The sequence below is a fragment of the Pelobates fuscus genome, chromosome 9, assembly GCF_036172605.1.
Source record: "Pelobates fuscus isolate aPelFus1 chromosome 9, aPelFus1.pri, whole genome shotgun sequence".
Lineage (NCBI taxonomy): Eukaryota > Metazoa > Chordata > Amphibia > Anura > Pelobatidae > Pelobates > Pelobates fuscus.
Window position 1 is genome coordinate 82,224,998 of NC_086325.1, and position 72,089 is coordinate 82,297,086.

Consider the following 72,089-nt stretch of genomic DNA (forward strand, 5'->3'; position numbering starts at 1 on the left):
CGACATAGTATTCTTTATTGAACAATGCCGCTTTTCTTATTGCAATTGATAATGTACACTACTAAATACTTGACATGCACAGACAATGTATTTAATGATACATCCTGTGGATCAGTAGTTTGTTCATGGTAGTGTTTTTGTCCAATATTAAAGCAATAATTATGTATAATTATGTTTGTCATAATTATTATGAATATGAAACCCCTTGTTTCAAAACCTTCAAATGAACGTAATCTACATTTGTAAATATGGATTATAATAGAAAAGGGGTTAATACTTTAGTTTTGAATTTGTTCACATGAGAGTTATCTCTTTTGTGCAGTGTCTTACCAAACTCAACTTCACAGAATTGTGAATAATTACCATGAACACATGCTGAATCTATTTTTGGGTGGACATGGAAGCTGAAGTTCTAGAAAGATTTACCAGAATGCTGAATGCATTTAAAATATGCTTAGAACTGGAAAGCTTTATACAATAGATGAGACGTTATCAAAATGCTACTCTATAGAATACTAAAAGGACATTCCAAGCACATATCTGATTTTTTTTTTTATTACTTATAGAATGATAGAAAGACATTCCAGGCACAGAACTGCAAACCATACATCTGATTGTTTATTACGTTTTATTTTTCTATGCTTCCATTTTACTGAACCAGGGCTTTTCATGCACAATAGAGTGATAAGCAGCATCCCTTTCATGGAATAATCAAAAGCCTCTCTTGCTAAGCTGCTTGGCAGCTTCCGTTTACTTATGCAAGTGGTTCTGATCAGTTCTCTTATACGTTTTGGATGTCTTTACTGGCCATATTGCATAGAAGTATGCAATGATATTTATTAGAACAGAGGCATAATGAGCACTAATTATTCCTGTGTGATGTCAGGATTGGCTAGTTCCTGGATAGAGCAGTTGTTACCTGAAATAGATCAGGTCTAGTGGGTTTTCTGCAAAACATTAAAAAATAAGTATCCCTTTAATTTATTTTCAATTTTTTTTTTAAATACACAATTTATTTATCATATGGTATTTTTAAGCCACGAGTTATAGTGAGGGATATTTTCACTGCGAAATGTCCCTTTAATTATAAATGAAATATTATATCTATAATCTAATGCTTATGAAAGATATATACGGCACAACAACATTAATTAAATAGCCTGCCTAAAGGTTTTTTTTTTAAAGAGTAGCAAGGGAATGCTAATCATGTAGCTGTTCTGTAAGGGAGGTGCACTACCTGTGTTTCATCTCAATTGTCTATCAATTGCTTAATACACATTAAAGTCCATCTAAGCAATGCTATTGAGAGATTTGGTAAAAAAACAGACAATGATATTCACTTATGTGTGAATTGCCAGGAATCCAAAGGGAATTCAAATATTTAGACATTTTATTTTAACTCAGCTACTTTATTCTTATCTAAAATTCACTTTTAATTCCCAATAATTCCCAATTTCGTAAATAACCCTGATAGATAATTGTATCTCTCTACAAAGTGGTCATTATAGTTTAGTTTCAGGTGAATATACCCATACAAGAAAACATAGCCAATATGTTTCACACGTTTCCAAAATAATGCTTCAGGATGCTCCACAAGTATATCGTAAGATGTGGGCTCCCTGAATTCTGTTTTTTAGCCTGGCAAAGCTGATACAGAAAATTAGTGCTCTCTCTTGGTCCCTGTGAAAGACCTGAGACAGAGGTGGATTTTGACAAGTCCATAAGACAAATTCTCTTTATAAGCCCTTAGCATGAGATCACATTGATGTAATCAGAATTCTACAAACCACTGAAATCTTTGATGGCTGTTGAACCGATTTAGTTCTTGATTTAATAAGCTTTAATAAGCTTTCCAAATGATTCAATACTGTTAGAAAAACTTTCTAAAATATTTATCTACAGAAGTCACTATTATAGTCTATGGGAATTTTTGTAGATAAACCGTTTGGAAAGTTCAAAAGTGGTCTTCTTCTTTATGATATATGTAATGCTATTCTATTCATTACTGCAACTGTTAATTCATATTTCATATGCAATGTATGCCTTTTATACTATTGTTTACTGTGCCCATGTAACTTGATAAAAACATTAATAAAGATTAATGACACAAAATGACACTATTTCAAAGATCTAATATCGTGCAGAATATACTACATGTTGTAAACCAATTATAGTGTTAATGGGAACATTATTAGTTGTAGTTTGATGTATTATAAGGTGAATGCAATTTGACCCCAAACAGCTGTGATTAATGCAATACTTCCTAATATGTACTGTATATATGAAACAAAACAATTGCATGGGTACAAAATATAGTTTTAGCCATCTATACAGCTCTTGTTCTTACCAACCAAAGTCTAAATAGTTGTTATATTTTAGCTTTTGCAGCCTTCATTTTCCAAAACTACCAACACCTATTTTCTCACCTTATGAGTGGTGATGTTATAGTTAATATGATGCAGTGAATTAGCAAAGACACTACTGTTGGGTATCATAAAAAATATAATTCATAGGGGGCGTGTCTGACTTCCGGTGAGAGCGGTCGCATGGCTTAGGAGCTCCGCCAACATCCCGACCTAAAAGCAACTTTATTCACAGCATTTGCCGATAAAACCTGATAAAACTCACCTGTCCTGCCGTAGTGAATGCACAGGCACACCATGCCCTCAACTAAACAACTAAAACTTTCTGACACGGCCAGAACGAAAAGATCTGAAAGACGCAAAGAAACCCAAGATGGCGACGATGCGCTTAACCTGTCGGATGGCCAGTCTGACTACGAAACACACACTACCAAGTACTCAGAGGGCCCGGTTACGGAGCGCGGCCTCCACAAAATGCTACAGGAACTCCGGGCGACAATAACAGCCGACTTTCATCGCATAACCGGTGAATTGCACAAAGAAATCTCCAACTTGGGCGAAAGAACGAATAACCTGGAAAACAAAACGGATGAATTATGTGCAGCCCACAATGACATAGCGGACAAACTCCAGGTACTTTCGGAAGAAAACGCAATGCTGAAAACCAAAATGGCGGACATAGAGGACAGGTCCAGAAGACAAAATGTACGTTTTAGAGGCATACCGGATGATGTTTCCAGCGATGCTATGCCTGCTTACATTCTTTCCCTGTGCAAGTCTCTAGTCCCGAGCCTGCCCGATTCAGCATGGGCCTACGACCGAATGCATAGACTACCGCGCCCGGCTCGCTTGTCAGCCGATGTCCCAAAGGATGTCATCGTCAGGTTCCACTACTATGCGCATAAAGAAACGCTACTACTGGCGGCGAGGAAACTCTCAACTTTGCCAGAACCTCACCAACACGTTGCTCTGTACGCAGATCTATCGGCGGCCACGATGGCGAAGAGGAAGGAGTTCATCACGATCACTAAGACTTTACGAAACAACAACGTAATCTACAAATGGGGTTATCCCACAAAACTGGTTATATGGCGACAAGGTCGGAACTATGTGGCGAATGATCCGAAGGAAGGTATGAAGCTGATTACATCCTGGGGTCTATGGACTGGATCGCCCAAAGGACCAGAACCCGCTGAGACTGTGCCACCTAAGAGGTTCCAGGCAGAGTGGCAAATGGCCAAATCTCCAGCCAAAGCCCCTTGAACGTTTTAACATATCTACCTACTTGCAGGTTATGTTATTCTGAGGTTTGCCTTAGCGTTGTTATTTTGCCGATATGTGCACTATATATATGTCTTTGCCCTAACTGATCACTATGTTTGAAATAGGCCCACTTACAGGTACGCCTCATGGGCCTTGCCCACGCCACGTGGTGCCCACTCAGCGTTATTTAACTCACGCTTCCAATCTTTCCTTTATTACCGCTAAGCTGGCCTGCATTTTAGTTACTTAGTGCGCAACCTCACCATTCCCGGGTGCACGTTGTCATACATTTCCAACTCGTATAATTTCTGAAAAATGTATCTCAATGCTATTTTGAGGATTTAACGAACCTCTGACAACTCGCCCACTAAACCCATTCCACATGTGTTTACGCAAGGCGATACCCCAACATACCCCATGCACTCCCAGTTATGTCCATACCCAAATGTCGTTTAAGCCCCAATCAAGTGCTCTCTGAGAGCGGATGTTGTGTATTGTGTATTGTGTATTATGTAAGTTATGGTTCTTCAGAACTCACATAGGTGATTATTGTTAGTATTATACCAATTTAAGGATACAATCCATAGGTCGGGAGGAGCCTCAAAGCCCCTCGTCGTGTCACTCCTGGGTACTACAGTTTTACCCTGAGAATGACTACGTTTGTTAACCTTACCAAGGGTTATGTATGTAAATACTTTCGTTACTGGTATATTTTCTCTTCTGTGTTTCCCCTCCCCCATCCCCCCTTTGTTTCCCACCTAGATGGTTCCCAGAAAAACCCATTGCAGGAAAGACGTACTACCTGCCGTCCCCCCGTGACCACTCGATCAGTCTACATGGTTTCAAAGTTTCAGAAAGACCCAAAACTCTCATGGCTCCAGGTACTCAGAGCTCGCACTACACCTTCCACCAGGATAGTTCGCCCCATAGCCTTATTGATCCTAACTCATTATGGCCCATAAATCAATGACAATCCTCTCCATAAATGCCAAAGGCCTCAATAGCCCTTATAAGAGAAAACAATTATTACAGGAAATGCATAACTCAAAGGCGGCTATTGTATGTGTACAGGAGACTCACTTTTCGAGCAAAAACCCTCCCCAACTTCGTTCCTCGAAGTACCATACAGCTTATTTTGCTCACTCGCGAACAAAATCTAAAGGAGTTGCAATATTATTCCACATGGACTGGGTATTCACATTACACAAACAATATACTGACAAAGAAGGCAGATTACTTATATTGGTAGGAGAATTAAATGGAATAATGGTGACAGTAACATCCCTCTACGCCCCCAATGAGGCCCAAATTTCGTTTCTAGGCAAGGCATTCAAAAAAATTTCATCCATCAAACAAGGTCACTTAATCGTGTGCGGCGACTGTAACTGCACCCTAGATCCCTCCCTGGACATCAAACGCACGCACAACAAGTCTCCCATTAAATCCTCCGCACACAACAGCAAATTACTCTCTCAACTTATTCATACACACGACCTCTACGATACATGGAGAAATTTATATCCCAAAGCTCAGGATTACACATACTTTTCACCCGTCCATTTGACGTATACGCGCATTGATATGTGTTTTATTGACAAATCTACTCTTCCCCATTTGTTAGATCACACCATCGGTCTTAGAACGTGGTCAGACCATGCTCCAATACTGATCACACTTGAGGTACCATACCCCCCAAGAGGGAGAGGGAAATGGCGCTTAAATGAGGCCACCCTTGATGACCCCAAGTATTGTCGACAGATTTCCACAACCCTCGATACTTACTTTTCCCTCAACTCTACTGAAGACACTTCAGTTGAAACTCAGTGGCTTGCACACAAGGCGGTTATCAGAGGGGAATTTATAAAAATAGGATCTATGGCCAAAACACGCATCATCTCCAGAGACGCCACACTCCGTCAAAACCTCCTGACACTGGAAACCTCCAATAAAAAATCTCCTTCTAAATCTATCTCCAAACAAATTGCTAAACTGCAAGAGGAAATTCATAACCTCCAGGCCCAGGTATACGCCAAACGCCTACTTAAAACCCGCCAATCATACTACGTTCAGGGCAATAAAGCAGGGAAACTCCTAGCCAATCAATTAAAGGTCAGATACTTGCAGACAAAAATTCCATATATCCTATCCAAAGACAACACCAGAATTTACAACCCTAACGGTATTGTGGAGGAATTGTCCCATTACTATGAAGATCTATATAACCTAGCCGCTAACGGGACTACGCACATACCGAACTCTACTGAGATATCACACTTTCTATCCCAAATCACGTTGCCACAAACAACAGAACATCAAAATGAACTACTAGACGCACCTTTCACTGAGGAAGAAGTAGCACAGGCGATACGTTCCCTGCCCAAATATAAAGCCCCAGGACCTGATGGCCTCTCCAATTATTACTATATCAAATTGTCGTCATCCCTAACTCCGCATATCACTAAACTATTTAATAAAATTAGATTGATAGGAAAATTTCCTGGCGAAATGTTAGAAGCTTACATCATCACCCTGCCTAAACCTAACAAATCACCAACAATCTGCAGCAATCTACGTCCTATCTCCCTACTTAACGCTGATGTTAAATTGTACGCTAAACTGATTGCCAATAGACTTAAACCCCTCTTACATAGCCTAATTTCGGAGGAACAAGCAGGATTTGTTCCCGGGCGACAAGTAGGCGACAATACTAGGTATTGTATGGATCTGATTGATTGGGCTAATAAGCATAAAGTACAGGGCGTCTTAATGGCGCTGGACGCAGAAAAGGCGTTCGATCGCCTGAACTGGGACTATATGACCGCAACACTGTCGACATTCGGCTTTTCACAAGCCTTTCAGACCAGTGTTCTGGCCCTTTACTCAGCACCATCTGCCAAAGTATTTAATTCTGGCTTCACATCTAGAAATTTTCGAATATCTAACGGAACAAGGCAGGGGTGTCCCCTGTCTCCGCTGATATTCATCCTATGCCTAGAGCCATTGATTAAAATAATAAAACAGGATAGGAAGTTACCCGGCCTTGATACTCCTACAGGAGAGAAAAAACTGGCTCTCTTTGCGGACGATATTGTGCTTTTCCTTGCCAAACCGACTGAATCTATTCCACGACTCTTAAGTACTTTATCTACCTACGGCTCCATATCGTACTACAAAAACAATGTTGGTAAAACACAAATCCTCCCTATAGGCGTTAGCAAACAAGTGACACAGGATCTGACAGATAAATACCCCTTTGACTGGAAAACGAAGGCCCTTTCCTATCTAGGGATAAAACTAACTCACTCTAGATCACAGACAATAAAAGAAAACCATATAGCGGTTCTCACCAAAATCACTAAACAAATGGCAGGGTGGGAAAAACTGTATACTTCCTGGATAGGCAGGATCAACTCAGTAAAGATGATGATTCTCCCACACATACTCTATTTGTTCAGAACACTGCCCATAGCTTTGCCTGCTTCTCTTATCAAACGGTTCCAAGCAGCAATTAATGCCCACATTTGGAAACGAAAGCCTCCGAGAGTAGCCTTTCGGTCGCTTTGGCGTCCACTCCGACAAGGCGGGCTCAGTGTGCCAAACATTGCACATTACTACAGAGCAACACTGCTGGCGCAAGGCCTAAACCTCTTAATGGGTACGACGACCCCGGTATGGGTGAACCTTGAATCCGCCTGCGGCAACTTAGCCTCCCTCCCAAATGCCTTGTGGGCCTCCATTTCCCCGTCCACTCCCTCCATGCTCCCAACAACCCGATTCCTATTGAATTCTTGGCAAAAGTGGAGCACATCACTGTGGCCCAAGGAGGAGTCACTGTATCTGGCACCTCTATCAGCCCTCTCCAGTATCTCACCTGATCTCCCAACTCACAGGTGGATGTCACTAGGTATATCCCATGTTTACAAATTATTTGATAGGAATGGGCTACACCCGTTTCCAACACTGCAGGCGAAATATAGCTTACCACCAAGAGATATATTTTTATATATCCGACTGAAAAACATACTTCACTCCAATTTGATCACACATATCAACCCATTGGCATTTGGCAGTCTAGGGAGGAAATGCTTCAATGCAACAATGTCTCGTCAATCTTGTAAGTTTCTCTCCCTATGTTACTCAATGCAACACGACATCAACAAGCTTGCAAAATTGCCTTACATGCTTAAATGGGAGGAAACTTTAGGTATAGCCCCCACTATAGATGAATGGGAATATGTTATTTCGTGTACTCAAAAGTCATCGCACTGTGCCACGCTTTGGGAAGCATACGCAAAAATGCTGATGAGGTAGTACCTGGTCCCGAGCAGACTTCACAAAATATATCCTGACTCCTCCCCATTGTGCTGGAGATGTAATAAGGCGGAAGGGTCCCTAGAACATATATTCTGGTACTGTGAAGACATACGTGTTTTCTGGCGTGACATACAAAATGCCATTCACTCACTTTGCAAAATTAAGATCCCATTATCACCCAAAAGCTACTTGGTTCACATTATTGATGACCTGCAAATTTTGCCTGCAAGGGATGCGGTAATTAATATACTCTTAGCTGCCAAAATCAGCATAGCAACCCACTGGAAAAGTCCCACCTGCCCCACGGTAACAGAGGTTCTTCGTAGAACTGACACCACATACTACCACGAAAAAGAATGGGCAAAACAGGGAGGACTGGCCAAATTCCTAGTCAAATGGCAAGACTGGGAGACATTCAGAGAAATGGCCTTCTAAGAATTGTAACCGTACTGATATCTTACTGTTGGGGTAGCATGCTGGTCACCACATCCACTCCCCTATCCTCCCCCCTTTTGTGTCCCACTGTACTCTTGTCTTCACTCTACTCCCCTGGGGTACCTGCCTTAAGAGGCTAAAAGTGTTTTTGATTGTTATTGTGTACAACATTGTCGAACAGCCGCTTACACTCACGCATCTTGTAACACAATAAGTTGTTGCCTCCTTGGAAATGTCCACTGAAGAGTTTCCGTGAAAGACACAGCAGATGTACCAAGAAGCCACCTAACCGCGCTGTAGTGTATTGTTGTATCTGTCGCTGTCTAAACTTTTACCTCAAGCATGGTAATACTATGTTTAAACCTCCTAACCCTGTACATTTTATCTTTTGTTATTGTATTGTACTGTATTATTTTCCCCCTGTCTGTAAGTCTGTTATTATTTGTAAAATCCAATAAAACATATACATTGAAAAAAAAAATATAATTCATAAATATTTGGTATCTCAAGGTTGTTTCTACAGTAGCAGGTGAATGGAACAATAGATTCACAATTCTTTTTTTTTTCAAAAATTGTTCTTTAATACATTTTTACATAATAAATAACACAATCTTCCACTCAGACATTAGGAATAGGAAATCCATATATAAATTCAGTAATCGATTCCCTTTCTAATTTATAGATTCACAATTCTTGACCCATTTGTATAAACCTTAGAGATGAGCCTCATTCTCTATTTCTTTCTATTTAGTGTGGAACAACCACTTTTCACACCAGTTGACTAGATGTTGGTAGAACACAGTTGTTGGGTAAACAAGTTATGCTAAGAATATAACTCTGATATTTTACAAACAGGAAACGCTATCTGCATCTACCTTCTTCTTCATTACCATTCTTTATGGGACCTGAATGGGAAGAAGTTGTTTCAAATATTTATTTTGCCTCTATAGTTCCACTTCTAGATATATTGCTATTTATTTATCTTCCGTTGTTTATGTGATATGGATCATGTAAATCAAGTCATTATCTGAAAACATGACAAATATGTTGCTAATTGCTACTTTATAGCATTATTAACAATAAATTAGAAATATCAACATATTATCACAAGAAATAAAGATAGAAAAGCATTTCTAAATAAAGCCTGTCTTCTCTGTGTTCACTTTTTAAATATTTGTTTTTGAATTTACAACAGAAATATATGCAGTCTTGGGTATTTAATATAACAAATATAGTACAAAAATACCCACTATATATAACAAGGTGACCGCAATCATTCCTGGAGAGCCTTATCCAAATCCAGGTCCAGGAAAAGAGTGAGCTATTGATGTGCCTGACTTTGTTTTTTATCTTATGAGTGTAACTTTAATAAAGCTGTTAACTGTGCTTATACTGCCACACTATATGTCTGTCTCTCTCCTTTCCTTCCATGCACTGAAAGGGAGGGAAGAGAAAGAAGGCAATATGTGATAAAGATTTGTCAGGTGCCTATTATCAATTTTACCTTTGTGAGTACAATAATTATTCCATCCTTTTTCTGGTGTCATACAGTGTTACACTATTTCCATTCTTTTTATTCCTTTAGATTGTATATATGTTTTAGTCTTGTGCATTTATTGCAGGCAAATAGAGGAGGGGAGAAGATATTCTGACTGTGTTAATGCAAACAGTCTCGTGGTAATGGCAGAGTTATTCTTTCTGTTACCTCTCATCAACTTGTACATGTTTCTTACCTGTTTTGTCCCACTATAGTGCTAGCATTTATCCTCCTTCATCTGCTCCTTTTGTAAAATTAGAAAATCTTGAAAGTGGTATAACAGGAATTATTGCAGCCATGACAATTCTTATGATGTGATCTCCGGTAAAGGAGCATCAGGTGGAGAACTTGAAGGTGAGTCATAGGTTTACCTGTAGATGATGCATAAAACAAATTGGGATGGAAGACTTCGAGATTTGTTTCAGACCAAGATGCAATTGGTCTCAATTTGGACTGATTGAGTGTTCTGCAGAATTCCTAAATTCTAAACAGAATTATGCCCAAATTAGAGACTTAGGGACAAATTGGAAATGCTAAAAATTCAGGAGAGGCGGTCAATTTTCAGAATTCTACCTATAGCTTCAATCCCCCTTTTTTTCTCTGTATATGTGGAATCCAGACGTTGAGTACACTGCATATGTGATATGGAGGATTTTTAGTATTACTCCAATGGCCATTAAAGTGTAAGCTTACCTTCCACAAGGCAAAACATTTTAGGTGAGTCCATCAGTAACAATTCACTTTGCTGCTTTGAGCTAAAAGAAAAAAATTCTAATGATACATGAGGGGTATTTTTCTAAACCCTTACACACTTATTAACCTTTAATAGGGTACACATGTGCTGGGCGTTAGCACTGTAACATAGCTGTGTAATACAAAATCAAATACAAACATTCAAAATTAAGCCCTTCTCTCAAACTCCCACTACTCCCTGATGGCAGTGACATCTCTCACTCTCAGCAGGATAATGCAGCCTGCCACAGAGCAAAAATTGTTCAGGAATGGTTTGAGGTACATGACAAAGAGTTCAAGGCATTGCATTAAACCTCCAAATTCCCCAGATCTCAATCTGACTGAACAACAAATCCGACCCAACTCAAATCCGATCCACAGGCCCAACCTCGCAACTTGCAGGACATAAAGGTACTGCTGCTGATCTATTAGTGCCAGATACCACAGGACACATTCAGAGATCTTGTGGAGTGCATGTCTTGGCACATCAGAGCTATTATGGCAGCACTAGGGGGACCTGCATGATATTAGGCAGATGGTTTTAATGTTGTGGCTGATCAGTGTATATACTAGAACAATAAGGTGAGTGAATCTGCTTTGGAGATGTAAATACAAATCTATTAAGTTGTTCTTTTTACTTTGATCTGATATCAATACTGTGTCTAAATCTTTAATCGACTTTCCTTCCACATCAATTTCCTTAGGGTGATTGACATGTCCATGTCCCAACTTTTGAACACCTGTAGATTCCTAATTGTAGTCTGACATTCTTTTGCATCATCATTGACAATCTCCAAATAATGCATTAAATTGAAAGAATATGCACATTATTGCAAATATTAAAATCATAAATAATAACCAAGATAAAACAATATGTTATTTTTTTTACTATCAATTTTAAAATAGTATAAATGAAATAGATCCCTTTTAATGAGAGATTAGCAATAGGTAGGAATTAATTTAAGGTATTGATAGTTTTATTATTGAATGTGTCATTCAGATGTGTAAAATGTGTTCTTTATTTGAAAGATACCAAAGGCTAGACACTGAAGGATAAAAAACAATCAAAGACAAGTTTTGCTGAAATGGAGGAATACAGTAAAATAATGGAGCCTAAGCAAAAAGAAACATATGAAGATGATGCATTAAATATGACACTATTTGGAAAGATTATGTAATACATGCAAAAAAGGAAGGAGTCAGAATACATGTACGCAAATTTGAGTAATGCATAAGTATGTGCTGCCATCCCAAATAAGGTAAAAGAAGATTTGTTAATAAAAACAAATGAAAATTGATATGTAAAAATCACTCGCTCCACCATTGCAGTAGATGTGCTCAAAGTTCTCAAATGTTGCTCCAGTTGTCAAAATTCAAACAAAATAGCAATACCACTCAAAAGAAATTAATGAAACAAAAAAGATTTCTGTCGAACGAGTATCCTTGTAGTGCAGATTTATTACATTATAACATGTCCACCATAATAAGCAGCAGTGAGTGCAGCCACTTGAGGTGTTACTAGGCAGTAATGTAAAGACTACCTTTTCTCTTACATTAAAAAGCCTACAGGGACATGCTATAGACACCAGAACCACTATATTGAGATGTGGGTATTTTGGGGATTATAGTCTCTCTTTAAGGAAAAATAAAATCCACATTACGCAGTTATGGTAAAAACAGTGTAAGACATTTGCTACCAGTAAAGTTTTGAGTTAAATACTTTTTAATTGAGACCTACTTTTGAGTGGTTTATGATTTAATTTAAATACAGGAATGTTGATGCAGAACAAAATCAAATTTTTCGAACGGAATATGTGATGAGTTATACCCTATGGATGTGTTTTATACTCAATTTTTATATTACTGTTGAATACATGAAAAATAATGACAATACATGTTTCAAAGCAGGTGGGGGATTAAAAAAAAGAACAAAAAAATGTTTCCCCAGACATGGGAGGCAGTAAAGACAAGGCAAAAACAGGACTAATATTTAACTTTTAATAGGAATATATTTCTAAAATAGTGGTCACATAATACATACTAAAAAAGGTATTTGTATAATCTACCTCATGCCTCTATCATAAGAAAGAAAATAAATGGCTAGAATACAGTAGAAATACAGAGAGTATCTGCCAAATATAGATATAACAAGTGGTAAAAAAGACTAAATTTAATCTAAAAAATTGTATATTGGTAGGGAGAAAGAAAACTTCCACCACAACTATCTTTGAAATTCATGCCTTCATGGGCACCTGGCTAGTGGCTAAAGTAATAGCAAATAACTAAGCTGTACTGAATAATCTCACCCTCACCTGTACCAGATGCCAATATCCTACCAGCTGGTCAGCAACAATGAATTGTATATTAGACTTGTACATTAATTTCATTCTCAGCTGCAATTTATCTGAATTCAGGCTAATCTGATTCTGATTTCCAAACCTCCATGTTCCAGAAACTCAAGGCAAATGAATTGGTCAATGCATGAACATGCTCATTTTGATTCTTAATTCAGAATGCTATTCCTGGAACCAGCAAAAAGGGGGTTAGAATGGAGTATATGCTGTTTTTGTTTTGTTTGTTTTTTTGCAACTTAGTTTTCCATGATGAACAATAAATCTGGCCAGTCATGTGGACTGTACCTCCTGTCTAATAAAGATGTGGAAAAAAGATGATTGATGGTTAGGGGGCAGCCAGCAAATGATGGTTTTATTCACAGAGCAAGTGACAGCTGACTAATAGGGAAGTAAAAGGAGAGGCAGTTAAACAATATTAACTTCCAAACAGGATTTTCTCAGACACTTTTGCTGCATTTACTAAGGGAGATATACAAGCAGCGATACGGTGTGTTTTACCCCTGTTGTGACTGTGTGCCATTAATTTTAGTGTGAGACTAGGTTTAGCTTACTGTTGTATTTACCAAGATTTTGGGGAGAGGGTGTTATTCAGTTAAAAGGAAAAACAAACAAATCATATTGCCTAGCTACTATGACATTGGCACTTTCACAAAATTTGAGTGGTAGACACTGGTGGTTATGGTTTGTTGCTGTGTAGCCACTGCCACTTAAAGGACCACTATAGTGCCAGGAAAACAAACTCGTCTTCCTGGCACTACAGTGCCCTGAGGGTGCCCCCACCCTCAGGGTCCCACTCCCGCCAGGCTGAAGGGGGAGGAAGAGGGTTAAACATTCACCTTTCTACAGCGCCGGGCTCCCTCGGTGCTGGGGACTCTCCTCCTCCTTCGATCGTCATCGGCTGAATGCGCATGCGCGGCAAGAGCCACGCGCGCATTCAGCCAGTCCATAGGAAAGCTTTCTCAATGCTTTCCTATGGACGCTGGTGTCTTCTCACTGTCAAAATCACAGTGAGAAGCGTGGAAGCGCCTCTAGCGGCTATCAATGAGACAGCCACTAGAGGCTGGATTAACCCATATGTAAACATAGCAGTTTCTCTGAAACTGCTATGTTTACAGAAGTCAGGGTTAATCCTAGAGGCACCTGGCACCCAGACCACTTCATTGAGCTGAAGTGGTCTGGGTGCCTATAGTGGTCCTTTAAAAACAATTTAAAATTAAAAATTTGCAGTTTCTAAAATATTTTTTGCTGTTTGTAGAAAGAAAATCTTTTTTGGTGGAGTTACGTAAAAATAAGTCTACCTGTTGCCACATTGGCAACCTCACATTGGCAACCACAGTACAGTAATAAATCCACCAGGCACCAACCCATTTTGCAACACAAACACCTAATTTTGCTTAAATAAACTGTGTCAGTTTATTCAATACATAATCATTTGTATCCCAAATGTATTGTGTAAAGAAAACCCCACCATAATAAATGTTGCATCCTAATTCCAAGAGCAAATTGGGGGAGGGGAGGGAATTATGTTTCAATCCACCTTCAGCAGTAGTACCCTCCCCCCCATATGCGCCGACCACGATGTGAAATCACAATGCCCCACCCATATGATCTGCAATATGAACCAATGCCAGTGCTGCACACAGTGTGTGTTTGCAATAAAAAGCCTGCAGGGACATGCTATAGACACCAGAACCACTTCATTAAGCTGCAGTGGTTCTGGAGATTATAGTGTCCATTTAATGTGAGGTAAATTAGAGATTAGTGTCACTAATAATATACTAGATTGCCTACTTACAAGCAGATGAGGATGATGATGGTCTCTGGCTGCAGTCTGGCTGCAGTGGTCTGGTGTAGAATAGGCTCTCTGGAGGTCACAAAAATCAATGTTCTGGGGGAACGGGAAGCAGCTCCATTTTTTGGGGCCCCTTACACAGCTCAAGGTCTGGGCCACCACAGCTTGACGTGAGTATGCCCATAAGGCCCACCCATAAGTCCACCTACATGTTCCGCCCATGAGTTCGCTCACAGGGAGTGGAGTGTGTAGGGGATGTGTTATGTGTTATTGTATAGGATCGAATGTGCGTGCTTATGGAATGTAGTGTATAGGGATACCAGTTTCTGTAGGCGATGCAATGTGTGTGTGTGTAGTGGATGCAGTGTGTTTTTGTGTAAGGGATGCATTGTGTGTGTAAGGGATGCATTGTCTGAATCTGTGTTTGTTTGCGTAAGGGATTCAAGGTGTGTTTCTGTGTATGTAAGGGATGCAGTGTTTGTCTGTTAGGGGTGCATTGCTTGTGTCTAAGGGGTGAATTGAGTGTGTATAAAAGAAGCAGTGTGTGTTTGTGTGTGTGTGTGTGTGTGTGTAAGGGATGCATTGTGTGTTTATGTGTGCAAGGGATGCAGTATGTGTGTAGATGCATTGTGTGTTTATGTGTAGGTTTGCAAGGGATGCATTGTCTTTGTGTGTAATGGATGCATTATGTGTTTCTCTGTGTGTAAGGGAGGCATTGTGTGTTTCTGTGTATGCTTGCAAGGGATGCATTGTCTTTGTGTGTAATGGATGCATTGTGTGTCTCTGTGTGCAAGGGAAGCATGGTGTGTTTCTCTGTGTACATTGTGTGTGTGTGTGTGTGTGTGTATAATTTATAATTACCACCTAGTTGCTGAATTTCCTTCCTTTTTCACTGGATAAAGAATAAGTGATATAGTTTTGATATAAGAAATTAAATGGGAAATAGCAACAACTTACTGTAAAGTAAAGTTTAATAGCTTGGCAAAAAATTCAAGATAATTAATTTTTTTTAGTATCAGATCATTAGTATTTCATGAATCAGATACTATCTGATTCATGAAAGAAAAATCTACACACGTGTAGTGTATTTTAATATATATAGTATACAATTATTCAGATACAAGGGACAAGGGACATAAGGTAGGGAAAAAAAAACATGGCAGAGAAGCACTAAGTGTCAATATTAGTGAAGCTTTAAAGACTTGCATCAGAGCCCTAACTCCCTATTTGTAGGAATGAGACTTTGTGTCAGGGTGGATCAAAGTTGGCAGGGTACCTTGATCCACCCACCAATCCATGACCTTCTTACATCCCAATCCCACACACAGCATCTCTCTCTCCCTCACACAGATCAAGTCACTGGCACCCCCTCTTAGGATTTTGCTGTCACGTATACTCATATGATTCATCAGTGTTTCTGTACTTTAACCTTCCTTCTCTTTTTTACTCCCCTCCAGATCCCATTCACAATGGTTTAGCTTGTGTCTTTAACTCATCCTCATTGCTAGCTGGTTCCTCTAACCAAGGCAAGTATAACAAATATAGCATCAATTTTAATCAATTCCCTCTACAGAGAAAGGGGTATGGAGATATTAGTCAGTCATTACCATGTTTATCCCCTCCAGCTTCTCCTCCTATGAGCCCCAGGTTAAGAATGGGTTTGATATGAGTCTTTGTTTTTCAAATTCCTCACATGTCAAGTAGATATTAGAGGGCCTCTCATTCCTTTTAAGTTTAATGCATGCTGGTGTCCCATGGATAACTACATCTTTTATTTATTTGTTAAGCATTTTTACAAGACATTATGATTAGCTTTAAAAATAGAGTAGGACATTAATCATTCTCACAGTAGGTGATGGTCTTATGCCAAAATAATATATTCCCTAATAAGCCCTGTTAAAAAGGACGCTATTGCTTCTAATAAACAGCTAACGATGTCATGGTTTCTGTTCCTACCTGGCAGTAAATAAAGTTTTGCTGTAAATTTGCTGCAACATAATTTTTCTTTTGGTGATCCGCCTTGGTACATTGACCCTATTGTTTGAAGAGAATAAGTTAAAATGGAAAAATATAGTTAGCAGAACTTTTCTGAAAACAATACAAAAAATAACATGAACAGAAAGTACAAACATCTGAATTATGCTTGGTAGAGTAAGGAAACAATGCTTTTATAACTATGTTTTTTTTTTTTTTATTAAAACACTAATTCATTGTTAACACCTGTAAGACGATTTATCTGTTTGTATTTACTTCTGCTTATTTGTATTTCAAGTACATTATTAAAATGTGTTAATTTATGCAATTGTAATATATAACACAGGTTTCTCAACATATTTATTTTTAAATTAAAATATATTTATTACAACGTCAGACATTCCAATTGACTCATACAGACATTTAGTGTTATATTTTAATAACACACAACACACTGAATTACTTACTTATTATGCATTAAATCATTACTGTAAAATTAATTGAAGTATGATCTTTGTCTTCTCCGTTTTACAAACTTATTCATAACCTCACAATAAATCCATCAATGGACAGGCTTCCATCGAGAAATGGTTCAAAAGCCTCATCAAAATCATGATAGACAATGAGTGCAGTGCTGCCTGCTTGATAACTTCATCCAAGACAGTAATCAAGTTATTGCAGTTTGACATGAGCAGCAATGATTGAAGTCATGTTCTGTAATAGAGATCATGCCATTCTAGTCCTATAGCTCCTTAATTCAGAAACTTGGAATTTCAACTTACTCACACCTGGTCAGAGGTCATCAATTTTAAGGTTCAAAGATCATCATCTACTTAAACAGTGTAATTACATTGGCAGTTTTCCAACCACCTCCTCTAATCCCTGGCATTTATTGAAATATTTATTGTAGGAATTTGGTTAAAAAAATCAAGTTGTCATTAAAAACTTGTATTACTAATTCATTACCAAGCAAGGTGGTGCAGAATTGCATAATTAGCAAATGAATACAAGACTACAAATCAAATTTAAAATAGCAACACAAAATTATTTTCAGTGAGTTTAATCTGATATTAGTTACATTTACGTTATACTTGTGGTCTATTCACTAAACAATTAGTTAAATCCTAAATTCTCTTTTCTAGAGAAATCATGCCAGTACAGCAAGAATAAAGTTTGCTGGAGCTATAGGGCTGAGGCATTGCCATAGGGTTAGGATGGGTCAAAGACTCTGGGAAGAGCACTAGGGTAACGAAGAGTTATTACAAATACTATAACCACTTATCATAAGTCCAACCCTGGCAAGATCATTGGCACATCATTAGCCAGCTAGATAAAACTCCCAGCTGCCGATATGAATTCTGTGAAAATTTGGTCTGATGCCAGCACACACAAAATACTGGTTCCCGACAGCCAATGGTGGTACACCCCAACTTCTGTGCCATCTATGTCCTCCTCTCAGACCATTCACCCTGATATAGTCTGCCTCAGCATTGGCGCTGTAACTGAGTCATTTTAGCTGAAAACAATATTACTTGTGGGCTAAGAGGTTATATAAGAGTAGTTTCCCTGCTATGTAATAGGGGAATTGGATCAAACAAATTAAGTGAACTTTATAGCAGTTCAGCAGAAGTTATTTATATAGAGTTGACTCACCTAAACATGAAACTGAACCGAAGTTGAATGGTAAAGCAGATTTGGTAGTGGATGTGTTTGTTTTACAGTGTAACTGGAGAGTCTTTGTATTACTGTAGGTCACTGTCTGTGAGCAGGTCCACATCTTTTTGGTAAATTTACCTGCAAATCTTTTTTTAATCTTCCTCTACTTGCCAAATTAACTCAATACTAGTAGCATTTATACTTTTTTTTTTTTACTTTAATGTAACTCCATGATAAACACATGTATTCTTAATAAAAGGAGCTACCTATAACATTGGTTAGTTGTTAATATTGAACTACAATTCAAGGCGTATTAACTTTCTTTGTTGTATGTTATAGAATGTCAAGAGTTTCAATGTAAAGGATGACAGAAGTGCTTGTTGATGAGGCAGGTGTATAATGCCCTCCAATTGTAAGAGATGTAAGATAGAAAAAAACATCTCCACAATGCAAATCTTACATTTAAAGTTTGGGTTAAGCATGCAGACAAACTACATTTTGTTCCTGCTTAAAGCATAAATGAGAAAATATGTCATTTTTCAATACAGCACAGGCAAAATAAACAGAACTGTCTTTGAACAGAATACAAAAAATGAAACAAGATTTTTGCATCAAATTCCCACGGGGTTTGTAGAATTCCAAATCAATTCCTTATAGCAATCACCATGCTTAAAAGTAAGTAAGAATGTTCACTGCTGTACTGTCACAATTTGCATATGTTACATTATTTATGATATAATAAACAGAATGATTTAAACATCTACAGTATATTCCATGTAATTATAATACTATTGCAGATCCACTAAAACTTCCACATGCAATTTAAATATACGTGTGTGTTACTTTACTTAAAAACATGTTATGGTTATTAACTAAATCTAAAACCGTGGAGAACTGACTATTTTAGACTAAAATTAAACACATAGTTGAAAACACTCTCCAGCTCAGCTATTATGGTCATGCAAAAAAAAAAAAAAAAATCACTTTCAATTCTTCATAATATGGCCCTTAATTTTTACTCTCTATGTTCTGCTTTCTACTAACATACTCCTATAATATAGTATACATTTATTATGTAAAATGCATGCCAAAATTAATATTGAGAATAAAGTACGCTAAACAATAAATAAGTATTAATCTTGCAAAAAAAGCAATGTTTATTATGGCAAGATATCTATAGGATGTACTTGCTATTTACAAATTTCACCAACTGGGATAGACTAAATGATAGAAATCCAAAGAAAGATAGAATCTTTATGAAATACTCATTATGACTGCACTGAAATTCCATCCCAGTCAATAGATACACATGGACAAAATAGGGACTATTTGTCTCTGTATTTCTCCTCCGCCGGAAACTTCCTGACACAAGGCGGAGCCCATGTCAGTGATGACGCCTGCGGGGAGTTGGCTGTTTCTATGGAGGATCCTGTAGTGTAGTGGGATACTCCATAGACCTCAATGCTGTACTCAAGCGCATGTGCGAGAGTACAGCAGTGACGTTGGCTTCTGGCGCTGAAGAAGAGCAGTGTGATCAAGATGTTGTCTCCCATGAAGAATAGGTTCAGGTAAGTAATTTCACCCTTACCTGCCCCAGACCAACAGTGGCAATGTAACCATTGGGGAACTTTGTGAATTTGGCAAAGTCCCCCGACAGTGATAGTGCCATGCAAAGCATAACTCAAGCAAGTGGAGATTATCCCTGTGCCCCCAACTACCAGCAATCACAGCTATAATTACCTGTGGACTCACAGCATACAAGACAGCCTGGAATGTCACCTAAAATGGCGGACTCCACGGATCTGCTTGGAGCTGACATCTTATACAAGCTTGACCTACTTATCACAGACTTCTGGAGAAGAATTGAGTAACGCAAGCTCCAAAGTGACTAGCATGTCCTACATGCCCTCTACCTCAGAGGCTTCTGCCGCGCTGCCGATGATGGAAGACGTCTGCAGGCGGTGGAGATGCACAGGCAATTTCCCACCAGCTCCTACCAAGCGCAACATACCCTCAGGTCTGCATAAGTGGGGGCTTCACCCTTTGCCTTCCCGAAAGACTGAGTCAACGGTAGGGTCATCAGAACTATTGTGTGGCACACCAACGCACTGCACTCTGTCGCTCCCTCGACTTTCATTTGGGAAAATGTACTTGGTGGATATCGTGCCAAAGCTGGACTGTGATATGCCCCAGAGGGGTATAGGATGATACAGGATTATGCCTCTTGCATTCCTCCCGCTGCCTCCACAGTGATTTATTTTATCTCCATTAATTTTTCTTTATTTTTCCCTTTCTTTTTAAATCTAATATGTTGAGTTGGGAGTAGTTCTACCTAGTTTTACCCAGTTTTACCTAGTTTATTACTCATGTACCTATGCATAGATTTAGCTTGTTCCACTCTACCAAAGAAAGTGCAGTATTTCTTGATATCTAGTGTTTCTTTTTTATATGCATGGATTTCGTATGATTAATTTTTACCAAAAACAGTGCAGATATTTCATGTCTCATCATTATGACTCACATTATTGTCTATTTTCTTACAAAATGTCACTCAAAGCTTGTATACCTCTATTTGTACTACAAAAAAAAAAGAATTAAAAAAGAAATCACATAGAAAAAACCCTATAGAATCTACACAAAATGGTGGTGCGGATTTTACTACCAAGTCAAAATCATATAAAAAGTCTGCTCTATATCCATTAGAACTTAAAAAAAAAAACATGGAAGCTATACTTTTTAATGCTAATTGAAAATGACAGTTTCAGCAACAGCTATTTGAACTCTTTAATCATGAAAATGAATAAAAGAGACGTGAAAGGTTAGGCGACTATGGCCAAGAAGAGAAAAAAAGATGGGGTCATGATGGAACAAGTACAAGTGAATAAATAGCGATGGGGAGGGACACGATAGGGAGAATTAAAGGAATAATATAAGTATGGTAAAAGTAAAAAATGAAACAGGTGTCTAACTACAGAATTGGAATGGGATTTAGGTGAAGAGCATGAGGGAAAAAGTGATTGATTTGGGACGGAAGAATACATAAAAAAAAAATGAAAAAATGAAAAAACAAGAGTGTGTCTCAAATTAATATTCAAGTTAACAAAAGTGTTTGGGATTAGGCATATAAAAATACTAAAGTACAGTTAGAGGTTAATTGATCTAAAATAGAAAATGAAAAATAAATCTGATTTGTATTTCATACAACATATCTCGATTCAGCTATTCTCTTTATACACAGCTCTTGTGCTGCCCTCATAAAATACATAATCAAAACTGACTTATTTATTCTCTTTAATTACATGTAAAGCATTGAATGATTACCTTTTCAGCTCTAATTAACACTTCATACTAATCTTTATTCTAGTCTATCTTTAGTTGCATGTGAAAAAGAACAAAAATATTGTGCTTAATTTAATATGCTTGGCAGATGTTATTGTATTTCTATGTCTCTGAATGACATTTTCATATTTGCAAGCACCCAAATTTAATATTTCCATCAGAATTTCTGCATTAGTTATTTTTTATATTTTCACTCAGTGCTACTAGACCACAAAATTAAAATGCTCTACTTGTGTCAAACATCACAAAATTACTGTTTGTTTATTTTTTAGGTGCTAATAAAAAAGATTAATGGTACTGTGGATAATGATACAATCTGCTTCACAGCAAGCCCTGGAATACAGAATGGAAGTGGATCAACAATGCTTAGAACAGACGCCTCATTTTCTTTGCTGAAATGATTACCCAGTGACCTTTTAGCACTGAAGTAACATTAAGGTAAATTATTTTTTAACCAATTTCTAAATGTCATGGTTATGTTTTCTCCAAGAGTATACATTAAAACATTAACATCTCATTTTACAGACAGTTGTCATGGTACACAAACTTGCTTGGAGACATTTCTTTTTTTATTATTTATCTGTGTGATTATTGTACATTTTGGAGTTACTTTCCAATGGCTTGCAGAGAAGAGTAGAGGACTCTCTTTATCGCTTTGTCTATTTAAGGATATATAAACTATTATATGTCCCTGATATACCATGTTGCCATCTTCAAAGGCAACTTACAATTATCTACTGGAAATCTCATTTAACCTTTTACTCTGTTTCCCTTCCCACTTATGCTGAGTTAGTGGTTCTTCTTGCAGTCCCCCATTTTACATAATTTGTGATATCTTCACTCCTCTTCTCCACTACCAGCTTGTGTCAGTTATCACCTTCCTATACATGCCTGTCTGTGTTGATGGACTGCACTTTATCCTGTCCTTTCTTCTCTATATCATTTTTCACTAATCTTTCTGCATTTATTTCTCTCAGTCACATCCAACATGAGGTGTACACATCAACCATTACTACTATCTTCTCCCCTCCTCTCATCTAAAACCCTATATTTTTATGTAATGCCGCCAAAAAGTCACAATCAATATGTCACTCAAACAAAGGCCTGTCTCACATTCTTTCACCTTCCCAGCTTTTTTTCCCCCCTAGTAGCTAGTGATATCTGGTCAAAAAAGAACATTAACAATAGTATTTATGTACTCTGTATTTAATTGCACACTTGCCCATTACCTGTTCATCTCCAACTCCCTAACCTTCCTGACATTCACAGAAACATATATTTCCCTCTCTGACACTGCAACTACCTTGCATCAATGTGTTATGGAGAGCTTCAGCTGCCCCACATGCCCTGGCCCACTGACTGTAAAGGGTTGGGTAGGCATCTTACTCCACTAACACTACTACTTCTACTCCTGATGCTTTCTACTCTGTGTACCCTTTCAAAATTGTGTTCCAACTTCACCTTGTTCTACATGAGTTTACTCCTAGTATTATTCTTACCTTTGAAAGTTTTTTTCTAGTGTTTCTTTCTTTGGCACCTTTATTTCTATTGGTGTTCCTCAAAGTTCTGTCACTGTTTACCTGAAGTTTCACCTTTCTTCATCAGTTTTGTCACCAGCCGTCTCATCTTTATCTCTGATGGACAACTGTTTGCTTTCTAAAACTCAGTTTCTCAAAAACTGAACTCCTTGCCTATTCTTCATTAAGTGTTAATTCTCCACAATATATATTCCTTTAGGTCAATAGTGCAACCATTAAGTTGATACTTAATGGTGGCTCTGTGCCTTCTTGTTTCTGACTTCCCGTTCACTTCCCACATCCAATCATTTTCTGAGTCCTGCCACTTCCATATTAAAATCATATTTCATATCCAGTTTCTTAACATCTTAAACATATTCAATGTTTCTACATACTTGTATCATCCATTGTCATGCTGTTTGGCAAATGCATTGCAAATACATTTGTATACTTCCACAATGCAATTTAATTATATAAGAAAGCTATTTGTATGACTGTGTGAACTTAATCTAGAATTGCAAACTGTGCATTGTAGCGATATGCAGATACTTGTTTATTTATTTATATTATTTATTACTGGTATTTATAAAGTGCCAACAGATTTCGCAGTGCTGTACAATTAGTGGAGGGCGTACAATATACACAGACAAATACAAAAGGTAAGCTGATAGCTAGCTATTAAAGCTCTTCTATACAAAGTGCTTAGCTAGATTGCCTGTGAGTTTACAATCTAAAGGATACAGTCCCCCATTTTACACTTGAGAAATCATGTAGCAGGGGAAATTTGGAAGTGATGGCTAAAAGAAGTTCACAGAGAGTTGCAGCTATTGGTAAAGTGTAAAGGAAATGAAGAGGTAATTGAGTAAGAATTACAAACAGCTGGGGGATCATTATATAAATTTAGGGGGGGGGGCATGGCGGCTCTAGACTTTGTGAGGCCTTAGGCAAAACTCAAACATGAGGCCCCAACTAACACCCAAAATGGAAAACAAATGGGGGTTGCATTGTGTGTATAAGATGCTGTAGATGTATTGAAGGATAAGCTTGCAGAGCTGGATACAGAGAGATAGTCTCTGTATTCATTGTTCAGAGGCTTGCAGTGTCGCGGCTCCCTGTGCCGTTGTGTTGTAAGCTCTCCGACTGTAGTTATGGCATAATTTGCAAACTAAATTAATTTGCAATAAACAAATTTAAATAGCAATTATGCTTATAATTTATACACTGCTGCGAGCTTTGGTTACATAGCTTGGCAGTCGTGAATACATTAGTGCCAGTGTGTGTATTCCTGAATGTGTCTGACATTGTCTACCTGTGTATGTGCCTGAAAGTGTGTGTCTGACCGAGAGAATCCTTGTGTGTGAATGTATGTCTTTATGAGCATGTGTCTGGGACTGTATGTGTGTTGGGTAGCTGCCTGTGACCTTTGTGCATGTGTGTGATGGATGTCTTCAGTTTGTGACTAAAGGGGTAACTGTGGAAGGTTGAGTGTGACAAGGTGAGGTGGGTATATGAGACAGGGTTGGGGGGCTGATTGTGACAGAATGAAGGAGGGTGAGAATGATAAGGGGCGATTGTGACATGGTTGGAGGATGGAGTGTAACAGGGCATGGGGAAGTAAGTGTGACAGAATTGGATGAGGTTAATGTGACAGGCTGCGTGTGGCATAGTTAGGGGGTGTATCACAGGTTTGGGGTAAATGTGCAATGTTTGGAGGAGGCAGTGTAACAGAATGAGGGGAGGTGACTGCAACAAGATTAAGGGGATTAATGTGGCAGGATTAGATTAATGTGAAAGGGTGAGTGTGGCAGGGTTAGGGGGAGAGTTATACAGGCTTTGGGGTGAGTGTGGCACAGTTGGAGGAATGAATTGAAAGGGTTTATGTGGTAGGGTGAGTGTGGCAGGGTGAAGGGGTGAGTGTGACAGGGCTGGGGACTGAGTACGACAGTGCATGAGAAGGTTGAGTCAGCCACGATTGGGGGGTTAATGTAACAGAGTAAGTGTGGTAAAGCAAGGACAGGTGAGTTTGGTATGGTTGGAGGGGGTGAGAGTGACAGCATTAGGAGGGTTTAATGTGAGTGTGGCTGGGTTAAGGGGTTGGCAGTATGTGGGGGCTTAAAGTGTTTGGGTAAAGTGATAGTGTATGTGTATTGGGTGACAACGTGTGTTGGTGGGGGTGATAGTGTGTGCATGGGGGAGTGACAGTGTGTGCATAGGGATGATAGGGTGTGGGTGGGGGTGACAGGGTGTGTGTGTGGAGGCTGTGACAGGGCATATGTGTGAGGGTTTTGACAGGGCGTGTGTGTGTGGGGGGCTGTGACAGGGTGTGTGTGTTTGTGTGTGTGGAGGGGTGACAAGGTTCGTGGGTGGATGTTGGATGACAGGGTAGGGGGTGCTGTGATAGGTCGGCAGGGCTGTGACAGGTTGGGGGACTGTGACAGTTTGGGGGGATCATAGGGTGGGGGGCTTGAAAGTGTAGGGGGCAGTGAGAGGGTAGGGAGATGTGAGAGGGTAGGGATCTGTGATGAGGTCGGGGGGACTGAGACAGGGTAGGGGAGCTGTGACAGGTTAGGGGAGCTGTGACATGGTAGGGGGATTATGACAGGGTAGGGGGCTATTAGAGGGTAAGAGGACTGGAAGGGCTGTGACATGGTGATGGGCTTGAGGGCCTGTAACAGGATGGGGAGTGGAGTGGCTGTGACAGGGGGTAGGGGGGCTTGAGGGGCTGTAACAGGGTGGGGGGGTGGAGGAGCTCTGACAGGGGTAGAAGGGAGGTGGAGGGGCTGTGACAGGGTGGGGGTGGAGGAGCTGTGACAGGGGGTAGAAGGGAGGTGGAAGGGTTGTGACAGGGGGTAGGGGGTTGCTGTGACAGGGGTTAGCAGGCGTGGAGTTGCTGTGGCAGGGGGAAGAGGGGGGCGGAGGGGCTGTGATAGGGAGTAAAGAAGGGTGGACGGGCTTTGAAAGGGGGTAGAGGGGCTGTGGCATTGGGATGGGGTGGCTGTGACAGGAGGTAGAGGTGTGGAGGGGCTGTGCCAGGGGGTAGAGTGGCTGTGACAGGGGATGGGGGGTGGAATGACTGTGACAGGGGCTAGAGGGGGTGGAGGGGCTGTGACAGGAGGTAGGATAGGGTAGTGCTGAGGAAGAATTAGGAAAAATGCAGAGCTTGAGTATTGATGGTTCTGGAAAAGTGAGGCCTGAAGAACAGGCCATTAAGTATTTATATATAAACAAGGTCTGTCAAGTATTTATATTTCCTGGCTAATCATGGCAGCATATACACATGGGTTAGCTCCTCCCCTACAGCCGATAGGACAGGAAAACCACCAAGGTTTTAAAAGGAGGCTCCATCCCTAAGGTCCTCAGTCTTTTTCCTGTCCTACAGCCCTTAGGATGTGAGCAATTTGCTCCCTTTACTTATGGACATGTATGGTTTTTTATCTTCATTACTTTATGTGCCTGTTTTACTGTAGTACATTATGCAGTTGTGCTTTTATGCTGTGATGCATTTAAGCTTCGATATCTTTAAACTAGTGCATTATTTTTAAGATTGTGGAAGACCGTGTCGACTCTAATTCCTATGATGAATAAGATGATTCTGGAACCTCCAAGGGAAATTCCTGTACATCCAGACCTATTACAAGGCCCCATGACACACCAGGATCCTCAAGTTCTGGTGTTGATGCGGGAGTCCATATTAGTATAGGCATCCCTGAGACGGTCATTGAGATCCTCTTACAATCCTATACAGGCTTTACTAAGCTTGACATGCTTTTGTCTGTTGGAATTACTCATTGTTCAGGCCTTGTAAGGTTCTGTGTTATAACACTCTAGAGGAGCACTTAGCTGCACTTTGCTTCATATAGGCATTGATTGAAATCATGCCTCCACTGAGTGTGGTGAAGCGAATATGTGACGTACCACTGGTCTCACGGGCCCTGACTGAACCATTATTCAAAACCTCTAGAAGGAGCTTCCATGGTGGTAGCACAGAAAGTGCTGGTGGCTGGTACCCCAGCAAGGAAAATGGGTGAACTCCAGGCTTGATCCTGTGAATCCCCTTTCACTACTTTTCAACAGATATGGTCGTCTTGCATTTGGCACCTGAAGATCCTGCCTATGGTGAATGCTTCTCTATGTCATTCTCTACCTGTACTGAAGGGTACCAATTGAGCGTTGATGCCCCTGGTGCTTTGCTTCATGTAAGCAACAATTGAACTCAAGCCTCCGCTGAGAGTGTTGAAACCAATATGTGACGTACCACTGGTCTCACAGACTCTGACTGAACTTCTAGCAGGAGCTTCCATGATGTTAGCCCAGACGTTGCTGTTGCTGATGACTGGTACCTCAGCAAGGTGAATGTGTGCACTTAGCTGCACTTTGCTTCATATAGGCATTGAATGAAATCATGCCTCCACTGAGTGTGGTGAAGCCAATATGTGACGTAGCACTGCTCTCACGGGCCCTGACTGAACCATTATTCAAACCTCTAGAAGGAGCTTCCATGGTGGTAGCACAGAAAGTGCTGGTGGCTGGTACCCCAGCAAGGAAAATGGGTGAACTCCAGGCTTGATCCTGTGTACCCCCATTCACTGAATTTCAACAGGATAGGGTTGTCTTGCATGTAGCACCAGAGATCCTGCCTAAAGTGAGAGCCTTTCAATGCCATTCTCTACCTGTTCCAAAGGATTTGGGGCATTCTCCACTAGTACATTCTCCACTAGTACAGCATCTCGTGGGCTTCCATGGCAATGGTCTCTGCCGAAACTTTGTAAAGTTGGCATTTGGACCTCTTTGAACTAGTTTGTCCTGCATTTCATATTGGACATTGAAGCAATTAATGAGGCACAATTTGGACGTCACGTCCGTTCTCTACCTGTGCTGGAGGGTATCAGGGCACTCTCCTCTCATGCTGTTGCAGCATCATGGGTTGCCATGGCAATGGTTTCTGCTGACACTTTTTGGAAGCTAGCATTTGAACCTCTTTAGACACGTTTGTCTGGCATTTCATACTGTTCGTTAAAACAGTCTATGATGCACAATATGGTACTCAAGTACTTAACTCAGTTAATTCTTCTATCTATGTTGAATTATTCTGATTATTTGATTGGCTATTCTGTCCCTCCCTTTGTAAGCTTGGGTATTCCCCATGTGTATATGCTGCCATGATTAGCCAGGAATGTGGAAAATGTATTCATACTTACCGTAATTTTCTTTTCCTGGCTATTATTCATGGCAGCATATACTTCCCACCCATTAATGTCTCTATTTATGTACTGTAGAGCTTGTAAACTGACTGAGGACCTTAGGGATGGAGCCTCCTTTTAAAACCTTGGTGGTTTTCCTGTACTATCGGCTTTAGGGGAGGAGCTAACCCATGTGTATATGCTGCCATGAATAATAGCCAGGAAAAGAAAATTACGGTAAGTATGAATAAATTTTCCACTATACAGAAAATTATCCAGCCATGCAATATGAAAAATATATGAGACATTTATTGAAGAAGATACAAGAAACATTGGTTAATAGGACAATGATACCTCAGTCCCCTTCAAAGTAGACACTTTGGGACCTTACACAGGTCTCCCAGCATGTCTTCCACTGTTCAAAGACTCTGCAAAATTCTTTGTTGGGATTTTAGTTTTAGAAAAAGTCAAAAATCGCAGGGCGCCAAATCTTTCAACAGATTCTTGACTATCTTTAAAGCGTTTGTGCCACACTTTTATTTGCACTGCACTCATTGCATCATCCCTGATATCCTTCAGAATCATCTGAATACTATGTTCAAGCTTAAAGGACCACTATAGTGCCAGGAAAACATACTCGTTTTCCTGGCACTATAGTGCCCTGAGGGTGCCCCCACCCTCAGGGACCCCCTCCCGCCGGGCTCTGGAGAGAGGAAGGGGTTAAACACTTACCTTTCTCTAGCGCCGGGCAGGGAGCTTTCCTCCTCTCCTCCTTCCTCGCGATGTCATCAGGTGAATGTGCATGCGCGGTAGGAGCCACGCGCGCATTCAGCCGGTCGCATAGGAAAGCATTTACAATGCTTTCCTATGCACGCTGGCGTCTTCTCACTGTGATTTTCACAGTGAGAAGCACGCAAGCGCCTCTTGCGGCTGTCAATGAGACAGCCACTAGAGGCTCTGGAGGCTGGATTAACCCTCAGTATAAACATAGCAGTTTCTCTGAAACTGCTATGTTTATAAAAAAAAAGGGTTAATCCTAGAGGGACCTGGCACCCAGACCACCTCACCCACCTCAATAAGCTGAAGTGGTCTGGGTGCCTAGAGTGGTCCTTTAACATAAGATTTCATGCAGATTTGTTGCTCTACTTGCTCAGTCATTTTGAATTTGACAGCCATACAGTACACACTCAACATTGTCTAGTCCCCGCACTTACTAGTACAGTGAAGTCGTCATGATTCACAAATGCACATTCCATTCTACTCTCCCTGGCTGCCAGGTTACATTGATGTTGCGTAGACATTCATGTTATATTATCAATGGCTGGACTTTTTCCAGACAGACCATATATATATATATATATATATATATATATATATATATGCAGTTGTGCTCCAAAGTTTGCACACCCTTGGAGAATTGGTAATATATGTACCATTTTAAAGAAAACATGAGTGAGCAGGAAAAACACATTTCTTTTATTTCTTCTGGGCTTCATATTCAACTATAGGTTATAACAGAATGGCACAATTATAAGACAAAACATATCTATAAAGAAAAAAATTAAATAACCTCTGTTCAAAAGTCTGCATACCCTTACTTCTCAATACTGTGTTTTGCCCCTTTTAGCATCAATGACAGCTTGCAGTCTTTTGTAATAGTTGTCTATGAAAACCCTAATTCTTGAAGGTGGTATAGCTGCTGTGACGGACCCGCTGGCACTCCGACCGAGTACCTCCGCCAATCGATGCTCCTAGTGCTTGCCGAGGACTCCAAGCACTCCAACCGACACCATCAGCACTGCACACTCATCCCATCCCCCAAGCATGAGCCAAGGCTTCAAGAAAGGGTCAAGCAGGTCTGTTTAATGAGCACACAAAAGCAACAGAACTCATGCAGCAAAACAACTCCTCCTCAAAGGAAAACAAAATGACGTCAAGTTCAGTCAGTGTTTGAATATATGACAGTATGACAGAACAGTGCCAGTACCATTTAAAGGGCGAGAACAGTCTTTTAAAACACCAATAAGTTCAAATGGTGTTTCTAACTGGCAAAATCTCCCAGGGACCATAGTCATATGGCAAGAGGCTGGTAATTAGTCCTCTCCAGGCACAAGTGGCGAAGGGCAATTCGTCACAGCTACCTATTCACAAAATGCCTCCAGGTCATGCAAAGTCTTTGGTTGTCTTGCATGAACCACACATTTAACCCCTTAAGGACACAACGTCTGGAATAAAAGGGAATCATGACGGAATATATCCGTCATCTGTCCTTAACCCCTTAAGGACCAAACTTCTGGAATAAAAGGGAATCATGACATGTCATACATGTCATGTGTCCTTAAGGGGTTAAGGGGTTAAGATCTCCCCAGAGTGGTTTGATAAAATAAAGTTCGAAAACTGTGATGGTCACTCCAGAACCTTTTTCTTCTGTAGTCACTGGAGGGTCCACTTGTCCTTGTGCTTAGGGTCAGTGTCATGCTGGAAAGTGCAAGAGCATCCCATGCGCAGCCTTCATGCAGAAGAATGTAAATTGGCTGCCAATATTTTTTTATAACATGCTGCATTCATCTTGCCATCAATGTTCACAAGACTACCCATGCCTTTAGAGCTCCCACCCCCAAAAAACATCAGTGAGTCATAACCATGCTTCACAGTGGGGATGGTATTCTTTTCACTAAAGGCCTTGTTGACCCCTCTCCAAATATAGCGCTTATGGTTGTGACAATAAAGCTCTATTTTGGTCTTGTCTCTCCAAATTACAGTGTGCCAGAAGCTGTAAAGTGTGTCAAGCTGTTGCCGGGCATATTGTAACTAGGCGTTTTGGTGGCATTGGCACAGTAAAGGCTTCATTCTGGCAACTTAACCAGCTCATTTTTGTTCAAGTATCGCTGTATTGTGCTCCTTGAAACAACCACACCGTCTCTTCCCAGAGCAGCCTATATTTCTCATGAGGTTACCTGTGGGTTTTTCTTTGTATCCCAAACAATTCTTCTGGCAGTTGTGGCTGAAATCTTTCTTGGTCTTCCTGACCTTGGCTTGGTATCAAGAGATCCCTGATTTCCCACTTATTAATAAGTGATTGAACAGTACTGACTGGCATTTTAAAGGCTTTGGATATCTTTTTATATCCTTTTAAATCTTGATAAAGTTCCATTACCTTGTTACTCAGCTCTTTTGACAGTTCTTTCATGCTCCCCATGGCTCAGTATCTAGCCTGCTAAGTGCATCCACATAAGAGCTAACAAACTAATTGACTATTTATACACAGGCACTAATTGCAATTTAAAAAGCCACATGTGTGGACAATTAACCTTTAATTGACATTTTAACCTGTGTGTGATCAGGGCCATTTGGGTGATTTCTGTTATCATTATGATTTAACAAAGAGCCAAACAACTATGTGATAATAAATGGACTCATATGATCGATATCCTTGAATAAAAGACAATTTTGTCTTTAGTCATGGGAAAAATAAAGTGCACTCTTTTTGAATTCTATGGTTTTACATATCAGAACATAATAATAGTCATTGGTTTCTTTAGCAGGTCTTAAAATTGGTTAAATACACCCATACAACCTCAGAAGAACAACAACAGCACATGACATATTACACAATATCATGATTTATTTAACCATGTTCTTCAGGTTTTTTGGGGGTGGGTTTTAAACTGTGCCCTAGTGGTAGCAGGGGATCTTTCAAAATATAATATGTCTGGAGCTGGTGAGTGAGTCATTAATTGCCCATTCACTATTCCCCTTCATTAAATAAAAAATCACATTTTCAAATGCCTTTTATTGCTGTGGTTCCACTGTGCCTGGCTGAGTCTTGCAGTCCAGACATAACTGGCAGCAAGAAGCTGATGGTAGGGCTCTGTTTTTTTTCTACGTTGAAAGACAGTCAAATATGTTACAAAATGGGTTTGTGGGAAAGCTGTTCTTGTCAGGATGGAATGGGTGATTGGTTTGTGATTGCTCAAGCCAGAGGCGTAACTAGAAACCAAAAGGCCCCAGTGCGAAAATTGTCCTGGGGCCCCCCTCATACATCTACCCCCACCCCATATGTCCACGCCTCCCAACATATCCCCGTCCTCCCCACACATGCAGACAAACAGGTACACATGCAGGCACACACATAGACACATACATGACACACACATACAGGCCCACATACATGTAGAGACATGCATACATACAGACACACACTTACATACAAACACACATGCACACATACACACACATACAAACACACACACATACACACATATATCCATACATGCAGACATACATATACACATAAATACACACAGACATGTAGACACACACACACAGACATACACACACCTAGATATAAAAACACACAGACACATGCATACATACATACACACAGAGACACATACATGCAGACACACATACACACAGACACAAACACACACAAAGACAAATAAACACATACATACACACACACAGACACATAAACACATACATACACACACAGAGACACATACACACAGAGACACATTCATACAGACACACATACACACAGACACACATATACACACATACATACAGACACACACACATACACACAGACAGACAGGGACACATGCATACAGACAGACACACACACACACACATAGACTAACACACACACATGCAAACTGTTTAAGTCACCCTCCTGTTTCCTACCTTTTAGGTGCAGGAGGGTGACTTTCCCTGGGGTCCAGTTGCTCAGCCTGATGGGAGTCAGAGTTCCCACAGACTCCCTCCTCTCCTTCCTCCTACCGCGCGGCTCACGGTGATTGCTGGGAGGAAGTGGCCAGGGCAGTCACTTCCTCCCTGAGCTCTGATGTCATCAAAGGGGGCACGGTTTTGCTACTAAAGCGCCGCAGTGCTGTTCGGGCCCCCTGGAAAATAATTTCCATCAGGTGACCCTAATAGCATGGGCCACCTGATGGGCTCCTTAACATGCGGCCCCGGCGGTTACACCGTGCGAGCCGGGGCCGCAACACATGGCCAGCGGCCAGCTGCAACCCCTGCAACCGCTTAGTTCTGCCACTGGCTCAAGCCAAATCACTTGTTTCTTAGAAAAAGAAATTACAGCAAGGGCAAAACCACAATCAAAGGCATTTAGAGAAAGGAGGAGCAAAATCATGAGTAATTTAACATATTTATTAAGGTGGGTGAACATGGGGATGATCACCAGGACCACCATCACCACATTTCAGAAAAAGACATACCGCAATTAGTGTGAACAAGTTTTAACTGCAGCCAAACACTGTGTATATTACTGATGGAATAAGCTTGAAATTTACAAAATACAAGTAGTGGCACAGAAGCCAATAAAAACCCATCTCTTCCTATATATAAAATAAAATATCACGAATCAGTAAAATTTAATGAAAGTGAATGTAAGTGGTACTAGCAGTAGCAGCTAGGCAAGAGGAACTTTATTATTATTATTTTTTGTTCTTTCAGTTTAAATTTATCAGATGATGAGAGGTCGAATACAGCACTAATGGACTTAATGCCTGCCATAGTCCTTTCTTGTTTTGCTTCTTCTCTCAGTAATACAGACATATAGTATCGTTGCAAATGCTGTTTCATACCAGGACTAGTGAGCTGAATCTCCACTCTCTCCCTACTACTTCCTTGCTACACAATTTGCACTTGACAAGTCAGCCTACTTGGAGGCACTCAGTAGTACAGCCATAGACATTACTCTAAAAACCTTGCCTTGCATGTTTTGAAGGTGGTTTTGTATCGTGGCAGTGGAAGACCTTGCAATGCTAACCTTTACACTGCTACACACAGATACGCTCTAAGAGATGCAAACTGACACACAGATTGACACACAAGAACAGATACACTGACATACACATACAAAGATTTGCACAGTGTATACACAGGGATTAAGTGTGGCAAGTATTGGCCCGTAGTGCCCATAAGATCGACAGGCATTAGCCTGTCACCAATGACAGACAATAGGGACATTATTTTGGTACTATGTACTAAGTCCTCGCTAAAGAGTGATAACCCCAACATTGTACACTCTACTGCACTTACCTTTACTAACACTAGAACAAGTTGTGGTAAAAGAAGCTACAGTGTCAATTGAAGTTGCAGCACACATTGGCAACAAAATGGGGAAAAAACAATTGCGTCCTGCATGTTTATTAAGATTTAATGGTCATACTGCTAATCCCACTGTCCTGAGACTAAATACTATTAATAGTGGCAGTGGTGGTGATGAAGGCAGCAGTGGTGGAGATGTCAGCAGTCTTCAAATTCTCAGAAGCCGTGGCAATACTGCTAATGCAAGGTTGGATAATAGGAGCCCTCCATGCAGCATGAAGAGAGTCTGAGTCCTGCAGTTCCTTTGACCCCATGGCTTTGTTTGTGCTATAATATACATTTATAGCTGGGAGACCTTATATAGGCAGGTGTATCTTTCCAAACCATATTCAATCAATTGAATTTGCCATAGGTGGACTCCAATCAAAGTGTGCAAAAAATCTCAGAGATGACCCAGAGAAAGGTCATGCATATGATCTAAACTGCAAGTGTCATAGCAAAGGGTCAGTGGGATATTTCAGGTTTTTTCTTTTTAATATTTTTTAAAAATGGTCAAAAATCTGTTTTTTGCTTTGTCATTATGGGGTGTTGAGTGTAGATTGATGTGAAAAAATCCATAATTAATTAAATAATGAGGCAACATAAACAAGTAAAAAAAACAAAAAAAAACATGATGGGTCGGCATGAACATTTTCAACCCCTAAAATCCCTCAACTATCCAAGCATAGTCCTAAAATCGATCCTTTTTTATAATATTTTTGTGTGTGTATTAACATAAATTATCTAGTTTTCAACTCTATATTTACTATACCTATTCTGCTCTAGATTTAATGAATATACCATTAAATGACCCTGCTGAAGCAATATCAGCATCATTTAGCTGGGTTCTATATAATTATTATTATAGTACATATTAACCTAGTACAATAGTATCTAGTAGTTTATTTTGTTAAATCACAGTGGTGGTTAGCCAAACCAGGTGAGATGGCTAAAATAAAGAAAGATATGTAATGTTTGTTTATCACTAATATTAGGGCTGCAAGAAATAAATTGTTGGTGCAGTTACAGCAGTAAACTAGCTGAGGACCATAGTATGCTCAGATGAAAAAGAATATTAACTAATAGTGATGTCGCGAACACAAAATTTTCCGTTCGCGAATGGCGAACGCGATCTTCCGCAAATGTTCGCGAACGGGTGAACCCGGCGAACCACCATAGATTTCAAAAGGTAGGTGAATTTTAAAACCCACAGGGACTCTTTCTGGCCACAATAGTGATGGCCCCCACCCGGCCCTAAACAAGATTAAGGGGGGGCCTAATGTCCTCCCCCCTGGCCCCACCCCTGAGCGGTGGGTAGGGGCCCTAAACACAAATTGGGGGGGGGGACCTAGTGTCCTCCCCTCTGGCCCCCACCCCTGAATGCCGGGAGGGGGCGCTAAATACCAATAGGGGGGCATCTATTGTCCTCCCCCCCGACCCCACCCCTGAGCGGCGGTTGGGGGCCCTAAATACCAATGGGGGGGATCTATTGTCCTCCCCCCAGCCCCCACCCCTGAGCGGCGGGTGGGGGCCCTAAATACCAATAGGGGGGGACCTAATGTTCTCCCCCCGGCTCCCACCCCTGAGCAGCGGGTGGGGGCTCTAAATACCAATGGGGGGACCTATTGTCCTTCCCCCGGCCCACACCCCTGAGCGGCGGGTGGGGGCCCTAAAAAAATGTCCCCCCCAGGTGACTAGGGGTCCCCAAACCCCTAGTCACCCCCTCAAAATAAATGATCCCCCTACCTACCCCCCTCACCCTAAAAATAATGAGGGGGGAGTCAATAAAGCTAAAAGCCTGTAAATAAATAAAAATGAACTTACCATTAGATGTCTTCTTTTTTCTAAAATCTTCTTTCTTCAGCCCCCAAAAAGGCCAAATAAAAAGCCAGGGGTGAGGGCCGTGGGGGAGGACAATAGGTCCCCCCTATTGGTATTTAAGGCCCCCACCCGCCACTCAGGGGTGGGGGCCGGGGAGAGGACAATAGGTCCCCCCATTGGTATTTAGGGCCCCTACCCGCCGCTCAGGGGTTTGGACCGGGGGAGGACAATAGATCCCCCCATTGGTATTTTGGGCCGCCACCCACCGCTCAGGGGTGGGGGCTGGGGGGAGGACAATAGGTCCCCCCCTATTGGTATTTAGGGCCCCCACCCACCGCTCATGGGTGGGGGCCGGGGGGAGGACAATAGGTCCCTCCATTGGTATTTAGGGCCCCCACCCGCCGCTCAGGGGTTTGGACCGGGGGGATGACAATAGGTCCCCCATTGGTATTTAGGGCCCCCACCCACCGCTCAGGGGTGGGGGCTGGGGGGAGGACAATAGGTCCCTCCCCATTGGTATTTAGGGCCCCCACCCACCGCTCAGGGGTGGGGACTGGGGGGAGGACAATAGGTCCCCCCTATTGGTATTTAGGGCCCCCACCTTCCACTCAGGGTTTGGGGCCGGGGGGAGGACAATAGGTCCCCCTCTATTGGTATTTAGGGCCCCCACCCGCTGCTCAGGGGTGGGGGCCTGGGGGAGGACAATAGGTCCCCCCATTGGTATTTAGGGCCCTCACCCACCGTTTAGGGGTGGGGGCCAGGGGGGAGGAAAATAGGTCCTCCCCCCTTTTTTACTTTAGGGCCCCCACCTTTAACAGTGAGCAGTTTAATAGACATTCACTGTTTAATAGACATGCCCCTACTCGCGGTATTGCGAGTAGGGGCACAATTTACTAATACTAAGTAATTTTTACTTAGTATTAGTCAATTTGGCTGAAAGACCACAAAAAAAAAATTAGGGCTCGGACCGAACATCGCATATGTTCACCATCCGTGGCGAACGCGAACACGCTCTGTTCGCCAGGAACTATTCGCCAGCAAACCGTTCGGGACATCACTATTAACTATAATTTGATGTTTGCTTGGAGTAGAACAAATAAAGATCAGCCTGGTGTTCATTTCTGCTTTGTTTACCTGTTCCTTGCTGGTATTATGAACATAAAGCGAACCAGACTATTTGTGTTGTGAGTCCTCAGTTATAATCTATGAATTTGCTCAGGGCAATATTTGAAATAATGCATGAGTAGTACACATGCCCTCTCCTTATTTATACTTTTATCCTTTGTTTAGAGGCAAAGAAAGGATCACGCAGCCTTGGCCTATAATACAAGCCATTAACTGTATCAAATACATAACGTATGAGGTTTTATTTTTTTATGCAAATCACTTGCCTTTGGCTCTCTATGTTATTCAAAGTCATTCACAAAAAATGGCTTTAAACCATAAGTTCAAGGAGAGGATGTCTAATATTCCTAGTCTTTTGTATCTACCCAAAAGGGAACATACCTGAATAGAATAAAACATTTTTAATAATGTAGATGGTGTAATAACATACTTTTCAAACTTCATCTTAGTTGCTAACAGTGTTGAAGAGAATTCCATTTTCACGCATAACACTAAAGAGGAGGCAAATATAACAAATACTGAATAACGTACTGTTGAAACTTTATATTAGCAGTTTGTTAAGTAAATCATTAAAGTGATGAATAGGTGCATGTTTGCTTTTTCATCAGCTTTGAAAATAATGTAGTACTGCCCAAACAACTGTAATGTTCTTACAACACAGAACACTGATTGCTAACTGACATTTCCCAATTTGTTGTTGAACTAAGCGATAGCTATATATAGTCTATCATATATGGTCCCATGATAGGACAGTCAGGAAGTTGAACTTTCAGGATTACTAGTACAGTAGATACATTCTTATGTTCTGCTTGAAGAAAATAAAAGATCTCCGCAAGCTTGCCAACTAATGAGTGATACGTATGCCTCTGAGTCAAACTACTGGCCACTGTCTTACATCATGACCTGCTGAAACTCTGGTGCATATGATGAAATTCTAAGAGTCACAGATCACTAATTTCCTACACTAACCACATGCTTGTGAGGAGCTCTTACATTCAAAGAAAACTGTCACTTCCCTGGATATTTACTTATCCCTGCATTTAGCAAATATGTTTTTTTATGAAGCCGAAAAATTGAAATTAAATCTAAAAATGAATGCATCCCTCCCAGGATTGGGCTCATGCAACTTCATTCCTTTCCAATTACTGTTATAAATCTTGACCTTTTTTGTCACTAAGCATAATTATTTAACCCCTTAAGGACCCAAATTCTGGAATAAAAGGGAATCATGACATGTCACACACGTCATGTGTCCTTAAGGGGTTAAAGTGGAGAAACCAAAACAAAAATCTTTCAGTTCTCCTCCTCAATTTATTGTGTACCTTTGCTCTGCCAGGACAGAACTGAACTGACATCACTTGCCAAATCTTTGATTTAATATTACTATCGCAGTATTTATATAGCGCCAACAAATTATGTAGCGCTGTAAAATGGGATTCCATAGTGCTGTACAATTTACAACTTAAAAGAAAACTGAGCATTCCACGAAAAGAGCATGAATTATAGGCAATTTTTTAATCATTTATTTATTGGGGTAATATTGACACACACACACAAAAAAACTAACATGCTACCTGTGAGCTTCTGTAACTTCTTGCATTGATTGCTAGTTTAATAAGCAATATTATCTTTTTCCATAGATATATAGTAATGAAGGTTGGAAAAATGACTCAAATTCTTAAAGTTCAACCTTTTACATATATCTCCTGCTGTTGATCCAGTGTAGACAGACAAAATAAATTGTATCAGCTCTACTTTTCGGTCTGTTTTTAACCTTCATCATATACTCCCCAAACTTCCATAATTCGTTTTCAGATAATAATTTAGCCAGACTTATAGATTGATGGACAGAAGGACAAGGCAGACTGACCGATAATTCGACAATCCTCAATACAGGGAGTGCAGAATTATTAGGCAAGTTGTATTTTTGAGGATTAATTTTATTATTGAACAACAACCATGTTCTCAATGAACCCAAAAAACTCATTAATATCAAAGCTGAATATTTTTGGAAGTAGTTTTTAGTTTGTTTTTAGTTATAGCTATTTTAGGGGGATATCTGTGTGTGCAGGTGACTATTACTGTGCATAATTATTAGGCAACTTAACAAAAAACAAATATATAGCCATTTCAATTATTTATTTTTACCAGTGAAACCAATATAACATCTCAACATTCACAAATATAAATTTCTGACATTCAAAAACATAACAAAAACAAATCAGTGACCAATATAGCCACCTTTCTTTGCAAGGACACTCAAAAGCCTGCCATCCATGGATTCTGTCAGTGTTTTGATCTGTTCACCATCAACATTGCGTGCAGCAGCAACCACAGCCTCCCAGACACTGTTCAGAGAAGTGTACTGTTTTCCCTCCTTGTAAATCTCACATTTGATGATGGACCACAGGTTCTCAATGGGGTTCAGATCAGGTGATCTAGGAGGCCATGTCATTAGATTTTCTTCTTTTATACCCTTTCTTGCCAGCCACGCTGTGGAGTACTTGGACGCGTGTGATGGAGCATTGTCCTGCATGAAAATCATGTTTTTCTTGAAGGATGCAGACTTCTTCCTGTACCACTGCTTGAAGAAGGTGTCTTCCAGAAACTGGCAGTAGGACTGGGAGTTGAGCTTGACTCCATCCTCAACCCGAAAAGGCCCCACAAGCTCATCTTTGATGATACCAGCCCAAACCAGTACTCCACCTCCACCTTGCTGGCGTCTGAGTCGGACTGGAGCTCTCTGCCCTTTACCAATCCATCCATCTGGCCCATCAAGACTCACTCTCATTTCATCAGTCCATAAAACCTTAGAAAAATCAGTCTTGAGATATTTCTTGGCCCAGTCTTGGCGTTTCAGCTTGTGTGTCTTGTTCAGTGGTGGTCGTCTTTCAGCCTTTCTTACCTTGGCCATGTCTCTGAGTATTGCACACCTTGTGCTTTTGGGCACTCCAGTGATGTTGCAGCTCTGAAATATGGCCAAACTGGTGGCAAGTGGCATCTTGGCAGCTGCACGCTTGACTTTTCTCAGTTCATGGGCAGTTATTTTGCGCCTTGGTTTCTCCACACGCTTCTTGCGACCCTGTTGACTATTTTGAATGAAACGCTTGATTGTTCGATGATCACGCTTCAGAAGCTTTGCAATTTTAAGAGTGCTGCATTACTCTGCAAGATATCTCACTATTTTTGACTTTTCTGAGCCTGTCAAGTCCTTCTTTTGACCCATTTTGCCAAAGGAAAGGAAGTTGCCTAATAATTATGCACACCTGATATAGGGTGTTGATGTCATTAGACCACACCCCTTCTCATTACAGAGATGCACATCACCTAATATGCTTAATTGGTAGTAGGCTTTCGAGCCTATACAGCTTGGAGTAAGACAACATGCATAAAGAGGATGATGTGGTCAAAATACTCATTTGCCTAATAATTCTGCACTCCCTGTAATGTACTTTGGTGGACACAAAGAATAAATTCCTTTGACCTCTCTTTCATGTCGTGATATGTAAGTATTCTTGGTAAAACATAGATAGCTTTCTTGAGTCTTTGGCTTTCATCTATGTCTTTAAAGGATAATAGAGGCATGAAAACATGTTTACGATTAATGAAGCTGTTTCAGTGAATTGATTATGTCCCTGCAGTCTCACTGGTCAATTATTTGCCATTTGGAGTTAAATCACTTTGTTTTTGTCAAAGCAACCCTAGCTGCAACTCCCTTGGTTGTGACTCACACAGCCTCCATGAAAAAAACTGGTTTCATTTTCAATCAGATCTTAACTTACTTTAGATTTTTTTTATCTCCTGCTTGGTAATTTGAACTTTAACCACCTGCAGCAGGGGGCTCCTGCAGGGTCAAGAAGGTTATTATAAGAAATTCAAAAGTTTATACATTAGATCTCTCCTTACAGGAAGTGTTTAGGAAGGCTGTGCAAGTCGCTGTCAGGGTACCTGAGGCCTCTACCTCTAAGGGAGGTAGAGACTTGGTGGTTTGTCCGTCCAGGCGAGCTGTTTCCTTCGTCCCTCGCGGTTCATCCAGTCACTTAAACACCGGCCGCGAGGAATCTACGTCCTTTTCTAGCAGGACGCTCAATACGTGACGTCATGACGCTATTACGAGCGACCTGTCACTCAAGTGTCCGATATCCAATCGGTACTTGTCAGAGGCGTGCTTACCATCCAGAGCCAGGGTATTTAAGCTTACTTCTCTCTTCTGCTCATTGCCCTGTCGTGGTTCTAGCTTGTCTAGTCACTCAGTGCTCTGGTATTCTAGTTTGCTCTATTTGGTTTTGTCTCGGCTTGTTGTCTACCCTGCTTCTCTGTTATCCCTTGACCCGGCTTGTCTCTCGCTTAACTGTCTTCTCGTTCCCTCGACCTTGGCTTGTCTCTGACTATTCTCTATTACTCTCGGTACGTTAGTCCGGCCATTCTAAGGCCCGGTATACGTACCTTTCCACTCTTTGTACTCTGCGTGTTGGATCCCTGTCCCGATCCTGACATTACGACAGGGCCAATGGATCCTGCAGGTACAAACAGTCAGCTTGGTTCTTCGGATCCCAGGTTTGACGCCATGGAGCATAGAATGGATCAGATGGCTTTGGCACTACAGGCACTATTGTCTCGTGCTAATAATCCACCTGAGGAGACACGTACTCCTTCTATTTCTCCTGCAATCTCAGGTCTAGAGGTAGCCACTGTAGGTGCTTCTTCCCGTATTACCCCACCAGTACGTTATGGCGGGTCACCGGAGAAGTGTCGTGGCTTTCTGAACCAGATTAGCATCCATTTTGAATTACAACCCCGCTCTTATCCTACAGATAGAGCGAAGGTTGGATTTATTATTACTTTACTCATTGAGAAAGCTCTGAGATGGGCCAATCCTTTATGGGAGAATGATAATCCACTAGTCTATAATTATAATGCCTTTGTAGCTGCGTTTAGAAGAACTTTTGACCCTCCCGGTAGAAAGGTCAATGCAGCTAGATTACTGTTGCGCCTTAGACAGGACAATCGAACACTTGTGGATTATGCACTAGAGTTCAGATCCTTGGCGGCAGAAGTTAAGTGGAACGAACAGGCTTATATAGATGTGTTTCTGAATGGGTTATCAGATGTAATTCTTGACGAGGTCGCTACTAGAGAACTCCCTGAGAATTTGGAGGATTTAATTTCTTTTATATCTCGTATTGATGAACGCTTAAGAGAGAGGCAGAACACTCGAGATAGGTCCCGTAGACCCTCCTTTAAATTAGCGCCTACCTTTCAAAATTCTGAGTTCGAGGACTTACGTATTCCTGAACCTATGCAGATAGGCAGTACTCATCTCACAGAAAGGGAGAGACAGTACAGGAGAAGGGAGGGTTTATGTATGTATTGTGGAGTCAGAGGTCATTTACGCCTAAATTGTCCCAATCATTCGGGAAACGCTCGCACCTAAGTTTCTCTAGAGGACAGGCCTTGGGTGTTTCTACTTTGTCCTCTATTCACAACTACAAAGAGCTCAGGCTTCTGTTACCCGTTTCTTTAAAGTGGGAGAAGGGAGTAGTTAAGACTATGGCACTAATCGATTCTGGAGCTGCGGAGAGCTTTATAGATCAGGGTTTTGCTGCCAAGCATGCTATTCCATCCCAGTTAAAAGAGACACCACTGGCTGTTGAGGCCATTGATGGTAGACCGTTACTTGAGCCTGTTATTTTCCATGAGACCATACCGATTAACTTAACTGTTGGCATCCTACATAGAGAGGACATATCCTTACTGCTCATTTCTTCTCCGTCTATTCCCGTAGTCCTGGGGTACTCATGGTTGAGGAGACATAACCCTATTATTAATTGGGAGTCAGGGGAGATAGTTTCGTGGGGACAGAATTGTCAAGGAAAATGCTTGCGGAAGGTCTCACCTCTCGGATTAACCAACACATTGGCTAACTCTGACAATCCTACAGAGACACAAATTCCGCCTCAGTATCTAGATTTAAAGGCAGTATTTGACAAAAAGAAAGCCGATACCTTACCCCCACACAGGTCCTTTGATTGCAAAATTAACCTACTCCCTGGTACCATGCCCCCCAGAGGTCATGTGTACCCATTATCTACGAAAGAGAACTCAGTTCTAGAGGAGTATATTCACGAAAATTTAGACAAGGGATTCATTAGGAGGTCCTCCTCCCCTGCCGGGGCTGGATTTTTTTTTGTTCAAAAGAAGGATGGTTCTTTGAGACCTTGCATTGATTATCGAGGCCTAAATAAGATAACCATTAAAAATGCCTACCCGATTCCCTTGATCACCGAACTCTTCGATCGTTTGAAGGGCTCTACAATTTTCACCAAGTTAGACCTCAGAGGGGCATATAACTTGGTGAGAATCCAGCAGGGACATGAGTGGATGACGGCTTTCAATACTCGCTATGGCCACTATGAATATACAGTTATGCCTTTTGGGTTATGCAATGCTCCAGCTGTTTTCCAGGATCTGATAAATGAGGTCCTTAGGGAATTTCAGCAAGATTGCGTCATTGTATACCTAGATGATATACTTATACATTCTAGTGAGATTGAGACTCATCACAAGCAAGTCAGGAGGGTTTTGCACAAGCTTCTCCAACATGGCTTGTACTGCAAGTTGGAGAAATGTAGCTTTGATCAAACCCAGGTAACCTTTCTCGGCTATGTGATCTCTGGGGAGGGATTTAAGATGGATCCGGATAAACTCCAGTCCATTCTAGAGTGGCCTTTACCCAAAGGTCTTAAAGCCGTACAGAGATTTATTGGTTTTTCCAATTATTATAGGTGCTTTATTAAGGGCTATTCTTCAATTATCGCACCTATCACTAATATGACCAAACAGGGGGCTGATACTAAGAATTGGACTACTGAAGCTCTTCTTGCGTTCAAAACTCTCAAGGAGCTTTTCGCTTCCGCTCCAATTTTAGTTCACCCCGACACTTCCCTGCCTTTTCTACTTGAGGTAGACGCATCTGAGACTGGTTTAGGTGCTGTCTTATCTCAAAGGTTGGGTGTTGATAAACCATTACATCCATGTGGATTTTTCTCTAAAAAATTGTCCGGTACTGAGAGCAGATATGACATTGGTGACAGAGAATTACTAGCGGTTATCAAGGCTTTGAAAGAGTGGAGACATTTATTGGAAGGTACTTTACATCCCGTTACCATTCTAACAGACCACAAAAACTTGTCTTATATCGGAGAGGCCAAACGTTTGTCGTCCAGGCAGGCTCGTTGGTCGTTGTTTCTTACCCATTTCAATTACGTTCTGACTTACAGACCTGGCTCAAAGAATTCTAAAGCCGATGCGCTATCTCGCCAATTCGAGCCTTCTGTTTCAGTTGAACCACTTTTGTCCTCCATTGTACCCAAATGCAATATTATTGCTAATACCAGTCTTAAAATTCATTCTCCGCTACTTGACCAGATCCTGAAGTCACAACATCTAGCTCCCGGAGACACTCCTGAGGGAAGAAACTTTGTTCCTCCTGAACTTCAACTGGAGCTCTTACAATGTTTTCACGAAAGTAAAATAGCTGGTCATCCTGGTATTCGCAAGACATACTCTCTGATATCCAAGGATTTCTGGTGGCCTTCACTTCGAAAAGATATTGAGGAGTTCGTCGCAGCTTGTGAGACTTGTGCCAAGACTAAACTACCTCATGCATCTCCATGTGGCCTGTTACACCCCTTGGACATTCCTGAGAAACCTTGGGCCTGTCTGTCCATAGACTTTATCGTTGATTTACCTGCTTCCAAGAGACAGACTGTTATTCTCACGGTGGTGGATAGATTTACTAAGATGGCTCATTTCGTGCCATTACCCAAACTTCCGACTTCCCCTGAATTGGCGGAGATTTTTGCGAGAGAGGTTTTTCGCCTACATGGGATTCCTTCGGAGATTGTTTCTGATAGAGGTTCTCAATTTGTCTCACGTTTCTGGAGATCCTTTTGTTCTCAAATGGGCATCAAATTGAACTTCTCCTCTGCCTATCACCCTCAGTCTAACGGAGCTGCTGAACGTACCAATCAAAAGATCGAACAGTATCTACGTTGCTTTGTTTCCGAACACCAGGACGATTGGGTCGGTCTGATTCCTTGGGCGGAGTTCGCACACAATAACCTTGTTTGTGATTCAACTCGCTCTAGCCCTTTCTTCATGAACTATGGCTTTCATCCTTCGATTTTTCCTTCGGTTTCCTCTTCTCAGGGGATACCGTCGGTTGATGATCATGTCGCCAAACTGAAGAAATTATGGGATCAGACTCGACAAATTCTGTTACATAGTTCTTCGTTGTTCAAGAAACACGCTGACAAACATAGAAGAGCGGCTCCTGTTTTTGTTCCTGGGGATAGGGTATGGTTGAGTACTAAGAATATTCGCCTAAAAGTCCCATCTATGAAATTTGCTCCTCGCTACATAGGTCCTTACAGGGTTCTCACTCGCATCAATCCGGTTGCGTATCGCCTTGCTCTGCCACCTGCCTTACGCATTCCTAACTCTTTTCATGTATCCTTGTTGAAACCCCTTATTTGCAACAAATTCTCCTCTAAGGTCTCCTCGCCTCGCCCTGTTCAGGTGGAGGGTCGGGAGGAGTACGAGGTCAGCTCCATCATTGATTCCAGAATCTCAAGGGGAAAATTGCAATATCTGGTCAACTGGAGGGGATATGGTCCTGAGGAGAGGAGTTGGGTACCTCAGGAGGATGTTCATGCTTCTCGCCTTCGCAGAGCATTTCACCTCCGCTTCCCATCTCGCCCCGGTTCCTTCCGCCCGGTGGGCGTATCTAAGAGGGGGGGTACTGTCAGGGTACCTGAGGCCTCTACCTCTAAGGGAGGTAGAGACTTGGTGGTTTGTCCGTCCAGGCGAGCTGTTTCCTTCGTCCCTCGCGGTTCATCCAGTCACTTAAACACCGGCCGCGAGGAATCTACGTCCTTTTCTAGCAGGACGCTCAATACGTGACGTCATGACGCTATTACGAGCGACCTGTCACTCAAGTGTCCGATATCCAATCGGTACTTGTCAGAGGCGTGCTTACCATCCAGAGCCAGGGTATTTAAGCTTACTTCTCTCTTCTGCTCATTGCCCTGTCGTGGTTCTAGCTTGTCTAGTCACTCAGTGCTCTGGTATTCTAGTTTGCTCTATTTGGTTTTGTCTCGGCTTGTTGTCTACCCTGCTTCTCTGTTATCCCTTGACCCGGCTTGTCTCTCGCTTAACTGTCTTCTCGTTCCCTCGACCTTGGCTTGTCTCTGACTATTCTCTATTACTCTCGGTACGTTAGTCCGGCCATTCTAAGGACCGGTATACGTACCTTTTGTCAGGGTACCTGAGGCCTCTACCTCTAAGGGAGGTAGAGACTTGGTGGTTTATCCGTCCAGGCGAGCTGTTTCCTCCGTTCCTCGCGGTTCATCCAGTCACTTAAACACCGGCCGCGAGGAATCCACGTCCTTTTCTAGCAGGACGCTCAATACGTGACGTCATGACGCTATCACGAGCTATCTGTCACTCAAGTGTCCGATATCCAATCGGTACTTGTCAGAGGCGTGATTTCCATCCAGAGCCAGGGTATTTAAGCTTACTCCTTACTTCAGCTCATTGCCCTGTCGTGGTTCTAGCTTGTCTAGTCACTCAGTGCTCTGGTATTCTAGTTTGCTCTACTGGTTTTGACTCGGCTCGTTGTACTACCCTGCTTCTCTGTTATCCCTTGACCCGGCTTGTCTCTCGCTTATCTGTCTTCTCGTTCCCTCGACCTCGGCTTGTCTCTGACTATTCTTTACTCTCGGTACGTTAGTCCGGCCATTCTAAGGCCCGGTATACGTACCTTTCCACTCTTTGTACTCTGCGTGTTGGATCCCTGTCCCGATCCTGACACCTTTCCACTCTTTGTACTCTGCGTGTTGGATCCCTGTCCCGATCCTGACAGTCGCATGCAGTGAGGTATAACTACGGTTGTATAAACAAAGTGATTTAAATCCTACACTGCAGAGAATTGAGCAGTGACACTGCAGGATCATAATTTATACACTAAAAATGCTTAACTAAGCTAAAGGTGTTTTGGTGCCTATAGTATACCTTTATGTTGCCCATGTTGTTAAAATTTGACAATGTCAACACAACACATAAGATGACTAGTAACCATACATTTAATATATGACAGGAAATGAGACTTCAGTTGCCATCAACTTATGTTTAAAGTGACAGAATAAGCAACATGACATGTTCAGAAATACAAAGAATGCAACATTGTATTATTCTGGTTACACTTTAATATAAAGTATAGATGAAGTCATGTTCATATAAAAACTATAAATTGATATGTACTCTCTGCTTGTCGAAGAAATGTGCTTAAATAGACCATGCATTTGATTTCAAGAGAAAAATAATATAGTCAAATACTTCTTATAGCCACAGCAATCATATCCCGAAAACCATTTCTGAGCAACAACTAATAGGTCTACTTAACATATGAAAAATGCCTGCTGAATTTCTCATACCTCTCCTAGAAAAAGATAATAGAAAAAGGAATATAAATGAGGTAAATCGTTTCAAATCAAAATCATTTATGCCACAATCTAGTTCATGAAATCCACCACAGCTAATATTTTTCAATGAAAGGAGGTGTGGTTCACTCATTCTTGGTACAAGCACTGAATAAATTATCCCAAAGCAAATACATAATCAATTATGTGTCACATTTGTTAAAATCTTTTAGAATGATACCACTAGTGATGTCCCGAACTAATCGCTGGCGAATAGTTCCTGGCGAACATAGCATGTTCGCGTTCGCCACCGCGGGCGAACACATGCGATGTTCGATCCGCCCCGGGGACCTACTGTCCTCCCCCCCGGCCTCCACCCCTGTGCGGTGGGTGGGGGCCATAAATCACAATGGGGGAACCTACTGTCCTCCCCCCACCCCCACCCATGAGCGTTGGGTGGGGGCCATAAAACTAATGAGGGGGGGACCTACTGCCCCCCCTGGCCCCCACCCCTGAGTGGTGGGTGCGAGTCCTAAAAAAAACAATGAGGGGGGACCTACTGGCCCCCCCTGTCCCCCACCCCTGAGCGGCGGGTGGGGACTCTAAATACAAATGGGGGGGACCCTAGTCAAAAAAGAAATATCCCCCTACCTACCCCCCTCACCCTAAAAATAATGAGGGGGAGACCTTTAACTAAGAACCTGTCAAAAAATAACAAAACAAAAAAACGTACCTTTCGATGTTTTCTTTCTTCTAAAATCTTTTTTTTTCTGCCCCAAAAAAGGCCAAATAAAAAACCATGGCTTGAAAAATCCGATCACAGTGCTCTTTGTCATTTTACACAGCGTGGGAAAATTCCAAAGAACTTTCCCATGCTGTGTAAAATGACACAGAGCACTGTGATTGGATGGCTTGAAATCCATCCAATCACAGTGCTCTGTGTCATTTTACACAGCGTGGGAAAGTTCTTTGGAATGCTCCCACGCTGTGTAAAATGACAAAGAGCACTCTGATTGGTGGGCTTGAAATCCATCCAATCACAGTGCTCTGTGTCATTTTACACAGCGTGGGAAAATTCCAAAGAACTTTCCCACTCTGTGTAAAATGACACAGAGCACTGTGATTGGATGGCTTGAAATCCATCCAATCACAGTGCTCTGTGTCATTTTACACAGCGTAGGAAAGTTCTTTGGAATTTTCCCACGCTGTGTAAAATGACAAAGAGCACTCTGATTGGTGGGCTTGAAATCCATCCAATCACAGTGCTCTGTGTCATTTTACACAGCGTAGGAAAGTTCTTTGGAATTTTCCCACGCTGTGTAAAATGACAAAGAGCACTCTGATTGGTGGGCTTGAAATCCATCCAATCACAGTGCTCTGTGTCATTTTACACAGCATGGGAAAATTCCAAAGAACTTTCCCACGCTGTGTAAAATGACACAGAGCACTGTGATTGGATGGATTTCAAGCCATCCAATCACAGTGCTCTGTGTCATTTTACACAGCATGGTAAAGTTCTTTGGAATTTTCCCACGCTGTGTAAAATGACAAAGAGCACTCTGATTGGCTTATACTGGCCAATCAGAGTGTTCTTAGCCTAATTACAATGTGTGGCAAGGCTTTATAAGCCTTCCCCCGCCCTGCAGAGCTCAGTCTGCGCGGAGCCCTCCATGGGTGAAGATGGATTATTATTATTTGCGCTCGTTTTTTCTTGTTTTTTTTTTTAATTGCGTCGGTTATTATGGTTTTTTATTTGCCATTTTTTGGGGGTGAAAAAAGAAGATTTTTAGAAGAAAGAAAACATTGAATGGTACGTTTTTTTTTTTTTTGACAGGTTCTTAGTTAAAGGTCCCCCCTCTCATTATTTTTAGGGTGAGTGGGGTAGGTAGAGGGATATTTTTTTTTGGGGGGGAGGGGGTGACTAGGGTTCCCCCATTTGTATTTAGGGCCCACACCCGCCGCACAGGGGTGGGGGCCAGGGGGGAGGACAGTAGGTCCCCCCCTCATTATCTTTATGGCCCCCACCTGCTGCCCAGGGGTGAGGGCTGGGGGGGGGGGGGGAGGATAGTAGGTCTCCCCCCCCTTCAATCACTATTGTGGCCAGAATTTTAAAATTCGCCTGCCTATTGAAGTCTATGGTGGTTCGCCCGGTTCGCAAACATTTGCGGAAATTCGCGTTCGCAGTTCGCGAACCAAAAATTTTATGTTCGCGACATCACTAGATACCACCACTAATTTCATAGTTCTACTTGTCAATTTATGTTTGGAGAAGTTATCTTTAAATATCTATATTACCTGTTCAGTAGGTAATATATATGCTTTTATCATGCATTTTGATCCTGCTATTGTTCCTTGGATAGCTTATATCAATTGTGCTTCAGTCTTTTTTAAGTGATCAGAGGCAGCCTCTCAGTTAGCCACACAAGGTCACAAAGATAAAAAAAAAAAATCCACCCTGCTTTTTAAATAATGGGCATTGTCTTTACTAGTGATGTTATTTTTCAGACACACACATTAATGTTTTCAGACAATGCATCCTTTGTTTGCGAAGTTATGCATTTGGTCGATAGTAGACTTGTGCACATTGGAAAATATTGCTTTGGCCTAACCACTAAATTTTTCAGGGTGGAGGAATTTCGGTCATATAGCAATTTGCCTCAGGAGAAGTTTGTTAATTAAATAAGATTCAGGAAAGCAAATCAAATAAAGATAAAGGGAGTAAAAATGGACCAATCACTTTACTGCAAACTATATACATTTTTATTATATTTTGAGGTACACTCAAAAAGTAACCGATAGACGTAAAAAGAGGAGCAGTAAGAAACACAACTACATTTATATGTTATATATATTAAAAATAACATATATCATTATATTTTTTTTTTACTGTCTATTGTTCATTTCTCACTTGATCTATGAATAAAATCAGCATTTAGTGGCTGTCCCCTAGCTATCAAACAACCTATTTTCTCTATCAATCATCTTTTTTATTGACCACACGCAGAAACTAACATGTCTGTCCTCTGAGCATTTCTTCTCATTTGTGATTCAGCTAAATTTTTGCTCAGAGATCAGGAATTCTGACAGTTACCTGATCATCCCAAATTTGAATTAATTGCAGCTCAGAACAAAAAGATTCTCCAAGTCTAGTCAATATCATCAATACACCATAAAACAATATTCAATATATACATTTTTATTTACAAATTTTAAAATGTATAGTAAGAAGAAGCAACAACAAACAATAACACCCTTGCTGTACCTGTGTTTGAGTAGCAGCCTGGGTCATTGTTTCTAGTTGAGACTAGGTTTTGCTTGCTGCTATATCTGTCTAGATACCTACTTGCAGGGACACATGAAACAAGTTTAAAGTGGCACTGCTACCCCTCTCAAAATGTGTATTTCATAAAGACGAAATCTTTATGAAATACTCATACTGACTCTGATGGAATTTTACTTAAAGGGACACTATAGTCACCAGAACAACTACAGCTTATTGAATTTGTTCTGGTGAGTAGAATCATTATCTTTAGCTTTTTGCTGTAAAAACTGTCTTTTCAGAGAAAATGCAGTATTTACATTACAGCCTAGTGATAACTTCACTGGCCACTCCTCAGATGGCTGTTAGATATCCTTCCTGGGTCATGGCTGCCTAAAATACATCCAAACATTCAGTATCTCCTCCCTCTGCATGCAGACACTGAACTTTCCTCATAGAGATTCATTGATTCAATGAAGAGATGCTGATTGGCCAGGGTTGTGTTTGAAGCATGCTGGCTCTGCCCCTGGTCTGTCTCATTGTCAGTCTCAGCCAATCCTATGGAGATACATTGTGATTGGATCAGGCCACCAGTTCTGCTGATGTCAGAGGTCAGAGGCAGGTCAAAAGGAAACAGTGACAAACTATGCAGCTGCAGATTTGAATTAAAGTAAGATTTTACTATATTTGGGGGGGAGGGGGGCTAGATGTTGGTTTTAACCCTATAGGGTCAAGAATACATGTTTGTGTTCCTGACCCTATAGCGATCCTTTAAATTTGAACCTAGCCAAATGATATAGAAGGAAGTGAGTAGGGGGCGAGTGAAGGGACTTTTCACTAGTGCAAGTATGAAGCAACATTGTGGCGAAAGTGACCTCTCCACTGGGTTTTGGAGAGGCCTGCTTGCCAGCCTCTTGCCCTGTGACTATGTCCCCTGGGTTGTATTGCCTTTTAAAAACACTATTTGTGCATATTGGGACTTAGCACAATGCCCCTTTAACCCTTTAAGGACCAAACTTCTGGAATAAAAGGGAATCATGACATGTCACACATGTCATGTGTCGTTAAGGGGTTAAACTTTTGAAGTGGTCGAAGGGGAACTTCAAACTACCAAACAGCCGGACCACACACATGAGCTAAACTGCAGCCAAATTGACAAATGGCTGGGTGGTTTTGTCGTCAAGTTCATGGAACTCAAATCGGACACGCGATGGCACGAACATCGCTGAACTTATTATTGTTTCCATTGGTTTGTGTTCCTTGTGTCCCTGTTTTCCATCATGTCCGAGGGGTGTGCCTCTGGCCTGAAAAACTGTATATATTCCAAGCTGTGGCAATAAACCTTCTGTTCTACTTCACCTTCAATCTAGAGTCCTGTCTCTTATTGGGGGGAATCTGCTAAAAGGGATTGCTATGCTCTTCATACTCCCTTGAATAATCACTAGCTCTTGTAAGAGCGTGTTCCTGTTCCTGATTCACTCTCTGGGGAAAGAGAGGTTCACCCACTGGAACCTGGAGCCTTGTCGTAGGTCCAGGGTGGGTAGGAGATGGCGAGACCCCAACCAAGCTGCGGTGGTTTGTTGGATCTGCAGTGCTTATGGTGTAAAGTGGAGTGCTTGGATCCTTCGTGGAGCACTAGGAGCATCCGTCAACAGAGGTACCCAGTTGAGGTGCCAGGCGATCCATTACAAACATCTGCAAAGATACCACATGTTTATATTACGGAAGGAAGTAGCTGATCCATTGATGCTGTATCTGATTCTGCATAGTTGTCACAACCTACCACCAGTGCCACCACCTCCATTACTACCAGCATGGTAGCACCACCTTTAGACAGAGCTGGGGGGAGTTTTAGGATAGTGCCAGTAGATCAAGAGAGGTTTAAAAAAGAAAAACTGAAAAAAAAAGTTCATCTTTGGATAAATCCCTTATTTGAAACTTTAAATGATTCTTTCTGCCCTTTTGCTCACTTTCTATTTGATTTTTTTATCCACACATAGAATAATCTGATTTTGGAAACTCAGAATTGGCATTACAAAAATGGCTGATATTGTGTAGCCATTAGGCCAGGCAATATTGCATGTCAGCACAGCCATTGTCACTTTTATTTAGTGCACAGCAATGAGCTGAAGAGTGGCAATGTTTCAAATATAATTTTAGTCTTTATCAAGTCATTTATCAAGGTAGTTTTGATATTGAGAGAATGCTGCAGTTTTGTTCACTCACTGGATCCATTGTATTGGTGTGGTAAAACTGGAGGTACATTACACCGATCTACTACATAAGTGCTCTTATTGTTGAATTTTGTGGATAGGAGAGAGATACTGAATGGAAGGTGACTGCTGGTACCATGGAGTTTGATTCCCATTAATCTTAGACAGACTGGATAATTTATATCCCAATGCTGCAGCACAAGTATGTGGGCTTGTGTTTGTGCTTGAGTAAAGGCATGCACCTGCGTATATGTATGTGCCTCACCCTAGCACTTGCCCTAACTTCAATTTAAAAAAAAAATCACGTGATATTAACAATACAGTTGAGTGTACTCCTTGATAACATAACTGTCCCATAATGCATGCAAACTTAAAAATAGTATATTTATACATGCATTTTTATATTGAGAAAGACCCGAATGGGTCGAAACTTCGGCTATTTTTGATGCTATACATATTGGAATAAATTACCCCTTTTTTTCCATTCATTAAGTCCTTGGAGTACATCTCTTTATTTTCATATTTATATATATATATATATACATATATATATGTATATATATATATATATATATATAAATTTATTTTTTGTGAACAACGTTAGCTTTATATATGCAATGCTGCAATAATGTTATAGATGTGCAATACTGCTACACAAAACAAAATAGCAGTACCCAGAGAACATATCCCAAATCTAAAATTTATGTGTCTAAATTACCTAATACAATATTAAATAGACTGCTTTATAATTTGCAAACTCCAATGGATTTTTTGTGACATTGCCATTAACTAGCAGATGCAATCCTGAGTGGTTTATGGTGAACCTATTTAAATATCCCGTAGTTAGTATCTTTAAAAATTCAGTTATCTATCTTTTATTTTAATACTAACATAAAATCAAATGGGATTACCACATAATTTTTGAAGACGGTAATTCCTATTCTGCTTTTCAGCATGCATTTTCTCACACACCGTAAAATAGTTTTATGTATAAAAGTTGTTAGCAACATATTACTTGAATAAGGTCATAAGATAATTATGAGTTCAAACTACTTAAAGGGATAGTAAACTATGTTTGGTTAAATAATCACTTTTCCATTGTGAGTCACAATCACCTCACCTGATATTGAGTGTTCATTTAATTGAACACCAAACCAAACATTTAAATGCACATTTAAGGGAGGGGGGGGGGGGGACTTGGATATCACCAAGAGCAGTCACATGTTTGCGGTGCTCCTGTCCAGAAACAGAGGAATAGGTAGATTATACAGAAATTTCAGAGGAAATCTGCACAACATTTTGGCTCCTACAACACTATGGGAAACAAGCAAAGAAGCTCAAGGCCTACTCAGACGAAGGTACACGACGGATTGGAGATATCTTCCAGGTGCAGCCTAAACTTAAAACGACTGAGCGGCCGGACTCTCAAGACCCTTCCTTGGAAGATTAAATATTGGACTTTCCTGATCCTATCCTGAGGCAGAAGACCCGTTCTCGGCTACACAGCTGGGGGACCTGGGGGCTCCAGCCATCAAAGGTGACATACTAAGCCTCCTGAAACACTTACGCACCTGGTTCCGCACTGGCATCGCGGTTCTTCGTGAAGAAATGACAGCTGTCACCGACCAGGTGAGGGCCACTGAAGAGGATGTCTCCTCCATGTCCCAACATCAGGCAATAAAGGAGCAAATGCTTCAGAAGCTCCAGTCCTCACATCAGGCTATGCAAGTCAGAATGGACGTGCCAGGCGACGCAGCAACATCAAAATCAGAGGCATTGCTGAATCCATCGATGATAAAGAGCTACTCCACTTTATCCAACGCCTCCTGTCTGCGATTCTGAACCACAAAAAAGCAAAAGCCATAATAGAGTGGAACTGCACATACAGGTTACCCAAGTCTCCTAGGGCCCCAGCGGAAGCCTCCCGTGATGTGCTCCTCCATTTAAATCACTCCGAGATAAGCAGGCACTGATAGAGGTGCTTGCAAACAAAAGTCCTTTCATATTTGAGGATGTACAGCTCACCTTTTTGCAGGATCTCTGCAAGGCCACCATGGATTGGAGGCGCTCTGTCCGGCAGGTTACAGAGATACTCCAAGAGGCCAGAATCAAGTACAGCGCACTCTCCTGGTTACCCGTGGAGAAACCACCTACCGACTCACATCGGCCGCAGACTTCAGCGCTTTCCTCCATAACCTGGGCCTGACTAGGTCCAAACCTGCCAACTACACTCCTGGATGTTCCTGGCATGTTTCTCATTTAGTCCCCTTAATGCCCAGCTCTGCGTCCGACACAGGATAAGGCCACAACATGTGAAGTTCCTGGACTGAATTCTGCCTCCTCTCTGAGAGGTATTCTTTGGATATACTGTACCTTGTATTTAAGTTATTTTTACTTTTCAACACATGGTTTAATTTATTTCCTCTATTTTCAAGCCTTTTTCTCAAGATAACACAGGACTGACCGTTATTAACAGTCCTACTGATCAGTTAGATCCACCTCCCCCCTGCCCCATTATTGGTGTGCAGGTGTTAATGAGCCCTGTAACTCACTGCTCATATCATGGTAGTTTATTGCCCTTTTTGGGATTTCTAATTTGCACCTTTCTCAAGCACTACCACATCCTCATAGTAACCTTTATATTGTTAATATCCCACCCGACTTAAACACAATATTATGGGGCTCATCAACAGTCAAGTCTCTACGAGAGCCGTTGGCTTCAGGGAGGTTCCCAGAAGGCATTTTCCCCACCCTCCATTTGCTGCACTTCCAGACTGTGTGTAATAGTCTACCCTATAGTAATAGCTTACCATCCCCATTCTCGTACACTAGAACTAACCTAAATATATAAAACTCTTGCTCCAACTACTCATAATCCCTGTAGCAGTACTTACCCTCTCCAGGGGCCGGCCGGGGTCCTCTCTTCTCGCCGCGCGCGGTCCTGCTCCTGCACGAGCCGCGCGCGGCTCAGCCAACGATAAGATCAGTCAGGCGGGCAGTGACCACGAGAAGCGGTCACGTGTCCCGCCCGACACTAAGAGCGCGCCGTGCGTCTCGGGCGCGCTCTTAAAGGGACAGTGGGAGACTAAATTAGAATCAGTCTCCCATTGGCCCCTGTCATGCCACGTTCCCCATACACTCACGTTTTGGGGGCGTGGATATGACAGGGGCCAATCAAAGTGAACATTAGGGTATTTATACTCACCTGTTTCCTTTGCTCCTTGCCCTATCGTGGTTTCTGTCCAGTTCCCTTTAGTGCTTGTATCGTTCAGTTGGTTTTTTGGTGCTTGACCTTGGCTTTGTTCCTGACTCCGCTCTCTCTTTATCCTTGCTTGCTTATCCGCTGTTTTGTCCTCTGTGTACCAGTCCTCGGCTTGTTCTACGTTACGCTGTCTCTCAGTTCCCTTGACCTCGGCTTGTTCTAGACTCTGTCTTTCTTATACTCGTCCAAGTCCGGCCATTCTAAGGTCCGGTAAGACGAACCCTGGTTTTTTGTCTCTTGACTATCTGAACTATTCCTGCGTGTTGGGGTATAATACCGTGACATTACGATAGGGCCATGGACCCCGCAGGTTTAGGACAACAGATGGCCACTCATGAGGCTAGATTCGCAGAACAGGATCACCGTATGGATCAAATGGCTCAAGCCATCCAGACACTGTTATCCAGATCAGCTCCGGTACCTGTACCTGCGCCTCCTGTAAACCCTATACCAGACACAGCTAATATGCCTAATGCTTCAGCACATCTAACCCCGCCACCTAGGTATGGAGGGGACGCTAAGACATGTAGGGGATTCCTTAATCAAGTGGAATTCCACTTTGAAATGTACCCACGTTCATTTCCCACTGATAGATCTAAGGTGGGTTTTCTTATGCACCAGCTTACGGATAAGGCACTAGAATGGGCAAATCCTATTTGGGAGGCTAATGGGCCTATGGTACACGACTTCAATAGCTTCCTCACAGCGTTTCGTAGAACATTTGACACGACTAAAAGGTCAAAAAATGCCGCCAGGGCATTAATGAGAATAAAGCAAGGATCTAAATCTGTAGCCGATTATGCTATTCAGTTCCGTACCCTTGCCTCACAGGTAGATTGGACTAATAATGGGCTTACTACTGCGTTTATGGAAGGTCTGTCTGAAACTATGTTGGATGAGGTAGCAGCTAAGGACCTCCCTGTACCCCTGGAGGACCTGATTGACTATCTTATCGATATAGATAACAGGATCCGTGACAGGTTATATACCAGGTCCAGAAATAGACGCTTTGTTCCCGTTAACTCACCTAGAGCTGAGACTCCCGAGGGATCTAAAGGGTCAGAGGAGGAACCTATGCAGTTAGGGGTTGCCAAACTTACTGACGCTGAAAAGCTTTATAGGAGAAAGGAGGGACTTTGTCTTTATTGTGGTAGGAGGGGTCATATGAGACAAGAATGTCCCGTGCGTCCGGGAAACTATCGCACCTAAGACCGTATAGAGGACTGGCCTTGGGTGTGACATCACAGTCCTCACATTTGCCTCTTAATAAATTACTTCTCCCTGTTTCCCTGCACCTTGGTAGTAACTGCATAGTAGGGAATATACTAGCCCTGGTTGATTCCGGAGCGGCCGAAAACTTTATTGATTCCAGTTTTGTCAAGGAGAATAACATACCCACCAGAGAGAAGGAGACACCCTTGGCCGTTGAGGCCATAGATGGTAGACCATTATGCTCTCCAGTTATCACACATGAAACTGTTCCACTACATATGTCTACAGGGGTGTTACACTCTGAGACCATTCGGTTTCAGATCATTACTTCTCCTTTCTCTCACCTCGTGTTAGGGTATCCTTGGTTGCGTACTCATAATCCCACCATTGATTGGGAGTCAGGACAAATAGTTTCTTGGAATGATTCTTGCCAAGAGTCTTGTATTGTTAAAATCACCCCTTTGAATTCTACTAATATTCCTCCCGTGCCTACGGTCATACCCCCTCAGTACCTGTCTCTTAAATCTGTTTTTGATAAAAGGGAGGCTGAAAAATTGCCACCTCACAGGCCTTACGACTGTGCTATTAATTTACTACCTGGTACGATGCCTCCCAAAGGGAGAATATATCCTTTATCTCCTCAGGAGAATCTGGTTATGGAGGAATATATTAAGGAATCTTTAGAGAAGGGATTTATAAGAAGATCCTCTTCCCCGGCAGGGGCTGGTTTCTTCTTTGTATCTAAGAAAGATGGCGAATTAAGGCCTTGTATTGACTATAGGGGCCTAAATAAAATCACCGTAAAAAATGCGTACCCCATACCTTTGATCACAGAACTATTTGATAGGCTTAAACAGGCCACAGTTTTTACTAAATTGGACCTTAGGGGTGCTTACAATCTCATACGTATCAAAAAGGATCACGAATGGAAGACCGCATTCAATACCAGGAGTGGCCACTACGAATATACTGTGATGCCCTTTGGCCTTTGCAACGCCCCAGCAGTTTTTCAAGAATTTATTAATGATGTCCTACCTCAATATATACATACATTCGTTATAGTATACTTGGACGACATATTAATTTATTCTACTGATTTACAGACTCATCACATGCATGTTAAATTAGTGTTGAGAACTCTTCTGGTTAACGGTCTCTATTGCAAACTCGAAAAATGTTCATTTGATCAATCTGAAGTCCAATTTTTGGGTTATATAATCTCTGCCAAGGGTTTTCGTATGGATCCCAAGAAACTTTCTGCCATTATGGAATGGCCTCTACCTCAGAGTTTGAAAGCCATTCAGCGTTTTCTGGGGTTCTCAAATTATTATAGGCGTTTTATTAAAGGGTTTTCTGCCATTGTAGCACCTATAACCAGAATGACCAAGAAGGATGGTAATACTCATGTCTGGAAACCAGAAGCACTCGAGGCCTTTGAATTCCTGAAGGCTTCATTTGCCTCTGCTCCTATTTTACAGCATCCTGTCCCTTCACTGCCCTTTATTCTTGAAGTTGATGCTTCTGAGATTGGGGTAGGTGCTATCTTGTCTCAAAGAGATTCACCTGAAAAGCCGTTACACCCTTGTGGCTTCTTTTCCAGACAGATGTCCAAAGCAGAGAAGAATTATGATGTAGGCAATCGTGAACTCCTTGCTATCATTTTGGCGCTCAAGGAATGGAGACATCTGCTAGAGGGTACTAGGGATCCCATCCTCATTTTAACAGATCACAAAAACCTCTCCTATCTCAGTGAAGCAAAAAGATTGTCTTCTAGGCAGGCCAGGTGGTCTCTGTTTTTGTCTCGTTTTAATTACATAATCACATACAGACCAGGTGATCGTAATACTAAAGCTGACGCTCTGTCCAGACAATTCGAGACTACTGACAAACTCGAGATCGATGTTACCCCTGTCATTCCGCCTGACAGAATAATAGCTACTACTGTTCTTTCTATTTCGTCTTCCCTCTTACAAGCTATTCAGGCTAAACAAAACTTGGCTCCTGGGGAGAGGCCTGCTGATAAGCTATTCGTTGATATACCGGAGAGACGAGACATCTTGTCATTATATCATGACACTAGAACTGCTGGACACCCTGGTATTTCTAAGACATTCTCAGCAGTTTCTAGATATTTCTGGTGGGCTTCCTTACGCAAGGACGTCACCGATTACGTTAATGCCTGTAGTACTTGTGCCAGTATGAAGTCCTCCCACAGAGTTCCTTGTGGGTTGTTGCATCCGTTGCCCATACCCGAGAGGCCGTGGTCCAATCTATCCATGGATTTTATTGTTGAATTACCTCCCTCTAATGGTAAAACTGTCATCCTGATGATTGTGGATCGTTTTTCTAAGATGGCTCATTTTGTGTCTCTTGTCAAATTGCCATCATCCAAGGAACTTGCCTCTATCTTTGCCAGGGAGGTGTTTCGGTTGCATGGTATTCCCACTTCGATCGTGTCCGATAGGGGTAGCCAGTTTATCTCCAGATTCTGGAAAACGTTTTGTACAGAGATGGGTATCTCCCTCTCGTTTTCTTCCGCTTACCACCCCCAGTCTAATGGAGCTGCTGAACGTGCCAACCAATCTCTAGAGCAGTATCTTCGTTGTTTCGTGTCCCACCATCAGAACAATTGGGCTGACCTTCTTCCTTGGGCTGAGTTTGCTCGTAATAATGCTGCTCATGAATCCTCCGGTAACAGCCCTTTTTACGTTGTTTATGGCCGGCATCCCGTGGTTCTTCCAGCTGCGTTCTCCTTGCAGGGCATGCCAGCTCTGGATGAACATTTGGCTAGTCTACGTAATACTTGGGAGCAGGTTCAGTGTTCTTTGGTGGCTTCCGCTGCTCGCCAGAAGGTTCAGGCAGACAAGCATCGCAGGGCGGCTCTGTCAGGGTACCTGGAGTCTCTACCTTTGAGAGAGGTAGAGACTTAGAAGGTTATCCGTCCGGACGCCATGTCTCCTCGGTCTCCCGCGGTTCACTCGGTCTTGCTAACGCCGGCCGCGAGGGAGTCACTTCCTTTTATAACAGAAGGACCGGAGGTAGACGTCATGACGCTAACCCGAAACATCCTGCCACTCAAATCTCGGGAGACGAATCAGGACTCGCCGGAGGCGTGTCCCCTCTCCCTAGCCAGGATACTTAACGGTGGTTCTCTCATTCACTCATTGCCCTGTCGTGGTTCTAGTCCGCCTAGTCACACAGTGCTTTATTATTCACTTGTCTTTTGGTTCTGACCCGGCTTTGTTGTTTACTCTCCTGCCTTTCTGTTATCCTTGACCCGGCTTGTCTCTCGCTTACCTGTCCTCTGTTATCCTCGACCTCGGCTTGTCTCTGACCATTCTATTGTAGTTATACGTTAGTCCGGCCATTCTAAGGACCGGTATACGTATCAGCTACTCTTTGTACTCTGCGTGTTGGATCCCTGACCCGATCCTGACATTACGACAGGGCCATGGATCCTGCAGGTACAAATTGTCAGCTTGGTTCTCCTGATCCTAGGTTTGACGCCATGGATCATAGGATGGATCAGATGGCTCTGGCACTACAGGCGCTGCTGTCTCGCCCTATTAATCCACCTGAGGAGAGGCGTAACACTTCTGCTTCTTCTGTGGGTTCAGGGTTAGAGGTAGCTACTGTAGGTGCTTCTTCCCGAGTTACCCCACCTGTACGTTATGCTGGTTCCCCTGAGAGGTGTCGTGGCTTTTTGAACCAGATCAGTATTCATTTCGAGCTACAGCCCCGTTCATACCCTACTGATAGGGCAAAGGTGGGATTTATTATTACCTTACTCATTGAGAAAGCTCTGAGAGGGGCGAATCCGTTGTGGGAGAATGATAATCCATTAGTCTATAACTATAATTCCTTTGTAGCTGCTTTTAAAAGAACTTTTGACCCTCCTGGCAGGAAGGCCAATGCAGCCAGATTACTGTTGCGCCTTAGACAAGACAACCAAACACTTGTGGATTATGCACTAGAGTTCAGGTCTTTGGCGGCAGAGGTAAAATGGAATGAACAGGCCTATATAGACGTATTCTTAAATGGATTATCTGATGTAATACTTGATGAGGTAGCTACAAGAGAACTTCCCGAGAATCTGGAGGACTTAATTTCCTTTATCTCTCGTATTGACGAACGCCTAAGGGAGAGACAGAATACTCGAGATAGAACCGCTAAATCTTTCTCTAGACTAGTACCATCATTTCAAGTTGCTGAAACCAAAGATCCACAGGTTTCAGAACCTATGCAGTTAGGCCTTACTCGTCTCTCAGAGGAGGAGAGACAGTACAGGAGAAGAGAGGGACTGTGTATGTATTGTGGGTTCAGAGGTCATGTACGTTTGAGCTGTCCCAGCCGTCCGGGAAACGCTCGCACCTAAGTTTCTCTAGAGGACAGACCTTGGGTGTTTCGATTTTGTCCTCTACTCATAACTACAAAGAACATAGACTCCTATTACCGGTCTCTTTAACTTGGGAGAAGGGAACTTTAGAAACTATGGCATTGATAGACTCCGGCGCTGCTGAGAGTTTTATCGACCAAAAGTTTCTCACCAAACACACTATCCCATCCCAGTTAAGGAAGACACCCTTGGCTGTTGAAGCCATTGATGGTAGACCTTTAGTTGAGCCTGTGATTTCCCGGGAGACCACACCTCTTTACTTAACTATTGGTATTCTACACAAGGAGGAAATATCCCTACTACTCATTTCATCCCCTTCTGTTCCCATAGTCCTGGGATACTCCTGGCTTAAGAAACATAACCCCGTTATAGATTGGAGATCAGGGGAAATAGTTTCTTGGGGTCAGAATTGTCAAGAGAGTTGTTTAAAGAAAGTGTCACCTCTTTGTAGTGTCAACCCACTTAATAACGCTACTGACTCTACCAAAGTACAGATACCGTCCTTGTATCAAGATTTAAAGGCAGTATTTGACAAAAGAAAGGCTGATACCTTACCACCACATAGGCCTTTTGATTGCAAAATTAATTTACTTTCTGGTACCATGCCCCCCAGGGGTCATGTATATCCTTTGTCCACGAATGAAAACTTAGTTCTAGAAGAGTATATTCGTGAAAACCTAGACAAAGGGTTCATTAGAAGATCCTCCTCTCCTGCTGGGGCTGGATTCTTTTTTGTTAAAAAGAAGGATGGTTCTTTAAGACCTTGCATTGACTACCGAGGTCTTAACAAGATAACCATCAGAAATGTTTATCCGATTCCCTTGATCACCGAGCTTTTTGACCGATTAAAAAGTTCTAAAATTTTCACTAAGTTAGACCTTAGAGGTGCTTATAATTTGGTGAGAATCCACGACGGTGACGAGTGGAAAACTGCATTCAATACTCGATATGGGCACTATGAGTATACTGTAATGCCTTTTGGTCTCTGCAATGCTCCGGCAGTATTTCAGGACCTTATTAATGAGGTTCTTAGGGAGTTTCAAGATGACTGTGTAATTGTATACCTTGATGATATTCTTATACATTCCAGGGATATTGAGACTCACCACAGGCAAGTCAGGAGGGTTTTACACAAACTTCTTCAGCATGGCTTGTACTGCAAACTAGAGAAATGCAGCTTTGACCAATCCCAAACTACGTTTCTTGGTTATGTGATTTCTGGGGAAGGGTTTGAAATGGATCCGGAGAAGCTCCAATCCATACTAGACTGGCCTTTACCTCAGGGTCTCAAGGCTATCCAGAGATTCATTGGTTTCTCTAATTACTACAGACGTTTCATTAAGGGATACTCCTCTATCATTGCTCCCATCACTAACATGACCAAACAAGGGGCTGAGACTAAGAATTGGTCTACTGAAGCTCTTCGGGCTTTTGAGACACTCAAAGAGCTGTTTGCTTCCGCACCAATTTTAGTTCACCCTGATACTACTCTACCTTTCCTACTCGAAGTAGACGCTTCTGAGACAGGTATAGGTGCTGTTCTGTCCCAAAGGTTGGGTGTAGATAAACCATTACATCCTTGTGGATACTTTTCCAAAAAATTGTCCGGTACTGAAAGCAGATATGACATTGGTGACAGGGAACTACTAGCGGTTATAATGGCCTTGAAGGAGTGGAGACATTTATTGGAGGGTACTTTGCATCCTGTTACTATTTTGACGGATCATAAAAACTTATCCTATATTGGGGAGGCTAAACGACTATCATCTAGACAGGTTCGTTGGTCCATATTTCTCACTCACTTCAACTACGTACTCACATATAGGCCAGGTTCTAAGAATTCTAAAGCCGACGCCTTATCTCGCCAATATGAACCTGCTGCCGTATCTGAGCCGGTTTTGTCCTCTATAGTACCCAAGTGTAACATTATCGCTAACACTACTCTCAAAGTTCATTCCCCGCTACTTGATCAGATAAGGAACTTGCAGCATCTGGCACCTAGACTGACTCCGGTTTCCAGACTTTTCGTTCCTCCTGAACTTCAATTGGAGCTCTTACAGTGTCTTCACGAGAGTAAGGTGGCTGGTCATCCGGGTGTCCGCAAGACGTATTCTTTGATCTCCAAGGATTTCTGGTGGCCGTCGTTACGGAAGGATATTAAGGATTTTATCGGGGTTTGTGTGGTCTGTACTAAAACCAAACTACCGCATACGCTTCCTTGTGGCCTTCTACAACCGCTGGAGATTCCTGACAAACCTTGGTCCTGTGTGGCAATGGACTTTATTGTGGATCTGCCGGTTTCTAAAAAACACACTGTTATCCTCACCGTAGTCGATAGGTTTACCAAGATGGCACATTTCGTACCTTTGCCTAAACTCCCGACTTCTCCTGAATTGGCGGAGGTCTTTGCTAAAGAGATTTTTCGTTTGCATGGGATTCCTTCTGAGATCACTTCTGATAGAGGCTCCCAATTTGTTTCACGTTTTTGGAGGTCGTTCTGTTCTCAATTAGGCATCAAATTGAATTTTTCGTCCGCCTATCATCCTCAGTCTAACGGAGCTGCCGAACGAACTAACCAGAAGATTGAGCAATACTTACGTTGTTTTGTTTCCGAACACCAGGACGATTGGGTCGGTTTGATTCCTTGGGCAGAGTTTGCGCACAACAATCTTGTTTGTGACTCCACGCATTCAAGTCCCTTCTTCATGAACTATGGCTTTCATCCATCCATTCTTCCCCCGGTTTCTCCTTCCCAAGGAGTGCCGTCGGTTGATGTCCATGTGGCCAATTTGAGGAAGTTGTGGGATCAGACTCGACAGATTCTTCTACACAATTCTGTACTGGTAAAGAAACATGCTGACAAACGTAGAAGGGCGGCTCCGAATTTTGTTCCAGGCGATAGAGTGTGGTTGAGCACTAGGAATATTCGTCTTAAAGTTCCTTCCATGAAATTCGCTCCTCGTTATATTGGTCCCTACAGGATCTTGACTCGAATTAACCCAGTGGCATATCGTCTAGCTCTTCCAGCTACTTTACGCATCCCGAACTCCTTTCACGTGTCATTGTTGAAACCTCTAATCTGTAACAGATTCTCCTCCACAATCGCCCCTCCGCGCCCTGTTCAGGTGGAGGGTCAGGAGGAATATGAGGTTAACTCCATTATTGATTCTCGTGTCTCCCGGGGACGAGTACAATATTTAGTTGACTGGAAGGGATATGGTCCTGAGGAGAGGAGTTGGGTACCACAAGAGGATGTTCATGCTCCTCGTCTTCGCAGGGCATTTCACTCCCGCTTTCCATCTCGCCCCGGCTCCTTCCGCCCGGTGGGCGTATCTGAGGGGGGGGGTACTGTCAGGGTACCTGGAGTCTCTACCTTTGAGAGAGGTAGAGACTTAGAAGGTTATCCGTCCGGACGCCATGTCTCCTCGGTCTCCCGCGGTTCACTCGGTCTTGCTAACGCCGGCCGCGAGGGAGTCACTTCCTTTTATAACAGAAGGACCGGAGGTAGACGTCATGACGCTAACCCGAAACATCCTGCCACTCAAATCTCGGGAGACGAATCAGGACTCGCCGGAGGCGTGTCCCCTCTCCCTAGCCAGGATACTTAACGGTGGTTCTCTCATTCACTCATTGCCCTGTCGTGGTTCTAGTCCGCCTAGTCACACAGTGCTTTATTATTCACTTGTCTTTTGGTTCTGACCCGGCTTTGTTGTTTACTCTCCTGCCTTTCTGTTATCCTTGACCCGGCTTGTCTCTCGCTTACCTGTCCTCTGTTATCCTCGACCTCGGCTTGTCTCTGACCATTCTATTGTAGTTATACGTTAGTCCGGCCATTCTAAGGACCGGTATACGTATCAGCTACTCTTTGTACTCTGCGTGTTGGATCCCTGACCCGATCCTGACAGGCTCCATCCTATGCTGTGGGGGACCGGGTTTGGCTTTCTACTCGCAATATTCGTCTTCGTGTGCCTTCTATGAAGTTGGCTCCTCGTTTTATTGGTCCTTTTCGTATCTTGCATGTGGTTAATCCTGTCTCGTATGCATTGGATCTTCCTAGGAATCTACGCATTCCTAACGTGTTTCATACCTCCTTGTTGAAACCCCTCCTGTGCAACCGTTATACTCGGCATGTCCCTCCTCCTCCTCCGGTTTCTGTGGAGGGCCATGAGGAATTTGAAGTGGCGGCTATAATTGACTCTCGTTTTCTTCGGGGTCGCCTCCAATATCTGGTACATTGGAAGGGCTATGGGTCTGAGGAACGCAGTTGGATTTCCGCTGGCGCTGTTCACGCTCCTCGCCTTGTGCGTTCTTTCCACGCTCGTTTTCCTGCCAGGCCTGCTCCTCCCCGCCCGGTGGGCGAGTCTTCAGGGGGGGGTACTGTAGCAGTACTTACCCTCTCCAGGGGCCGGCCGGGGTCCTCTCTTCTCGCCGCGCGCGGTCCTGCTCCTGCACGAGCCGCGCGCGGCTCAGCCAACGATAAGATCAGTCAGGCGGGCAGTGACCGCGAGAAGCGGTCACGTGTCCCGCCCGACACTAAGAGCGCGCCGCGCGTCTCGGGCGCGCTCTTAAAGGGACAGTGGGAGACTAAATTAGAATCAGTCTCCCATTGGCCCCTGTCATGCCACGTTCCCCATACACTCACGTTTTGGGGGCGTGGATATGACAGGGGCCAATCAAAGTGAACATTAGGGTATTTATACTCACCTGTTTCCTTTGCTCCTTGCCCTATCGTGGTTTCTGTCCAGTTCCCTTTAGTGCTTGTATCGTTCAGTTGGTTTTTTGGTGCTTGACCTTGGCTTTGTTCCTGACTCCGCTCTCTCTTTATCCTTGCTTGCTTATCCGCTATTTTGTCCTCTGTGTACCAGTCCTCAGCTTGTTCTACGTTACGCTGTCTCTCAGTTCCCTTGACCTCGGCTTGTTCTAGACTCTGTCTTTCTTATACTCGTCCAAGTCCGGCCATTCTAAGGTCCGGTAAGACGAACCCTGGTTTCTTGTCTCTTGACTATCTGAACTATTCCTGCGTGTTGGGGTATATTACCGTGACAATCCCTATGGCAATGCATTACTTGATATATGCTCTTTCTTATAATGTTTATTCTGGCTATTGTATTATTCTCTACATATTTGCAAGCTTGAAATATCAAAGTTGAATCAAGCCAAAAAAAAAATAAAAAATTATAATAAATGCACATTTAAAAATCATGCAAGCAGCATGTACAAAATATACGTCAATAATATTGTGAAATTAAATACGAGAAGTAGATAAATCTAAACAAATATGCTGTGATATTATGCTTTTTATATCTTTTAGAATGAAGGTTGTACCTGGTGATGCCGACTAATACTTTCACGTAAATGCTGAAATGCTGAAAATAAAAACTGGAGAGCTTTTCAAGACATTTGACATTATCTTTGTAATGCATGTTTCTTGCATTTATATAGTTAAATTTTTAGCTAAAAGCTACATTTCAGCCTCTCCTGTGTCAAGGCTTTGTTTTATGACTATAAAATCATTACAAACATTTGAAAGGCCAGCTATAGAAAGTTCAATTGACATAAATGTGTAAGAAGGTAATATTGATGCATTATAAGTGTAATGCCAATAATTGACTAAAGTGTGGAATGTGTAAAATGCAATATTTAATAAAGGTTTGTGTGTGTTCCTTTGTACACTTATTAGCAATATAAATGTCAGCTAGAAGGCTACATTTGTAACTACCCAGATAAATATGGTCCTCAATATAATAAGATTTATTTTTTTCAAAGGAAACAAAAATTTGCCTGGTATTTATTATTGAATTTTTTCTATTTATTTTAAAAAAAGTTCAATATGTGGTCCATGGCATTGCAGGTATATTGATAAAGTAGCAACGGCAACTATCAAAGCATGTCTACATTCGACCATTTGAAAATCAACATTAGAAAAATGGTAATAGTAATATATTTATTAAAACTTCTTCAAAGCAATACTCGTGTTAGATACTGGAACAAAGAAAGCAAATAAATTATATGTTATGGAATAATTTATAATGTATGTGTCAATAACAAGAATGTAATATAAGGATGGATGGACACTAGGAGAAAAGAAGTCTACTGCTGGCAAACTAGAAATGGGATTAGAATACTTGTTATTGTATTGACCCAACACTTTCTGATGGGACAATCCATGCTGGAGTCAACTTATACATTTTAATTTATTATTGACATATCATTTTTATGATGCATTAAAATATATATGAGAAAAATAGTTAAATTTAAAATATAATTATATTTAAAATCATTGTATTTAAGGTAAATATCCAACAACCACATTTTTTTTCACTGAGCTTCTACTGAACAGGTAGTATTTCAATTAATATTTGTGCTCCCTTATCTATTACAGCAAAGTTAAATATATCTCATACATCCCTGGACAGCTGAGGTTCCTGGGAATTGAACTTCAGATGCATGCTGTCATGTTGTAGGGTCTATTGAGTGGACTTACATTGCAAAGATGAACCTGTCCTCTAGAATCACTTGTGATGTTTTCTACCATTTACTTGTTTATCCCCTCAGGTTGCTCCATGTGTAAATTGTAGTCACTTGGCTTTTCCCTTTTTCTTTTATACAGTGTTCTAATGAATACACTGGACACCAGAGACAGGATGCATGTGGGACAGAACCCATAAATTATTAAATGCAAAAAGATTAATAGCTCTTTAAATGGAGGTGTTTCTGTCAACATCTGTAAAGGAAAATAATTGTTGGATGCTTTAAGAGGCAACAGTCAGCTCAGAGTGAGTATAGTAGAATTTATATATAGCAAATAAAATGTGGTGGTGAGTGAATGGAATGGTAAGTGACTCCTAGAGTAAGCTAGGTAGTGTATTGGGGGTCAGTGCTCCCAAATGCCTCAGCTTCGAAGGTAGAGTTACTTTGTTCACAACGCATGTGGATTATCTTTACAATCAGTTACACAGCTAGATTATTAACAATATGCATGGCCCCATACAGTTACTTTTCACGTGTCATGCATCCTGTCAAATATTCCTAATCCATTACATACAATCACCTAGCTACGATTACCCGGGCACACACTTTGTTACATACCCCTATGAGGTGACACTTATCCCATTTATCACACCCATTGAATTTAATATATTCAGCAACCAAGCCACATTAACCCATCCATTCTCATTTCTACCCATCTGCTCACTAACTCACTTTGTTACATGTAACTAATTATCAACCTCCCTGTTCCCTACTCACCTAGTCAATTACACATTTTAACACCTGAAACCCAAAATGTTAATTTATCCACCAGCACAGTGAAATTCACATATGCACCCACTTCATAATTTCCTATATACACTATGGAGAAGCTGATTTGCAAATATTATATTTTGGCCCTGTTACACACATAATATTTAGATATACATGCATTACATATGCAATCACATACACATATTTATGAGAAATCTGCACTTTTAGACTGGATTAGGATATTGGAAATGGAAGTGTTTCACTAGATTCTGCAGTGTTATGGGTAATCATATTTGCTAGTTACCACATTTCCATAGTTTTTGAAGATTCTGTGTATGCCCTTAATTAAAAAATTGCATAATCAAGTTCTTAATATGATAATTAGAAAAGCGGACAATAATATCTCTAGGAACTACTGGCGACAAATTCTTAGGTTGTAAAATCTATGCTCTCTTTCAAATGGAAATTCTCCCATTGACTTTCCAGATATCAATTTTGAAAAGAAGTATCTTAAGAAGACATCCAACTGATCAGCAACAATTGATTCTGGAACACCTCTCAGTTTTATATTGCTCCTTCGGGGTCGATCCTCCAGATTGACTACTTTGGTCTCCAATAGGTTAATCTTCTTTTCCAGTTGGTTGTACTTGAAAATTAGAGCTGCAATATTTTCTTGCATTTTTTGGAGTGTATCGGATTGCAATTGCAGTTTGGAGGAAAATTGAGATAACTCCAAACGTAGTATATTAGACTTGTCTTCAGACGTGTCCTCTTTTAATTTAAGGTATAAGCTTTCAAGTGCTTCATTGAGTATTTACTGTGTAATTTAATACTTGGGAGACACTGATTGTTCTTCCTGAATTAAATTTAAAGGTACAAATAGTCTGCGTTACCCTAAAGATGTCCTTTTAACAAGGGTTTGCTCTTGAGATTTAGGTGAATAGTACAAACTGATATTCTTATTTTTCTCAGAGTTTGTATTGGTGACTTTTTCTTTATCTCTTTTTGGAGACATCTTGTTTATATATTGAGTTTTTTTCTTTACTTACCCTCTTAGAAATTGTTTAGAGGTCTATTTAGTTAGTTCTCGTATTGTTCTTCTCAACATGAATTTATAGGTTGTTTTTTTTTTTTAGTTTTGTTTTTAATATAATTTCACCTAAAACTTTACCCTTTCTCCCAATATGCAATAGGAGAAATACCAGAGCTTAATTGGTTCTTATATCCATAGACCAATTAACTTGTTCCATCTTATTATTCAGTTTGTAATATTTCACCATTGGCTAGTTTTTAATGTAGCAATTCAATGTTGCACCTTTGAGCTATGTAGCAACTTGATAACAGCTTGCTGTAGCTATTCTACTTAAATTCAATACATGAGATTTAATATAATGTTGCCAGCCGGTATATCCAATTTATATTACTGCTTATCTGCAAGCTTGTATAGAGTTGGACTTTCCTGCTTCACAGTTTCACAGCTTCCCAACTTCACTGCTTCCACTCTTCAGACCTCACAATCGCGTCTCCCCACCTGTAACCGGTGCAGTTAGCCGCTTCTTTCAGTAGCTACCGCGGCTGCTTCCAAAGTTACTGTAGCATCTGCATTTACCCCTTTAACACAGCTTCTTGGAATCACCTCCAATTCTATAACCTTATGAAGGTGGGAGCATGCATTTTCACGTGTCACGTGATCCCCTGCTGTTCAAAGCAAGTGATTCTGAAAAGTCTAATAAAGCGAGACGGTTTGGTATAAGATTCTTGGTTGAAAGCCAAAACAAATGTCACTTGCTGGTCACAGAGCATACTCTATTGTTACCTAATTGTTTTGAGGTCTTATGCCAACTTATCTGTCAGGAAAAATATAGGACAAAATTGATTACATTGCGTATATTGAATTAATTGGTAGTATACAAGGCAAGCATTTGAGAAATGCCTGGTATTGAAAATAAAAAGCCAAATTAGCAAAATAGAATAGGACTAATTTTATAACATGACAGGAGGCTTCGTATTTGCTTTAGTCTCTCTTTACTAGAACTCCACAGCAGCACAGAAAAACAACCAATCAGAAAAAAGTTAGGTACTATAAAACCCCCTTCCCATTGCATCATTTCCTCTTTCTTTGCTGCTCCGCATCAGTACAGGTCAGAGTACCACTGCCTTCTGCTTCTAGTGGGTGGCTTTGGGATTTAGTGTGATTTATTTATGATTGTTATGAACTATGCTTGGTTGTGAGATTTATGTGCCTTTCTGGCTCTTTTAGTTTCTTTGGGGAATGTTTCCTTTACATTACTGATAGTTTTTCATGTGTTTATTTATACAGATTACTGGTAGTTTGCTATGTGTTTATTTATACAGATTACTGACAGTTTGCCATGTGTTTATTTATACAGATTACTGGTAGTTTACCATGTGTTTATTTATACAGATTACTGGTAGTTTGCCATGTGTTTAGTTATACAGATTACTGGTAGTTTGCCATGTGTTTATTTATACAGATTACTGACAGTTTAC